The following is a 72,089-nucleotide window of genomic DNA, read 5'->3' as shown; positions in this document are numbered from 1 at the left end:
GCGGGGGGAGTGGTACATCACGGGATTAGCAGGACATCGCGGGGGGCGTGGGACATCGCGGGGAGAGTGGGGCATCGCGGGGAGATTGGGACATCGCGGGGGAGAGTGGGACATCGAGGGGGTAGTGGGACATCGTGGGGAATTGTGACATCGCTGGGAAGGTATGATAGCATGGGGGGAGTGTGACATCATGGGATTAGTGGGACATCGCTGGGGAGTGTGGGACATAGCGGGGGGAGTGGGACATTGCGGGAAGAATGGGACATTGTGGGGGAGTGGGACATCGCGGGGAGAGTGGGACATCGCAGTGAGAGTGGGATATCGCGGGGAGAGTGGGACATCGCGGGGAGAGTGGGACATCGCGGGGGGAGTGGGATATCGCGGAGTGATTGTGACATCATGGGGAGAGTGGGTCATCGCAGTGAGAGTGGGACATCGCGGGGGAGTGGGACATCGCGGGGAGAGTGGGAAATCGTGGGAAGAGTGGAACATCGCAGGGAGAGTGGGATATCGCGGGGAGAGTGGGACATCGCGGGGAGAGTGGGACATCGCGGGGGGAGTGGGATATCGCGGAGTGATTGTGACATCATGGTGAGAGTGGGTCATCGCAGTGAGAGTGGGACATCGCGGGGGAGTGGGACATCGCGGGGAGAGTGCGACATCGCGGGGAGAGTGGGACATCGCAGTGAGAGTGGGACATTGCCGGGGGAGAGTGGGACATTGCAGGTTGAGTGGGACATCACGGAGGGAGTGCGACATCACGGGTAGAGTGGGACATCGCTGGGAAAGTGGGACATCACGGGGAGAGTGGGACATCGCGGGGAGAGTGGGACATCACGGGGAGAGTGGGACATCACGGGGAGATTGGTACATCACGGGGAGAGAGGGATATTGTGGGGGGAGAGGGACATTGCGGGGATAGTGGGACATCGCGGGGAGAGTGGGACATTGCGAGGGGAGATTGCTACATCGCGGGGGAGAGTGGGACATCATGGGGAGAGTGGAACATTGCAGGTAGAGTGTGACATCACGGGGAGAGTGGGACATCACGGGGAGAGTGGGACATCGAGGGGGAGAGTGAGACATCGCGGGTGGAGTGGGAAATCGCGGGGCGAGTGGGACCTCACGGGGAGTGTGGGACACCACAGGGGAGAGTGAGATATCGCGGGGAGAGTGGGAAATCGCGGGGGGTGTGGGACACCGCGGGGGGAGAGTGGGACATCGTGGGGAGAGTGGAACATCAAGGGGAGTGTGGGAGACCGCGGGGGGAGAGTGGGATAATGCGGGGAGAGTCTGAATAGGCGGGGGGAGAGTGGGACATCATGGGGGAGTGGGACATCGCAGGGATAGTGGGGCACCGTGGGGAGAGTGGGACATCGAGGGGGGAGTGGGACATCGCGGGGGGAGTGGGAAATCGCGGGGAGAGTGGGACATCACGGGGAGTGTGGGACACCGCAGGGGGAGAGTGGGATATTGCGGGGAGAGTGTAAATAGTCGGGGGGAGAGTGGGACATCACGGGGGAGTGGGACATCGCGGGGAGAGTGGGACATCGTGGGGAGAGTGGGACATCGAGGGGGTAGTGGGACATCGCGGGGAGAATATGACATCACGGGGGGAGTGTGACATCGCGGGGGGAGTGGTACATCACGGGATTAGCAGGACATCGCGGGGGGCGTGGGACATCGCGGGGGAGTGGGACATCGCGGGGAGAGTGCGACATCGCAGGGAGAGTGGGATATCGCGGGGAGAGTGGGACATCGCAGTGAGAGTGGGACATTGCCGGGGGAGTGTGGGACATTGCAGGTTGAGTGGGACATCACGGGTAGAGTGGGACATCGCTGGGAAAGTGGGACATCGCGGGGGGAGTGGAACATCGCGGGGGTAGCCGGACATCACGGGGAGAGTGGGACATCGCGGGGGAGAGTGGGACCTCACGGGGTAGTCGGACATCATGGGGAGAGTGGGACATCGCGGGGAGAGTGGGACATTGCGGGGGAGAGTGGGACATCGAGAGGTTAGTGGGACTTCGCATGGGGCAGTGGGACATCGTGGGCAGAGTGCGACATCACGGGGAGAGTTTGACATCGTGGGGAATTGTGACATCGCAGGGAGAGAATGATATCATGGGGGAGTGTGACATCACGGGACTAGTGGGACATCGCGGGGGAATGTGGGACATAACGGGGGAGTGGGACATCGCGGGAAGATAGGGACATCGCGGGGGAGTGGGACATCGCGGGGAGCGTGGGACATCGCAGTGAGAGTGGGATATCGCGGGGAGAGTGGGACATGGCGGGGAGAGTGGGACATCGCGGGGGGAGTGGGATATTGCGGAGCGATTGGGACATCATGGGGAGAGTGGGACATCGCAGTGAGAGTGGGACATCGCGGGGGAGTGGGACATCGCGGGGAGAGTGGGACATCGTGGGGAGAGTGGGACATCGCAGGGAGAGTGGGATATCACGGGGAGAGTGGGACATCGCGGGGAGAGTGGGACATTGCGGGGGAAGTGGGACATCGCGGAGCGATTGGGACAACATGGGGAGAGTGGGATGTCACGGGGAGAGTGGGACATTGCGGGGTGATTGTGGGACATCGCGGGGAGAGTGGGGCATTGCTGGGGGACAGTGGGACATTGCAGGTTGAGTGGGACATCACGGGGAGAGTGGGACATCGCAGGGTGATTGTGGGACATCGCGGGGAGAGTGGGACATTGCTGGGGGAGAGTGGGACATTGCAGGTTGAGTGGGATATCACGGAGGGAGTGGGACATCACATGTGGAGTGGGACATCGCTGGGAAGTGGGACATCGCGGGGAGAGTGGGACATCGCGAGGGTAGTCGGACATCACGGGACTAGTGGGACATCGCGTGGGAGAGTGGAACCTCACGAGGGTAGTGAGACATCATGGGGAGAATGGGACATCGCGGGGGAGAGGGACAACGCGGTGGAGAGGGACATTGTGGGGAGAAGCGGACATCGCGGCAGGAGAGTGGGATATCGGTGGGCGAGTGGGAAATCGCGGGGGTAGTCGGACATCACGGGGAGAGTGGGACATCGCGGGGGAGAGGGACATTGTGGGGAGATTGGGACTTCGCGGGGGGAGTGGGACATCGCGGGGGGAGTGGGGCATCGCGGGGGGAGTGGGACATCGCGGGCAGAGTGAGACATCGCGGGGGGTGTGGCACGTCGCGGGGAGAGAGTGGGACATCACGGGGGGTGTTGGACACAGCGGGGGGAGAGTGGGACATCGCGGGAAGAGTGTGACGTCACGGGGAGTGTGCGACACCGCGGGGAGAGAGTGGGACATCACAGAGAGAGTGGGAAATCGCGGGGTGAGCGTGACATTCTGGGGAGAGTGGGACATCGCGGGGAGAGTGGGACATCATGGGGAGAGTGGGACATCGCAGTGAGAATGGGATATCGCGGGGAGAGTGCGACATCGCGAGGAGAGTGGGACTTCGCGGCGGGGTGGGACATCGCGGAGCGATTGGGACATCATGGGGAGAGTGGGACATCGCAGTGAGAGTGGGACATCGCGGGGGAGTGGGACATCGCGGGGAGAGTGGGATATCGTGGGAAGAGTGGGACATCGCAGGGAGAGTGGGATATCATGGGGATCGTGGGACATCGCGGGGAGAGTGGGGCATCGCGGGGGTGTGGGACATCGCGGAGCGATTGGGACATCATGGGGAGAGTGGGACATCACGGGGAGAGTGGGACATCGCAGGCTGATTGTGGGACATCGCGGGGAGAGTGGGACATTGCCCGGGGTGAGTGGGACATTGCAGGTTGAGTGGGACATCACGGAGGGAGTGGGACATCACGGGTAGAGTGGGACATCGCTGGGAAAGTGGGACATCGCGCTGAGATTGGGACATCGCGGGGTAGTCGGACATCACGGGGAGAGTGGGACATCGTGGGGGAGAATGGGACCTCATGGGGGTATTCGGACATCACTGGGAGAGTGGGACATCGCGGGGGAGAGGGACAATGCGGTGGAGAAGGACATTGTGGGGAGAAGCGGACATCGCGGCAGGAGTGTGGGACATCGGCGGGCGAGTGGGAAATCGCGGGGGTAGTCGGACATCACGGGGAGAGTGGGACATCGCGGGGGAGAGGGACATTGTGGGGAGAGTGGGACATCGCGGGGGAGAGGGACATTGTGGGGAGAGTGGGACATCGCGGGTGGAGTGGTTCATCGCGGTGTCAGTGGGGCATCGCAGGCAGAGTGAGACATCACGGGGGAGTGGAATGTCGCGGGGGAAGTGGGACATTACAGGGAGAGAGTGGGACATCGCGGGGGGAGTGGGACACAGCGGGGGGAGAGTGGGACATCGCGGGGGAGTGGGACCACGCGATGGAGAGGGACATTGTGGGGAGAAGCGGACATCGCGGCAGGGAAGTGGGACATCGGCGGGCGAGTGGGAGATCGCGGGGGTAGTCGGACATCACGGGGAGAGTGGGACATCGCGGGGGAGAGTGACATTGTGGGGAGAGTGGGACATCGAGGGGGGAGTGGAACTTTGCGGGGGGAGTGGGATATCACGGGGAGAGAGTGGGACATCGTGGGGGGAGTGGGACACCGCGGGGGGAAAGTGGGATATTGCAGGGAGAGTGGGATATCGCGGGGAGAGTGGGACATCGCGGGGAGAGTGGGACATTGCGGGGGGAGTGGGATATCCTGGAGCGATTGGGACATCATGGGGAGAGTGTGACATCGCAGTGAGAGTCAGACATCACGGGGGAGTGGGACATCGCGGGGAGAGAGGGACATCATGGGAAGAGTGGGACATCGCAGGGAGAGTGGGATATCGCGGGGAGAGTGGGACATCGCGGGGAGAGTGGGACATCGTGGGGGAAGTGGGACATCGCGGAGTGATTGGGACATCATGGGGAGAGTGGGACATCACGGGGAGAGTGGGACATCACAGGGAGAGTGGGACATCGCGGGGTGATTGTGGGACATCGCGGGGAGAGTGGGGCATCGCCGGGGGAGAGTGGGACATTGCAGGTTGAGTGGGACAGCACGGAGGGAGTGGGACATCACGGGTAGAGTGGGACATCGCTGGGAAAGTGGGACATCGCGGGGAGAGTGGGACACAGCGGGGGGAGAGTGGGACATCGCGGGAAGAGTGTGACATCACGGGGAGTGTGGGACACCGCGGGGGGAGAGTGGGATATCGCAGGGAGAGTGGGAAATCACGGGGGGAGAGTGGGACATCACGGGGAGAGTGGGAAATCGCGGGGTGAGTGGGACATTCCGGGGAGAGTGGGACATCGCGGGGAGAGTGGGACATCGTGGGGAGAGTGGGACATCGCAGTGAGAGTGGGATATCGCGGGGAGAGTGGGACATCGTGGGAAGAGTGGGACATCGCAGGGAGAGTGGGATATCGTGGGGAGAGTGGGACATCGCGGGGAGAGTGGGACATCACGGGGGGAGTGGGACATCACGGGCAGAGTGGGACATCGCGGGGTGATTGTGGGACATCGCGGGGAGAGTGGGACATTGCCGGGGGAGAGTGGGACATTGCAGGTTGAGTGGGACATCACGGAGGGAGTGGGACATCACGGGTAATGTGGGACATCGCTGGGAAAGTGGGACATCGCGGGGAGAGTGGGACATCGCGGGGGTAGTCGGACATCACGGGGAGGGTGGGACATCGCGGGGGAGAAGGACCACGCGGTGGAGTGGGACATTGTGGGGAGAAGCGGACATCGCGGCAGGAGAGTGGGACATCGCGGGGGGAGTGGGTCATCGCAGTGTCAGTGGGATATCGCGGGGAGAGTGAGACATCGCGGGGGGAGTGGAACGTTGCGGGGGGAGTGGGATATCATGGGGAGAGAGTGGGACATCGCGGGGGGAGTGGGACACAGCGGGGGGAGAGTGGGACATCGCAGGGGAGAGGGACCACGCGGTGGAGAGGGACATTGTGGGGAGAAGCGGACATCGCGGCAGGAGAGTGGGACATCGGCGGGCGAGTGGGAAATCGCGGGGGTAGGCGGACATCACGGGGAGAGTGGGACATCGCGGGGGAGAGGGACATTGTGGGGAGCGTGGGACATCGCGGCGGGAGTGGGTCATCGCGTTGTCAGTGGGACATCGCGGGGAGAGTGAGACATTGCGGGGGCAGTGGAACATTGTGGGGGGAGTGGGATATCATGGGGAGAGAGTGGGACATCGCCGGGGGAGTGGGACATCGCGGGGGGAGAGTGGGATATCGCAGGGAGAGTGGGAAATCGCGGGGGGAGAGTGGGACATCACGGGGAGAGTGGGAAATCACGGGGTGAGTGGGACATTCTGGGGAGAGTGGGACATTGCGGGGAGAGTGGGACATTGCGGGGAGAGTGGGATATCGCGAAGAGATTGGGACATCGTGGGGAGAGTGGGACATCGTGGGGAGAGTGGGACATCATGGGGGAGATGGACATCTCAGGGGAGTGGGACATCGCGGTGGGAGAGTGGGACATCGCGGGGAGAGTGGGACATCGCGGGGAGAGTGGGACATCATGGAGAGAGTGGGAAACTGCGTGGGGAGTGGGACATTCCGGGGAGAGTGGAACGTCGTTGGGGGAGTGGGACATCGCTGGGTGAGTGGGACATTGCGGGGAGAGTTGGACATCGCGGGGGAGAGGGGCATCGCAGGGGAGTGCGACATTGCGAGGGGAGATTGCGACATCGCGGGGGAGAGTGGGACATCACAGGGAGAGTGGAACATTGCGGGGAGAGTGTGACATCACGGGGAGAGCGGGATATCGTGGGAAGAGTGGGACATCGCAGGGAGAGTGGGATATCATGGGGATAATGGGACATCGCGGGGAGAGTGGGGCATCGCGGGGGTGTGGGATATCGCGGAGCGATTGGGACATCATGGGGAGAGTGGGACATCACGGGGAGAGTGGGACATCGCGGGCTGATTGTGGGACATCGCGGGGAGAGTGGGACATTGCCCGGGGTGAGTGGGACATTGCAGGTTGAGTGGGACATCACGGAGGGAGTGGGACATCACGGGTAGAGTGGGACATCGCTGGGAAAGTGGGACATCGCGCTGAGATTGGGACATCGCGGGGTAGTCGGACATCACGGGGAGAGTGGGACATCACGGGGGAGAATGGGACCTCATGGGGGTATTCGGACATCACTGGGAGAGTGGGACATCGCGGGGGAGAGGGACAATGCGGAGGAGAAGGACATTGTGGGGAGAAGCGGACATCGCGGCAGGAGTGTGGGACATCGGCGGGCGAGTGGGAAATCGCGGGGGTAGTCGGACATCACGGGGAGAGTGGGACATCGCGGGGGAGAGGGACATTGTGGGGAGAGTGGGACATCGCGGGGGAGAGGGACATTGTGGGGAGAGTGGGACATCGCGGGTGGAGTGGTTCATCGCGGTGTCAGTGGGGCATCGCAGGCAGAGTGAGACATCACGGGGGAGTGGAATGTCGCGGGGGAAGTGGGACACAGCGGGGGGAGAGTGGGACATCGCGGGGGAGTGGGACCACGCGGTGGAGAGGGACATTGTGGGGAGAAGCGGACATCGCGGCAGGGAAGTGGGACATCGGCGGGCGAGTGGGAGATCGCGGGGGAGAGTGACATTGTGGGGAGAGTGGGACATCGAGGGGGGAGTGGGTCATCGCAGTGTCAGTGGGATATCGCAGGGAGAGTGAGACATCGCGGGGGGAGTGGAACGTTGCGGGGGGAGTGGGATATCACGGGGAGAGAGTGGGACATCGCGGGGGGAGTGGGACACCGCGGGGAGAAAGTGGGATATCGCAGGGAGAGTGGGATATCGCGGGGAGAGTGGGACATCGCGGGGAGAGTGGGACATTGCGGGGGGAGTGGGATATCCTGGAGCGATTGGGACATCATGGGGAGAGTGGGACATCGCAGTGAGAGTCAGACATCACGGGGGAGTGGGACATCGCGGGGAGAGTGGGACATCATGGGAAGAGTGGGACATCGCAGGGAGAGTGGGATATCGCGGGGAGAGTGGGACATCGCGGGGAGAGTGGGACATCGTGGGGGAAGTGGGACATCGCGGAGTGATTGGGACATCATGGGGAGAGTGGGACATCACGGGAGAGTGGGACATCACAGGGAGAGTGGGACATCGCGGGGTGATTGTGGGACATCGCGGGGAGAGTGGGGCATCGCCGGGGGAGAGTGGGACATTGCAGGTTGAGTGGGACAGCACGGAGGGAGTGGGACATCACGGGTAGAGTGGGACATCGCTGGGAAAGTGGGACATCACGGGGAGAGTGGGAAATCGCGGGGTGAGTGGGACATTCCGGGGAGAGTGGGACATCGCGGGGAGAGTGGGACATCGTGGGGAGAGTGGGACATCACAGTGAGAGTGGGATATCGCGGGGAGAGTGGGACATCGCGGGGAGAGTGGGACATCGTGGGAAGAGTGGGACATCGCAGGGAGAGTGGGATATCGTGGGGAGAGTGGGACATCGCGGGGAGAGTGGGACATCACGGGGGGAGTGGGACATCACGGGCAGAGTGGGACATCGCGGGGTGATTGTGGGACATCGCGGGGAGAGTGGGACATTGCCGGGGGAGAGTGGGACATTGCAGGTTGAGTGGGACATCACGGAGGGAGTGGGACATCGCGGGGGAGTGTGGGACATAACGGGGGGAGTGGGCCATCACGGGAAGAATGGGACATCGCGGGGGAGTGGGACATCGCGGGGGAGTGGGACATCGCGGGGAGAGTGGGACATCGTGGGGAGTGTGGGACATCGCAGTGAGAGTGGGATATCGCGGGGAGAGTGGGACATCGCGGGGAGAGTGGGACATTATGGGGAGAGTGGGACATCACGGGGAGAGTGGGACATCGCGGGGAGAGTGTTGTGTCTGTGTGTTGATTGAGACACTGAAGACAGGAGTTGGTTTCATAGGTGTTTACTAAACACAGTCTGGAGGGGAACTAACTGATACAACACAATATACAGGCTTATATAGCCCAAGTGACCATTACCGGCATTACAGTACACATGGGGCTCTTAAAGGCACATACACTACAATTCCTCCCCTTTTAGCCAACCAGTACATAATATTTTAAGTAATTATTAATTACATGTTACAAGAAAAATAATCTACACATTGCTGCAGTTAATTAATTATAAGTCAGTCTCTCTGGAGGCTTCCTGACTCGGTCCGGATAACGCCTCGGTGGTGTAATAGTTTCTGGTGGTGTAGTAGGTTCTTTTGGCAAGGCTGATTCGGCTTGAATGCCAGTGTCGGGTTCATCGGGTTCCAGTATCACCGGATCGGAGGTAGATATGGGTATCTCTACTTCATCGTTAGGCGTATAGAGTTGTGGTGTAGGTTGTCCCTTTTCGGATGACTCTATGATTTGGTCAGCATGGCGCCTTATTATGCTTTCTCCGATATCCACGGTACACATCAGCGGTCCTAGTCGTGTGCAGATAGTTCCAGGCTGCCATTTCTCGGTACGGTAGTCCCGGGCCAAAACTTGTTGACCTATCTGGAAGGTTCTAGTTGGCCTTTCATTCATGCCTTGAAATTGCTGGTTCTCCACGTCCCTTCTGATGTTGGGCTTGATCAAATCCAGCCGGCATCTTAGGCTTCTATTGAAGAACATCATGGCGGGAGTTTGGTTTGTAACCATATGTGTTGCATTCCTGTATGCGAACAAGAAGTTATCCACCTTGTGCTGAAGTTTTATGTCTTCATTACCCATGGCCTTTATGGCCTTCTTGAAGGTCTGGACAAACCTTTCAGCCAATCCATTGGTGGCGGGATGGTATGGGGCGGGCATGTAGTGCTTAACCCCATTGTTTTTTAAGAACTTCCTGAATTCTTCGGACACAAATTGCGGTCCATTATCAGAACAGATCTGTTCCGGCAGCCCATTCCTGGCAAATATGGTCCTTAATACTGTGATGGTTTTTTCCGTGGTGGTGGAGGACATCTTTATTACCTCCGGCCACTTGGAGTGTGCATCAACCGCGATTAAGAACATTGAGTCCATAAATGGACCAGCAAAGTTGATGTGTACCCTTTGCCAGGGAGATGAGGGCCACTCCCATGGATGTAGAGGGGCTTGGGGTGGAGCGTTTTGGACCTTCTGGCATCCTAGGCAGCTCTTGGTCATTTCTTCAATGTCTCCATCGATACCTGGACACCATACAAACGCCCTGGCTAGGTTCTTCATTTTCACTCCACCCAGGTGCCCCTCGTGAAGCTCCTTTAGAACTTTATCCTGGAGTTTGGGTGGAATCACCACTCTGGATCCACACATCAAGGTTCCTCGGCACACTGACAGCTGCTCTCTTCTTTGCGAGAATGCTGGCAACAGTGGTTCGCCATGTGCTGGCCATCCCTTCACTGTTAAATCGTAGACTCGTGAGAGAGTCGGGTCATTTCTAGTTTCCCTTTCAATGGCAGAATTTGTTACTGGTAGACATTCGACTATGGTAGAGTGGAAAATCTCCACTGGGTCTACGGTAGGTGCTTCTTCTACCATTGGCAACGGTAGGCGCGATAACCCGTCAGCATTCCCATGCTGTTTTGATCCTTTGTATTCTATGTTGTATTGGTGTGCCCCTAGAAAAAGGGACCACCTCTGTAGCCTTTGCGCTGTCATAATGGGAACACCCTTTTTAGGGTTGAATATGGAGATGAGGGGTTGATGGTCAGTCAACAAGGTAAATTTTTGTCTGTGTAGGTAATGGTTGAATTTCTTCACTCCCCATACCAGGCTGAGTGCTTCCCTGTCGATTTGGGCATAGTTACACTCAGCTGAGTTCAATGAGCGTGACGCAAAAGCTATCGGCCGTTCCGAGCCATCAGGGAATTTATGTGATAATACTGCTCCTACGCCGTAAGGGGATGCATCGCACACCAGTCTGATTGGCAGTGATGGGTTGTAATGAGCCAAAACTTCCTTGGACGTGATTAAGTCTTTGCATTTATGGAAGGCACGTTTACAGTCTTCGCTCCATTTCCAAATTACTCCTGTTTGTAGCAGTTCATTAAGAAGGTGTAGAAGAGTTGATAAGTTCGGTAAAAATTTATGATAGTAATTTATTAATCCCAGGAACGACCTTAATTGTGAAACATTTTCAGGTGCTGGGGCTTTTATGACTGCTTCAATTTTTTCAGGTGACTTTTGCAACCCTTCTTTATTAATTATGTGGCCACAATATGATATTTGATTTTGGAAAAATTTGCACTTGGGGCAATTTGCTCGTAGGCCCCGTTCTCTCAGCCTAGTGAGCACCTGCTCCAAATTGGCAAGGTGCTCGTTGTCATTTTCTCCTGTTACAAGGATGTCGTCTAGGTAGCATTGAGTCCCCGGAATCCCTTGCAGGACTTGCTCCATAGCTCTTTGCCAGATAGCTGGAGCGGATGCTACTCCGAAAACCAGTCGATTGTACTGGTACAGACCTTTGTGTGTATTTATCGTGAGATATTTTTTAGAGGCCTCTTCAACCTCCATCTGTAGATATGCCTGTGCCAAGTCAATTTTGGTGAAACGTTTCCCTCCGGATAGTGAGGCGAAAATATCTTCTATCCTCGGAAGAGGATACTGTACCGTGTGAAGGACCGGGTTTACAGTCACCTTGAAGTCTCCACAGATGCGAATTTTTCTCTGTTCTTCAGATTTATCATTATTCAATGCTTTCTTCATGACTGGAACGATGGGTGTTGCCCACTCGCTCCAATCTATTTTGGATAATATGCCTGCCTTTTCCAAATTCTCCAGCTCTGCCTCGACTGCTGGACGAATTGCGTATGGCATCGGTCTTGCCTTAAAAAACTTGGGAATTTCTGCATCTTCCACTTTTATTGAGGCGGTGATGCCTTTCAAGGTTCCTAGTTTCTCTTGAAACAATTCTTTGGCGTTGGCCAAGATGTCTTTTAATCGTTCAGGTATAACGTCATCATCGTTTTTTTTCTTACTGGTCACCATCAGTGCCTGAATGGAGTGCCAGTCTAAACATATTTTCCTGATCCATTCACGTCCCAACAGCGGTGGACCACCATCTTGTAGAATGTATAAATACAACTTTTGTATTTCCTTGCCGTTGTATACAACAGGCACCCTTATTTTTCCTTTGGGGTATACTTTCTGCCCCGTATATGTTTTCAAGATAATGGATGTGTCTTTTAAAGGTATATGCGGAAATAGCCGCTCGTAATCCCGTCGATTTATGATGGTCAGAGCTGATCCTGTATCTAGCTCCATTTTAACTGGGGACCCTGCTATCGTGAGGGTAACCCAAATGGTCTGGTAATCATCTTTGGCAATTACATTATGTAATTTGAAACAGCTTAGTCTCTCGTTTTCGGAGTCGCTATCGCTCCTCTGGTCTTCGGAGCTACTGTCCGTCATCATTTGTACCTTTCTGTACTTTTCTTTATTGATTTTTTTTTTCCTGTCTGTGGATTTTTTTTGTCCAGATCGGCATACCCGTGCAATGTGTCCAATCTTTTTGCTTTGCCTGCATGCTTTGTCCTTGAACCAGCAGTCCCTCTGGTCATGGGTGGATCTGCCGCAGCGATAACATCTCTCGAAACCCTGTGTCATTTCATGGGTGCCGAAGTCCTGTGTCTTTTGTTGTATCTCTGCAGCTCCTCTTGCAGCTGCTTCGTATGATACAGCCATACTGAAAGCTTTGTCCAGTGTTAAATCTTTTTCAGAAAGCAGCCTTTTCTATGTTCCTTCACTTAAGAGACCGCAGACGAATTTGTCTCAAAGATAATCTGCTAGTCCTGCCCCGAATTGACAGTGTTTTGATAGCTTTCTTAATTCGGTGAGGTAATCAGCGTTACTTTCATTCTTGTGTTGATTTCTCTTGAAGAATTTGAATCGTTCCGCTATCAGCAGTGGTGTTGGGTTTAAGTGCTCCTGTAGGGTACCAACAATTTCTTTAAAATTCTTGTCCTTTGGTTTGGCTGGAGTGATTAAATTTCGTAACAGCCCGTATGTCTTTGCGCCCATTAGATTTAGCAGTACTGAAGCTTATTTTTCATCTTCTATTCCATTTGCGGTGCAATATACCTCCACTCTTTCCACATATGTGGTCCAATCCTCTATCTCGTCATCAAAAGCACCAATATTGCCAGACTTAGGCATCCTAGAAATAAAATGGCGTTTCCCGCGCTTTTCTTTCTTTTCTGCAGAAAAGATGTGGTGCTTCATGCGCTTCCCCGCCGCTGCTGCCGATGACAACGCTGTTTCCCGCGGTTTCCGTTCTTTTTATTTATTTATTTACAGTTGGAGACTCGTTCCCGCCGGACTCTCTCTCTAGGTCTGAACGCCGACCTGCTTGCAGCGCCGGCCATCTCCCGAGTGCTCCCTCCCCATCTGTTACTGCTTGCCTCCGCTTTCGCTGCTTGGCCTAGCTGTAGAGCCAGCCGCTGGAGCCCCAGCCCGATGCCCAGGAAGGATTATTGCAGTACCTGCCACCAGCTTGGCTAGCTGGTGAAACCACAGCTTTTTCTTTTTCTTGATTTTTCTTCAACTTTGGACGCCAGAGGAATCGATGTCCTTGAGGTGCTGCCGAATTGCAGGTAAGTCCGTTTCCAATTCGTCGCCACTGTTGTGTCTGTGTGTTGATAGAGACACTGAAGATAGGAGTTGGTTTCATAGGTGTTTACTAAACAAAGTCTGGAAGGGAACTAACTGATACAACACAATATACAGGCTTATATAGCCCGAGTGGCCATTACCGGCATTACAGTACACATGGGGCTCTTAAAGGCACATACACTACAGAGAGTGGGACATCGTGGGAAGAGTGGGACATCACAGGGAGAGTGGGATACCACGGGGAGAGTGGGACATCGCGGGGAGAGTGGGACATCGCGGGGGGAGTGGGACATCACGGGGGGAGAGTGGGACATCGCGGGGAGAGTGGGACATCGCGGGGGGAGTGGGACATCACGGGGGGAGTGGGATATCATGGGCGGGTGGGACATCGCGGTTGAGTGGGAATTCACTGGAGGAGTGGGAAATCGTGCGGAGAGTGGGACATCACAGGTGGAGTGGGACATCACGGGGAGAGTTGGACATCGTGGCGAGAGTGGGACATCGTGGGGGGAGTGGAACATCGCGGGGGGTGTGTGGGACATCGTGGGGGCAGTGGGACATTACGGGGAGAGTGGGACATCGAGGGATGGGGGGACATAAAAGCGGGAAAAAAAACCAGGGCCAATAAGAGATAATGGGGGAGAAGTTCAGTTGTTAGTGCCACCCGTTAGCGCCTTAAGAGGGCGATAATTGGGGCGCTAACCAACTAGCGGCCGGGCGCGGCGAGACCTGCGGCTCTCGCGAAATTGAGCGGACATTTAGCGGCGGCGCTAAACCATACCGCCTGCTCTCCTACACACGCAGATCTTGACGTCATTCCAGAGTGCAATGCCCTTGGGGCGCCCCGGACCGGAAATTCAATGGCGCCCCCCTCCTTTCTGCCTGTCGCTACCAACGACAGGTTGACTGGAACGCTTCCCATTCGCTTTGGGGCTGGGGGGCGCACTTTAAAGGGGGCTCTTCCTGTCTTCTGTGTGGTAGCCATTTTTGGACCACTCGTTCTGAGAGAGAGAGAATTGCAGAGAGACAAAGGGAGAAAGAGAGACTTCTGCATTGAGTCAATGCTGTCTGAGGTAGTTTTGGCTTCTGACCATAACTTTGTAGTTGCTTTGCTTTTTCACCGGCATAACTTTGCTTGCCCACATACTATGGGGGCTGCAATGGATGGGAACGTCGTGCTTCTCCATCACATTCAGAGGGCACAGAGACGTAGAGAGAGAGTGGCAATCATGGCCAGACGGAGGAGGGCCAACAGGCGTCAGTACAGGAGGCCTTACCCTCCCAGGGTTTTTCGACAACAGTTCTCATACATCAATATGCCTGAGGAGCAGTGTTTGCGAAGCCTGCGATTCAGCAAGGAGGTGGTCACTGAGCTCTGCCACCTCCTTCAGCCAGATCTGCAACCTCAACTGAGGAGCAGGACGTCTCTGTTGGTGGCAGTGAAGATAACAGTGGCTCTCAACTTTCATGCCACCAGCTCCTTTCAATCTGCTACTGGGGACATTGCCAATATCTCCCAGTTCGCGGTGCATTGCTGCATCCATCAAGTCACAAATGCCCTCTTTAAAAGGAGACGAGAGTACATCTCTTTCCCCATGACTCCGGACAAGCAGCAAGAGCATGCAGCGGGCTTTGCAAGTATAGCGGGCTTCCCCATGGTGCAGGGCGCCATTGACTGCACCCATGTGGCTTTGCGGGCGCCGCAAGAGAATGCCGAGGATTTCCGCAACCGAAGGGGCTTCCATTCCTTGAACGTCCAGTTGGTCTGTGACCACAGACAGCTGATACTCGCTGTCAATGCCCACTTTCCAGGCAGCAACCACGATGCCTTCATCCTGCGCCAGACTTCTGTGGCAGAGCTTTTCGAGGCCCCGCTTCACCCAGGAGGCTGGCTTCTCGGTGATAAGGGCTATCCTCTGTGCACCTGGCTGATGACTCCGCTCCGTTCGCCCAGTACCCCTGAAGAAGAATGATACAACGAGTGCCATCAAGCTACCAGGAACATTATTGAGCACACAATCGGCATGCTCAAGCAACGGTTCCGCTGTCTGGACCACTCTGGGGGAGCCCTGCAGTACTTGCCTGAGCGAGTCTCCCACTTCGTTGTTGTATGCTGCATGCTGCATAACCTGGCAATCCTCACGACCTAGCCAATGCCACTGGGCCTTGGAGCACCAGCAGAGGAGGAGGAGGAAGAGGAGGAGGAGGAGGAGGAGCAGCAGCACCAAGACGGGAGGGAGGCACAAAGTGCAAGGGCCATCCGTCAAAGTCTTATCGCAAGTCACTTCTAGGCCCCCTCTGAAGGAATGGCTTCTGCCATTCAAAGAACCTGAATTATAACATGTCGCAACCCCTAAGCCGGTCAAGGCAACAAAGAGAGCAAAGAGCAAACATGCACATTTTGAATAAAGACACTTCTTTATTTACAAAACTGTGTATCCTTCCCGCATGACAAAGTAATAGAAAGAAACACACAAAGAAACAATCAATCACATAACTGGCTCTCACAACCTGGAGACAATGTCCAAAAGAGTAACAAAAATATGACCACGATCCTCGGCCTTCAATAAAACAATGAACTGTGGGAGACTACGGTCTCCCGCGTAAAGAAATAGGCAACACAGCGAGCTACAAGAAATAGGTCTTTACTCCAACTCTCACAATACAGTACTGAATTCGTAAAGCCCGCGAACCTGTGATGACTCACGGATTGGTCACCTGCTGGAACCTGATTGGTTTTCCTTCTCTCAGCAGCAGACAAGCCTGAACATGACTTATTCCTCTCAGCTTGCAACTGTCTTGCGGGGGGAGGGGAATACAGCAATTAAAAGGGGATTATACAGGTTTATCTACATACACACAGTGTTTCCCCAATGTGGTAATGCCACATACGCCCCCCGAGAATCCTCGTTAACTGTAAAAGTCAGTCTCTGCGGAGGTTTGACCAAGCGGCCGTAGCGGCTGTAGTAGCCATCTGGCGCGTGAGGAGGGCTGTCTGGGAGGTCAGTCGGTTGGTTCGTCGGCTGGTCTGGCGGCTGGTCTGCCGGTGGGCTGGCTGGACGGGCTGCCGGCGAAGGTGGGGTGGCGGCCGGGAAGTAAGGTTCTGGCGTGTCTTGGTCCTCTTGTGGGGCCGCCGCCAATGCGGGAGGTCTGCCCCGCCGTGGGGGAAGAGCCGGACGAAACGGGAAGCTGAGGTCCAGGTGCGCCGGTTTGAGGCGGTCTACTGATATAAGGTCCAGCGTCCCGCTGACGTCGATAAGAAAAGCTTTGTCCCCCGTCTCCAATACTGAGAAGGGGCCGGTGTATGGTGCCTGCAGCGGGCCTCTGTGCGCGCCCCGGCGCACGAAGATGAACTCTGCATGTCATAAGTCCCGAGGCACGTAGGACGGCTGCGGGCCGTGTTGTGAAGTGGGCACTGGACGGAATTGCTGGGCCGTGTCCTGGTGCAGGGAAAGCTGTCTGGCGGCCGACCACGGCTCCGTTGTCAGGGGAAGGAAGTCGCCTGGTACTCTGAGCGGTTGGCCGTAGACCATCTCGGCCGCGGAGGCGTGGAGGTCCTCTTTGGGCGCGGTGCGCAATCCCAGGAGGACCCAGGGTAGTTTGTCGATCCAGCTGGTGTCGGCCAGGCTGGCGCGGAGGGAGGCTTTCAAAGAACGATGAAAGCGCTCGCAGAGCCCGTTGGCCTGCGGGTGGTAGGCTGTTGTCCTGTGCAACGTGGTGCTGAGGCCGGCGGTGATGGCATTCCACAAGTGGGAGGAGAACTGGGGGCCTCTGTCCGAGGATATTTCGGTCGGCACGCCGAACCGGGCCACCCATGTCGAGACGAATGCTCGCGCGACGTCGGTCGTGGTGGTGGAGGCAAGGGGAACCGCCTCGGGCCATCTGGTGGTACGGTCGACGATCGTGAGCAGGTGTGTGAAACCATGCGATGGCGGCAAGGGGCCTACCAGATCGACGTGGACGTGGTCGAAACGCCTCTCGGGCACCGGTAAACACTCCAATGGCGCCTTGGTGTGCTGCTGGACCTTAGCGCGCTGACATGCCACGCATGTGTTGGTCCAGTCTCTCACATCCTTGTGGAGTCCAGGCCAGATGAACTTGGTGGACATGAGTTTCTGAGACGCACGCATCCCTGGATGTGAGAGGCCGTGGATGATGTTGAAAACTCGCTTGCGCCAGGCGGATGGGACGACCGGCCTAGGCGAGGGGACTGAGACGTCGCACAGGAGGGTTATGCCAGCTGCGTGGAAGTGGATGTCGGCCAGAGTGAGGCTGGTGGTTGACGTCCTGAGGGCCTGGATCTCCGCGTCGGCGGCCTGGTCTCTCGCCATGCTGGCGTAGTCGACGCCCAGGTGCACTGCGTGGAGCGAGGGTCTTGAGAGGCAGTCGGCCACCAAATTGTCCTTACCGGCGACATGGCGGATGTCCGTGGTGAACTCCGAGATGAAGTTGAGTTGGCGCTGTTGGCGCGCGGACCAGGGTTCGGTTACTTTGGCCATGGCGAAAGTGAGCGGCTTGTGGTCCACGAATGCGGTGAACGGCCGGCCTTCCGGGAGGAAATGGAAGTGCTGGATTGCCAGGAACAGGGCCAGGAGCTCTCTGTCGAATGTGCTGTAGGCCTGCTCATTCTTACGCAGCTGTCGGCTGAAAAATGCCAGTGGCTGCCACGTGCCTTCGACCCACTGTTGCTGGACAGCGCCGATGGCGTAATCCGAGGCGTCCGTGGTGAGGGCGGTCTTGGTGCCCGGGATGGGGTGGGCCAGTAGTGTGGCGTTGGCCAAGGCGCTTTTGGTCTGGTGGAAGAATGCCGCCATCTCGCTGGACCAGGTGAGTTGCTCTTTGCCTGTTTTGCCCCTGGTGGCTTCGTAGAGGGGGCGCATGAGTGATGCGGCCTTGGGCACGAAACGGTGATAGAAATTGACCATCCCCAAAAATTCCTGCAGCGCCTTGACCGAGGTGGGCTGGGGAAAGTCCGCCACCGCCTGCACCTTGGAAGGTAGGGGAATGGCTCCCCTTGGCGAGATTCTGTGGCCGAGAAAGTCAATTTGGGCTGCTCCGAACTGGCATTTGGCCGGGTTGATGATTAGCCCGTGTTGGCTGAGGCGCTGGAAAAGAGAGCGCAAATGCGCGATGTGCTCAGCCTTGCTGGTGCTGGCCACGAGGATATCGTCCAGATAGATGAACAGGAAGCTCAGGTCCCGTAGGACGGAATCCATGAGCCATTGGAAGGCCTGTGCGGCGTCCTTGAGCCCGAAGGGCATGCGCAGGAACTCGAACAGTCCGAAGGGGGTGATGACCGCCATCTTCTGGACGTCTGCGTGGTGGACGGGGACCTGATGGTAGCCGCGAATCAGGTCGACCTTGGAAAAGACGGACTTTCCTGCTAGGTGTGCCGAGAAGTCTTGGATTTGCGGAATGGGGTATCTATCGGGCGTGGTGGCGTCGTTGAGCCATCTGTAGTCGCCGCAGGGGCGCCAGCCACCGCCCAGCTTGGGCACAATGTGGAGGGGGGACGACCAGGGGCTGTTCGAGCGGCAGATGATGCCCAGTTTCTCCATCGTGGCGAATTCTTCCTTGGCCACCGCCATCTTGGCTGGGTCCAGGCGTCTGGCTCGGGCAAACACTGGTGGTCCCGTAGTGGCGATGTGGTGCTCGACACCATGCTTGGCTGCCGCGGCTGAGAAGGTCGGTTGTGTGAGCCTCGGGAAATCTGCGAGTAGGCGGGCATAGTCGTCATCCACCGGGGCAGAGCAGGACCCGACGAGGGCCGAGCTGTTGCTCTGCTGGCAGGCCAGTGAAGCGAAAGTTGCTGCGTCGATCAGGCACCTGTCGCGGACGTCGACCAGGAGTCCGTGGGCGCAAAGAAAATCGGCGCCCAGCAAGGGATGTGCCACCGAGGCCATCACGAAATCCCACGTAAATCGCTGGCCTTTGAAACAAACCTCGGCCCGTCGCTTTCCAAAAGTAGCGATGGCTGCGCCATTTGCCGCCACGAGGGGTGGGCCGCTGCAGCCTGCCTGGATGTTGAGCTGGGAGGCAGGAATTATGCTGCATTGGGCTCCGGTGCCGCAAAGGAATCTGCGCCCTGAAAGGGAGTCGGTTATGTACAGCAGTTTACCTGCGGTGCCGATGGCCATCGTGGTGGCGGGGTTGCGGTCGAGCGGGCCTAGACGGCGGCGCGGGGCTGGTGCGTTGGGCCCGGTGGCCATCTTGGTTTGATCGAAAGAGCAGGGTGCTCTGCAGCGTTGGGCCTTGTGGCCGAAACGCGCATGGTAGTAGCATAGTTCTGCGGCCTGGCGTGGCGGCGCGCGCTCGGTGGTGTCGGGGAGCCTCGCGGCTGCACAGCCGAGTTGGGTGACGGCAAAGACTTTGTCCGCGGCGGCTGCCAGCTGTACGCAGTCCGTGATCGGGGACCCCGCGAGGGCAGTCTGTACCTGCTGAGGAAGCAGGCTGAGGAAAAGGGCCCGAAACAAGAAGCACTGCGGTTCAGAGCCCAGGAGCGCAAGCATCCGGCTCATCAACTGGGTCGGGGTAGAGTCGCCGAGGCCTGGTAGTGAAAGAAGCCTGTGGGCCCTCTCCTCCCCGGACAGGCCGTAAGCCTGCAGCAAGCGGCCCTTAATGGTTGAGTACTTGCCGGTCTGTGGTGGGTTCCCCAGCAGGTCGAGAACTTCAGCGGCGGTTGAGCTTGCTAGTGCTGAGGTACCTTTCTTCATCGTCTTGAACCCTGCGAAGGGTGAATTGGGCCTCCGTGTGCGCGAACCAAGCTGGTGCTTGGTGTTCCCAGGAGGTGGGGAGCTTCAATGACGCGGCGCCGGCCGACATCGGGCTGCTGCTGGTTGCCGTCGGGTCGTTGCTGGCCTCTGTAGGGCTACGTGAGTCGGGGGCTTTGGCCGCCGACATTCGGGGTCACCAATGTGGGAGACTACAGTCTCCCGCGTAAAGAAATAGGCAACACAGCGAGCTACAAGAAATAGGTCTTTACTCCAACTCTCACAATACAGTACTGAATTCATAAAGCCCGTGAACCTGTGATGGCTCACAGATTGGTCACCTGCTGGAACCTGATTGGTTTTCCTTCTCTCAGCAGCAGGCAAGTCTGAACATGACTTATTCCTCTCAGCTTGCAACTGTCTTGCGGGGGGAGGGGAATACAGCAGTTAAAAGGGGATTATACAGGTTTATCTACATACACACAGTGTTTCCCCAATGTGGTAACGCCACAGAACAACATTTTACCACACCTTCTACTTTTTGCCCTTCGAGGGTGATCTGCTTCCCTTGCGAAATTGCCCCCTTCCCACCCTGCAGCTCCGCTGCACTGGGACCCCAGTGGCTGCAGCAAGGCTGGGGGAAGGCTGCTGAGTGTCAGAAACTGAGACTGCAGATGCCATTGAGGGACGGCCTGGACCAGCTCTGGGCCTGGAGGGCCCGGTTGCTGACTGCTCCAACTCTACATGGGAAGCAGCAGTCTGCCCTACAGGTGGTGGCAACTGCAGTGGAGAAGTGACAGTGCTGGCAGCAGGAATGCTGTCACCCTGAGCGAGGACAGCAACTCCCTGCTCGACCGACGCACTGGCACTCCCACTGGGGGCAGCACTTCAGCATGCGGAGCAATCTGCGGGAGCACAGATTGCTGGCCTGCTGCGGCGCAGGGAGGGCCCCGGGGAAACCTGCCCAATCCAGCGAGAGTGACATCAGTTAGTGCTCGTGTGACCTCAATCTGCGTCTGCATGAGACCAGCCACTGACTGCATTGCAGCACTTAGCATTTGCGTGGCAGACGCCTGTGCTGCACCAAAGTCCTGGACACTCCTTGCCAGTGACTCAATTGATTCGGGCATCCTTGCCATTGCAGCCATGAGCTCAGTGTGCCGTTGCTCCACCTGGGCGCTCATTTCAGCGAGGAGCCGCACCTCTTCTGCGCTTACTGTAGCAGGACTCGAGGCCATACTCACCCTCCGAGGAAAAGGCCCCTGAGCTTCCCTACCCCCCTCGCGTTGCTGCAGCCCGCTGGGTCCTGGAGCTTCACCCTCATCAGACCATTCCCCCCCGCTCCCCTCCAGGGAAGGTGTGTCCCCAGTATGGCCATGGCTACCTCGACAGAGGGTTGCGCTGATGGTCCAGCTTCCTCTTCCTCCTCGCCTTCAGGTTCACTCCCAGTGGCAGCTTGAGGGCCCGCCTCCTCACCTGGTGAATCAGCATCTGAAAGCAGGAAGGTAAAGAGTGGCTTTAGCGTGAGGACAAGGTGGCAGCAAGGGAGGCATGAGTGCAGCGATGTACTGGTTTGGATCGAGAGTGTCAAAGGATGCTGTTGTGAGGAACAAGTGGAAGGAGAGAGTTCATAAAGTTGATGACCTTACCATTGCTGGCCAGAACGGAGTCGGCATCTCCAGTGGCGACGCGACCAAGCATCCGGCTTGCCACAATCCGGTGGACTCGTTGCTCCAGATCGGTCAGGGCTTGAAGGTGAGGCCGGCCTCCCCCGGGCTGTTGCTGCTGTCTCCTATTATGCGCCAGCTTGCCCTGCAAGAAAAAGGATGGGGTCGGAGTAAAGATGCAGCCATGATCTTGGTTGAAATGCCTCCCATGGTCGAATAGCCCTTACTGTGTGCAGTCATGCTCTTGGCTGAAATGCCTCCCATGGTCGAATAGCCCTTACTGTGTGCAGCCATGCTCTTGGCTGAAATGCCTCCCATGGTCGAATAGCCCTTACTGTGTGCAGCCATGCTCTTGGCTGAAATGCCTCCCATGGTCGAATAACCCTTACTGTATGCAAAGTGCTGAGTGTGCATGTGAGTTTCCTGACAGGGGCATACGTGTTGGAGGAGTGCTGGGCATTGGGGCTTTCAAGACCCTTTGGCCATAAAGTGAGGTCGAGATGGAGGGATGAAGAGGTTTCTGAAAAAGGCACTCACCCTGACGACCCGTGTGAGGTCGTTGAACATCTTCCTGCATTGCACAGGGGTCCTAGGCACCATGCTGCTGGAGGTCACTCTGTGAGCCACCTCCCTCCAAGCTTTTCGCTACTCACTGGGCAGAGGCCTCCTGCCACTCTCCGGGTACAGGAGAGATCGCCTGCGCTCCACCGTGCCAACCAGAGCCTTCAGGGCCCCCTCGCTGAAACGCTGCGCTTGCTCCCTGGCCCTCTCTATGGTCCTTGGCTGCAGGATTTGGCAACAGGTCTGTCCAGGTCGAGATTCAGGGCTCCGATGCGCAGGGTGCAGCTGTAAATCAAGATCGACCCTCCCCTTTAAGAGCTGACCGGCGCCAGTGTGTCTGTGTGCAATCGCTAACTGACAGCACCTGCGCTGCGCCCGCCCTCTGAGTTAGCGCCTCGCTCGTCCGGCTTAGCGCCTTAAGAGAGTTGTACAGCGCCTGATTTAGCGCTGCAATCAGCTCTAGGGGCGAAACAGACCAATTTCGCAGTAGGTGGCGATAATTTGCGCCAGGCGCGAAACTTTGCGCCCAGCCGATAATTGCGCCCCAAATGAGGTGATACCGAATTTCTCCCCCAATGTTTCTCTGAAAAATTCCTCTCCGACATCCTCAATCGATCAAATCCAGTCCAGGAGATCACACGGGCCGAGTGGTATCTATAAAGACACTGACCTTCTCTATGATGTGATCTCTGCCCCTACTCCTATTCTTACATTGTTTAAACCCATGTCCCCTGGTCCTCCCCAGTCTGCTAAACTGGAATAATCTATCAATAGGGTCGCTATCCGGCCCTTTCATTATTTTATAAACCTCTATCAGTTCGCCTCTAAGTCTACATTGCTTTAAAGTAAATAGACCAAAATCCTTGAGACTATCTGAGCAGCTGAGGTTCTCTAAGCTAGGAATCATTCTTGTAGCTGTCCTCTGGACCTTTTCCAAGCCCATCATGTTTTGGGACCAAAACTGGTCACAGTACTCTTGGTGCGGTCTGACCCGCGAACTGTGTACTGTCAAATTGGTGTCCTTTGATTTATAGATATGTGAAGAGAAAAAGATTGGTGAAGTCAAGCGTAGGTCCCTTGCAGTCAGAATCGGGGGAATTTATAATGGGGAACAAAGAAATGGCAGACTAACTAAATACATATTTTGGTTCTGTCTTCACAAAGGAGGACACAAATAACCTCCCAGAAATATCGGGGAACATAGGGTTTGATGAAAGGGTGGAACTGAAAGAAATCAGTATTTGTAGGGAAATGGTGTTAGGAAAATTGATGGGACTGAAGGCCGATAAATCCCCAGGGCCTGATAATCTACATCCCAGGGTACTTAAGGAAGTGGCCCTAGAAATAGTAGATGCATTGCTGGTCATCTTCCAGAACTCGATGGAATCTGCAACAGTGCCCATGGATTGGAGGGTAGCTAATGTTACCCCACTATTCAAAAAAGGTGGCAGAGAAAAAGTGGGCAATTATAGACCGGTAAGCCTGACATCGGTAGTGGGGAAAATGCTAGAGTCTATTATAAAAGATGTGATAGCAGGGCACTTGGAAAGCAGTGACAGGATCGGACAAAGTCAACATGGATTTACAAAAGGTAAATTGTGCTTGACTAATCTACTGGAATTTTTTGAGGATGTAACTGGTAAAATAGATAAGGGAGAACCAGTGGATGTGGTGTATTTGGACTTTCAGAAGGCTTTCGATAAGGTCCCGCATAAGAGACTAGCGTGCAAAATTAAGGCACATGGGATTGGGGGCAAGGTATTGACTTGGATAGAGAACTGGTTGGCAGACAGAAAGCAAAGAGTTGGAATAAACGGGTCGTTTTCCGAGTGGCAGGCAGTGACTAGTGGGGTACCGCAAGGATCGGTCCTAGGACCCCAACTGTTCACAATATATTTGTTAATGATCTGGATGAGGGAATTGGATATAATATCTCCAAATTTGCAGATGACACAAAGCTGGGTGGGAGGGTATGCTGCGAGGAGGATGTCATGAAACTCCAGAACGATTTGGACAGGTTAGGTGATTGGGCAGAAACATGGCAAATGCACTATAATGTGGATAACTGTGAGGTTATCCACTTTGGTGGCAAAAACAGGAAGGCACATTATTATTTGAATGGCAATAGATTGGGAGAAGGGGAAGTGCAAAGAGACCTGGGTGTTGTTGTGCACCAGTCGCTGAAGGTAAGCATGCAGGTGCAGCAGGCGGTTAAGAAGGCAAATGGTATGTTGGCCTTCGTAGTAAGAGGGTTCGAGTACAGGAACAAGGATGTCTTGCTACAGTTGTACAGGGCCTTGGTGAGACCGCACCTTGAGTATTGTGTGCAGTTTTGGTCGCCTTACCTGAGGAAGGACGTTCTTGCCATGGAAGGAGTGCAGCGAAGATTCACCAGGCTGATACCTGGGATGGCAGGAATGACGTATGAGGAGAGATTGTGTCTATTGGGCTTATACTCACTGGAGTTTAGAAGTTTGAGAGGGGATCTCATCGAAACCTATAAAATTCTGTCAGGCCTGGACAGACTAGATGCTGGAAGGATGTTCCCGATGGTCGGGGAGTCCAGAACCAGGGGTCATAGTCTAAGGATAAGGGGGAGGACATTTAGGACTGAAATGAGGAGGAGTTTCTTCACCCAGAGAATGGAGAACCTGTGGAATTCTCTACCACAGAGGGCGGTGGAGGCCAGTTCATTAAATATATTCAAGAAAGAGTTGGATATATTTCTTAAGGCTAAAGGGATCAAGGGATATGGGGAGAAGGCAGGGACAGGGTACTGAATTTGAATGATCAGCCATGATCTCATTGAATATAGGAGTGGGCCTTTGGCGTAGCGGTAAGCATCCCCGCCGCTGGGCCAGAAGGTGTAGGGTTTCGAACTCCGCTCCAGACAGTCCCGGCAAGTAGAGTCGGAGCTCCGGCTCTAAATTCTGGGTTGACATCCAGCGGGATACTTGCGTCCGTGGGTGTGGGTGGCCCCCCCCCTCGTATGGGTTGTGGGAGCCCATAAAACTCTCCCGCCATAGGACTAACCACCCTAATGGCTGGTATGAAGATGGTTACGGTCACGGAAGGAGCGTTTAACGCGGCCAGAAATCCTTCCACTACTTCATACTGTTCCCCAAAGGGAACAGTGTGTAGACACGATAAGAAGAAGAAGATCTCATTGAATGGCGGAGCAGGCTCGAAGGGCCGAATGGCCTACTCCTGCTCCTATCTTCTATGTTTCTATGTATGACTGTACAAAGGAACTTCAAGGTCAAAGTCATCCCCCCAACACACCACCCACCTAGATTTCGGAAAAGCAGTAAGTACATTTCCAGAAATAGCAAATCAACTTGTGATCATGTTTCCAAACAGCTTCCAAAGATAATCAGAACTCAAGAAACTATACACAAAGCTCATCATTGACAATATTTGCATAGCCCAAAAGACCACCCAATTCTATTTGCCCCCTTCAGAAACATAGAAACATAGAAGATAGGAGCAGGAGTAGGCCATTCGGCCCCTCGAGCCTGCTCCGCCTTTCAATGCGATCATGGCTGATCATCCAAATTCAATACCCGGTCCCTGCTTTCTCCCCATACCCCTTGATCCCTTTAGCCTTAAGAAATATATCCAACTCCTTCTTGAATATATTTAATGTATTGGCCTCTACTGCCTTCTGTGGTAGAGAATTCCACAGGTTCACCACTCTCTGGGTGAAGAAATTCCTCCTCATTTCTCTCTTAAATGGCCTACCCCTTATCCTTAGACTCTGACCCCTGGCTCTGGACTCCCCGACCATCGGGAACATCCTTCCAGCATCTAGTCTGTCCAGTCCTGTCAGAATTTTATAAGTTTCAATGAGATCCCCTCTCATTCTTCTGAACTCCAGCGAGTACAAGCCCAATCGACCCAATCTCTCCTCATACATCATTCCTGCCAATCCAGGTATCAGCCTGGTGAATCTTCGCTGAACTCCTTCCATGGCAAGAACATCCTTCCTCAGATAAGGCGACCAAAACTGCACACAATACTCTAGATGTGGTCTCACCAAGGCCCTGTATAACTGCAGCAAGACATCCTTGTTCCTGTACTCAAACCCTCACTACAAAGGCCAACATGCCAGTTGCCTTCTTAACCACCTGCTGCACCTGCACGTTTACCTTCAGCGACTGGTGCACAAGGACACTCAGGTCTCGTTGCACTTCCCCTTCTCCCAATCTATTGCCATTCAGATAATTACCTGCCTTCCTGTTTTTGCCACCAAAGTGGATAACCTTGCACTTATCCACATTATATTGCATCTGCCATGCTTTTGCCCAATCACCCAACCTGTCCAAATCATCCTGGAGTTTCTCAGCATCCTCCTCACAGCACACACGCCCACCCAGCTTTGTGTCATCTGCAAATTTGGAGATATTACATCTAGTTCCCTTGTCTAGATCATTAATATATATTGTGAATAGCTGGGGCCCAAGGACCGATCCCTGCGGTACCCCACCAATCACTTCCTGCCACTCGGAAAAAGACCCGTTTATTCCAACTCTTTGCTTTCTGTCTGCCAACCAGTTCTCTATCCAAGTCAGTACCTTGCCCGCAATCCCATGTGCCTTAACTTTACATGCTAATCTCTTATGCGGGACCTTATCGAAAGCCTTCTGAAAGTCCAAATACACCACATCCACTGGTTCTCCCTTATCTATTTTACTAGTTACATCCTCAAAAAATTCCAGTAGATTAGTCAAGCACGATTTACCTTTTGTGAATCCATGTTGACTTTTGTCCGATCCTGTCACTGTTTTCCAAGTGTTCCGCTATTACATCTTTTATAATGGACTCTAGCATTTTCCCCACTACCGATGTCAGGCTTACCAGTCTGTAATTCCCCGTTTTCTCTCTACCACCTTTTTTGAATAGTGGGGTAACATTAGCTACCCTCCAATCCATGGGTATTGTTCCAGATTCCATCGAATGCTGGAAGATGTTCAGCAAATCAGAAATTCCGAGAATTTTTACTTTGTTTGAAACTATGGAACTTGATCTAGAATGTCGAGAGTGGTAATTTTGGGAAGATAAGGAAGAACTTGCATTTATATAGCACCGTTCACAACCTCAGGACATCCCAAAGCACTTTACAGCCAATTACGTACTTTTGAAGTGTAGTCACTCTTGTAATGTAGGCAGCCAATTTGCACACAGCAAGCTTATAAAAACAGTAGATAATCTGTTTTAGTGATGTTGGTTGAAGGATAAATATTGGCCAGGACACTGGGGAGAACTCATATGCTCTTCTTTATATAGTGCCGTGGGACCTTTTACATCCACCTGAGAGGGCAGATGTGGCCTCAGTTTGACATATAATCTGAAAGACAGCAACTCCGACAGTGCAGCACTTCCTCAATACTGCAATGGAATGTCAGCCTAGGTTATGAGCTCTCAGGTCTCTGGAGTGAGACTTGAACCGACAACCTTCTGACTCAAAGGTGAGAGTGTTACCCACTGAGTAACGGCTATATATTCTTATATAACCTTATTATTGGCATAAGTCATATCCTTGATGTGTTTGGTTGGGTTTTATTTTGGACAGTGCTCACTTTGTAAATTGAATACAGAAAATTGACAACTTTATTTGCTGTTGAAACCATCAAATTAAATGTCGTCTTACATAAGCTTTACTTTTTCCAATATCAATGATGTTATCTTACTGGCAAAATATGGATTAACTAACTGAAGTTGGCTTGCATCAATAATAGATTGCTTGACAACATGTAGTGTGACCTTGTGCGAACATCACATATAGAAAGAGGTTGTCACATCTCACGCTGTAAGTCAGTTATTTACAAAACTTTTACAACATTTTAACTGTACTAATTTGTCATAAGAACATAAGAAATAGAAGCAGGAGTAGGCCTTATGGCCCCTCGAGCCTGCTCCGCCATTCAACAAGATCATGTCTGATCATTGACCTCAACTCCACTTTCCCGCCCGATCTCCATATCCCTTGATTCCCCTAGAGTCCAAAAATCTATCTGTCTCAGCCATGAAGATTCAGCATCCACAGCCTTATGAGTGAAGAAATTCTTCCTTATCTCGGTCGTACATGGTCTACCCCTTATCCTGAGACTATGCCCCCTAGTTCTAGACACTCCAACCAGGGGAAACAACCTCTCAGCACCTGCCCTGTCAATCCCCTTCAGAATCTTACATGTTTCAATGAGATCATCTCTTATTCTTCTGAACTCCAGAGAGTATAGGCCCATTCTACACAATCTCTCATCATAGAACAGCTCTCTCATCCCAGGAATCAATCTAGTGAACCTTCGTTGCACCGCCTCCAAGGCAAGTGTATCTTTCCTTAGACCAAAACTGTGCACTCCACGTGTAATCTCACCAAGTTTCTGTACAATAGTAGCAAGACTTCCTCACTCTTATACTCCAATCCCCTGGTAATAAAGGCTAACATGCCATTTGCCTTCCTTATTGCTTGCTGTACCTGCATGCTAGCTTTCTGTGTTTCTTGCACGAGGACACCCAAATCTTTCTGAACTCCAACATTTGAAAGTTTCTCACCATTTAAAAAAGATTCTGATTTTCTATTCTTTCTAACAAAGTGAATAACCTCACATTTCCCTACATTATACTCCATCTGCCACCTTACTGCCCACTCACTTAGCCTATCTATATCCCTTTGCAGACTTTTTGTGTTCTCCTCACAGCTTATCGCAAGAATCCTCCTCAATCACCTTCTCCCAGTGGCCGAAGAGCTCCACCCAGAGTCACAATGCAGATTCTGCCCACTAAGGGGCACAATGGACATGACCTTCACCGCACGTCAATTACAAGAGAAATGTAGGGAACAGCACCAACTGCTGTACATGGCCTTCTTTGATCTCACAAAGGCCTTCGACACTGTCAACCGTGAGGGATTATGGAGTGTCCTCCTCAAATTCGGCTGCCTCAAAAGTTTGTCACCATCTTCTGCTTGCTTCAAGATGACGTGCAAGCCGTGATCCTGAACAATGGTGCCACCACAGACCCAATTCACGTACGAACCGGGGTCAAGCAAGGCTGTGTCATCGCACCAACGCTCTTCTTGATCTTCCTTGCTGCAATGCTCCATCTCACCCTCAGTAAGCACCCCAATGGAGTGGAGCTAATTTACAGAACAAACGGGAAACTGTTCAACTTCCGTCACCTCCAGTCCAGGTCCAAGGTCGTCCCACCCTCTATCATCGAATTACAGTATGCAGACGACGCTTGCGTCTGCACTCACTCGGAGGTCGAACTCCAAACCATCATCAACACCTTCACCGAAGTGTACGAGAGCATGGGCCTTATACTAAACATCCGTAAGACAAAGGTCCTCTACCAACCTGCCCCCGCCACACTGTACTGCCCCCCAATTATCAAAATCCATGACAAGGCCTTGGATAATGTGGACTGTAGTGTCCGAGGATCAATAATACTCAGACTGCAGGAGAACAATAAAACAGGTATTTACTGAACAGAGAGTAATTCAAGACTGAAGTACAGAAGCCTGCTATGGCTTTATATACAGGGGTGGTCACTGCCGGTACTGCAGTATAGAATCAGTTCTTCTCTTAAAGGTACATACACAACAATTCCTCCCCTTTTAGATAAACAGTACATAACATTCATTTAACAACTAAATAATAACTAATTACAATTACAATTTTCTCTGTACTATATACATCAACTGAAATAATCATTTATAAGTTCAGTCTTTGAGGAGGCTTCCTGATCCTGACTGGATAACGCCTTTCTCGAGTATCCTGTTCTTGCGGCGGAGTTGATTCTGGCTCATTGTCATTGGTTGGTTCGTCAGCTTCCAATATCACTGCTTCTGAGGTCGACGCAACCTGTACTTCGGGTTGATTACCAGGTGCACCTGCTCGTGGTATGGGTTTGGCTTGTTCCTGTGACTCTAGAATCTGGTCAGCATGGCATCTCACGATGCTCTCTCCAACGTCCACTGTGTACATTAGTGGTCCCTGCTGTGTGCATATCATTCCTGGCTGCCATTTTTCTGTTCGGTAGTCGCGGGCCAAGACTGGTTGCCCTATCTTGAAGCTCCTGGTTGGCTTCTCATTTATGTGCTGGAATTGCTTATCCTCAACATCTCATCTTATGTTTGGTTTGAGCAAATCCAGGCGACATCTTAGACTTCGGTTGAAGAACATTATGGCTGGAGTTTGGTTGGTGACTGCATGTGTCGCATTCCGGTAAGCAAACAAGAAATTATCCACCTTGTGTTGTAGTGGTATGTCGTCATTATGCATTGCCTTTATTGCCTTTTTAAAGGTCTGAACAAACCTCTCAGCCAATCCATTTGTGGCTGGTTGATATGGGACAGATGTGTAATGTTTCACCCCATTATTCCTCAGAAACCTCCGGAAATCCTCGGACACAAACTGTGGCCCATTGTCGGAGCAAATCTGTTCTAGCAAGCCATTCCTGGCGAAGATGGTCCCTAGGACTGCAATAGTTTTCTCCGTGGTGGTGGAGGACATTTTGATGACCTCTGGCCATTTTGAATGGGCATCCACAGCGATTAAGAACATTGAGTCCATAAATGGACCAGCAAAATCAATGTGTACCCGTTGCCATGGAGATGAGGGCCACTCCCATGGATGTAGCGGGGCCTGTGGTGGAGCGTTTTGGACCTTCTGGCATCCTGTGCATCTCTTGGTCATATCCTCGATTTCTTTTTCGATTCCCGGCCACCACACAAACGCCCTGGCTAGGCTCTTCATTTTTACCCCTCCCAGATGACCCTCATGAAGCTCATTGAGCACTCTATCTCTCAACTTGGGAGGAATTACCACTCGGGATCCACACATCAAGGTCCCCCGGCACACTGACAGCTGTTCTCTCCTTGGCGAGAATGCTGGCAACAGTGAGTCGCCATGTGCTGGTCATCCCTTCACCGTCAAATCATAGACCCGAGAGAGTGTCAGGTCATTTCGGGTTTCCTTCTCTATACTTGAGGTTGTAACAGGTAGACATTCGGCTATGGTCGCATGGAATATCTCAACAGGGTCCACTGCAGGTGCTTCCTCTACCGTAGGCAACGGTAGGCGCGACAGCCCATCAGCATTTCCATGCTGTTTCGTACCCTTGTACTCTATGTCGTACTGATGTGCCCCTAGAAAAAGTGACCATCTTTGCAGCCGTTGCGTCGTCATCACCAGAACGCCCTTCTTTGGGTTAAAAATGGAGACCAGGGGCTGATGATCAGTCAGTAGGGTGAATTTCTGCCCGTGCAGATAGTGATTGAACTTCTTCACCCTCCACACCAGGCTGAGGGCCTCCCTGTCAATCTGGACATAGTTACGCTCGGCTGAGGTTAACGAGCGCGACGCAAAGGCTATTGGCCTCTCTGAACCGTCAAGGAATTAGTGTGACAGCACCACTCCGATGCCGTAGGGAGATGCATCACATGCTAACCGAATCGGTAGTGTTGGATTGTAGTGGGCCAATACTTCTTTTGAAGTGATTAGGCATTTACATTTCTGAAAGGCACGCTTACACTCATCACTCCATTTCCATGTTGCTCCTGTTTGCAGTAGGGCGTTCAGTGGGTGCAGAATTGTAGATAAATTCGGCAAGAACTTATGGTAGTAGTTCACCAACCCGAGGAACGACCTCAGTTGCGACACATTTTCCGGTGCTGGAGCCTTGACTACAGCCTCAATCTTTTCCGGCGACTTATGCAACCCTTCCTCATCAATCATGTGGCCACAATACGAGATTTGTCTCCTGACGAACTCGCATTTGGGGCGGTTGGCTCGTAGCCCATATTCCTGTAATCTCGTGAGCACCTGCTCCAGGTTGGCAAGGTGTTCACTGTCATTTTCGCCTGTAACCAGGATGTCGTCCAAATAACACTGGGTCCCCGGGATCCCTTGCAGGACTTGTTCCATCGCCCTCTGCCAAATAGCCGGGGCTGATGCTACCCCGAATACCAGTCGATTCTACTGGTAAAGGCCTTTGTGAGTGTTTATCGTGAGGTATTTCCTAGATGTTTCTTCCACCTCCATTTGTAGATACGCTTGGGCCAGATCAATCTTTGTAAAGCGTTTCCCTCCAGATAGTGAGGCGAAAATATCTTCTATCCGTGGAAGTGGATAGTGTACTGTGTGCAGGACTGGGTTCACAGTTACCTTGAAGTCCCCACAGATGCGAACCTTCTTCGGTTCCCCAGGCGTGCTGCTCAATGATTTCTTCATTACAGGAACGATGGGTGTGGCCCACTCGCTCCAGTCCACCTTGGACAACACACCCGAACGCTCCAGACTCTCCAGCTCTGCTTCAACGGCTGGGCGGATCGCGTAAGGTACTGGTCTGGCCTTAAAAAATTTTGGGTTTGTGTTATCTTCGATTTTTATCGTTGCCGTTACTCCTTTTAGAGTCCCAAGTCCTTGTTGGAACACCTCTTTCACGTCAGTTAGAATTTGTGACAGTCGTCCAGGTGTGACGTCATCATCCTTTTTATCAGTCACAGTTAGCGCCTGAATGGAATGCCAATCCAATTGTATTTTTCGGATCCATTCACGTCCCAATAGTGGTGGTCCTCCATCTTGTAGTATATATAGATACAGTTTCTGTGTTTCATTGCCGTTGTATTCAACTGGCACCCTTATTTTTCCTCTGGGGTAGACTTTTTGCCCCGTGTATGTCGTCAATACAATGGACGTGTCCTTCAAGGGTATGTGTGAGAATAGCCGCTCATAGTCTCGTCGATTCATGACAGTTAGGGCTGATCCTGTAGTCAATTCCATCTTTACTTGGGACCCTGCTATCATGAGGGTGACCCAAATGGTTCGGTGATCCTCCTTTGCGATCACGTTGTGTAACTTTAGACAACTTAGTCTCCTGCTCCCGGAGTCATTATCACTCTCCTGATCTTCCGAACTACTGTCTGTCATTTTTTTTACTTTCTTGTACTTTTCCTTAGTAGTTCTTGTAGTGTTGGTTTTCTTTCCCGACCTGCAGACTCTTGCTATATGTTCCATTTTCCCGCATTGCCTGCATACTTTGTCCTTAAACCAGCAGTCCTTCTGATCATGGGTTGTTCTGCCACAGCGATAGCACTTTTCTGCTCCATACGCCATTTCGTTAGCGCTGTATTCTTGTGGTTTCTGTTGTATTTCCGCAGCTCCCCGTGCTGCTGCTTCGTAGGATACTGCCACGCTGAAAGCCTGTTCTAGCATCAGGTCCTTTTCCGGATGTAGTCGTTTCTGGGTTCCTTCACTCTGGAGCCCGCAGACAAACTTATCCCGTAAGGTGTCTGCCAGTCCTGCTCCGAACTGGCAGTGCTTCGATAACTTGCGTAGTTCCGTAAGATAGTCAGCATTGTTCTCATCTTTGTGCTGGTTTCTTTTATGGAACTTGAATCTTTCTGCTATCAGCAGCAGTGTAGGGTTTAGGTGTTCCTGTAAGATATTAACAATCTCTTCAAAACTTTTCTCCATTGGTTTAGCTGGGGTAATTAAATTCCGCAATAGGCCGTACGTTCTCGCGCCTATCAAATTTAATAATACCGACGCCTTCTTTCCATTGGCCACCTCATTGGCATTGCAGTACACTTCAATTCTTTCCACATACATGGTCCAGTCTTCTACCTCATTGTCGAAAGCAGTGATACTGCCACTCTTCGGCATCTTGGGTGATTTAAAATGGCGCCTCCCGTGCTTTTCCTTCTTCCCCTTGCTGCCACGCTGCTCCTAGCGTTCTACAGGGTAATGGCGGCGACCCGCAGCTTCGGCGCGTCTCACTTTTCCTTCCCCGCGTTCTATCCTCTCCACGCTGTCCTGTTCTTGAGCACTGACCGCGCCCTGTGCGCTCCACCCTCTCTCTCTCTCTTCCTCCCGACGATGCTGCACGGCCCCTTTGCAGAGCCGCTCGATCGAGCCCGAGCCCGCCGCAGTCCGGAAGGGTCAGCGCACTACCTGCTACCAGCACGACTTGCTGGAACACCTCGACTGGGGAGCCAGGCCCAGCTCTCCACAGCCTCCCCTGCAACTCTCCGATGGATCCCTGGGCGGTTGCCCGTGGTCGATGCCCGCCGTTCTGACTTTGACCTCCAAGAAGCTTCTCTTCAGGGAAAAGATCCCCGTGAGGTGATGCAGTACTGCAGGTGAGTTCAAACCTGCCCGTCGCCAGTGTAGTGTCCGAGGATCAATAATACTCAGACTGCAGGAGAACAATAAAACAGGTATTTACTGAACAGAGAGTAATTCAAGACTGAAGTACAGAAGCCTGCTATGGCTTTATATACGGGGTGGTCACTGCCGGTACTGCAGTATAGAATCAGTTCTTCTCTTAAAGGTACATACACATCATGGACCACTTTCCATACCTCGGGAGCCTACTGTCAACAAGGGCAGACATCGATGATGAAGTCCAACACCGCCTTCAGTGTGCCAGTGCAGCCTTTGGTCGCCTGAGGAAGAGAGTATTTGAAGACCAGGACCTCAAACTTGGCACTAAGCGCATGGTCTACAGAGCAGCAGTGATACCCGCCCTGCTGTATGCCTCAGAGACATGGACCATGTACAGCAGGCACCTCAAATCACTGGAGAGGTACCACCAACGCTGCCTCAGCAAGATCCTGCAAATCCATTGGCAGAATAGGCGCACCAACATCAGTGTTCTCGCTCAGGCCAACATCCACAGCATCGAAGCTTTGACCACGCTTGATCAGCTCCGATGGATGGGTCACATTGTCCGCATGCCCGATACGAGACTCCCAAAACAAGCGCACTACTCGGAGCTCCGACATGGCAAGAGAGCCCCAGGTGGGCAGAGGAAACGCTTCAAGGACACCCTCAAAGCCTCCTTGAAAAAGTGTAACATCCCCACTGACACCTGGGAATCCCTGGCCCAAGACCGCACAAAGTAGAAGAGAAGCATCCGGGAAGGCGCCGAACACCTCGAGTCTCTTCGCCGGGAGCAAGCGGAAGCCAAGCGCAGGCAGCGCAAAGGGCACACATCAACCCAAGCACCACACCCACCCGTCCCTTCAGCCACCATCTGCCACACCTGTGACAGAGAATGTAGGTCCCGCATTGGACTCATCAGTCACCTGCAAACTCATTTTTAATGTGGAAGCAAGTCATCCTCGGTTCCGAGGGACTGCCTAAGAAGAACTGACCCACCTAGCTTTGTACCATCAGTAAACTTGGATACATTACACTCGGTCCCTTCATCTAGGTCATTAATATAGATTGTAAATAGCTGAGGCCCCAACACTGATCCTTGCGCTACACCACTAGTTACAGCCTGCCAAACTGAAAAAGATCCATTTATCCCTACTCTCTGTTTTCTGTCCATTAACTAATCCTCTATCCATGCTACTATATTACCCCCAACCCCATGAGCCCTAATCTTGTGTAATAACCTTTTACGTGGCACCTTATCAAATGCCTTTTGGAAATCCAAAAATACTACATCCACTGGTTCCCCTTTATCTACCCTACTAGTTACATCCTCAAAAAACTCTAATAAATTTGTCAAACACGATTTCCCTTTTATAAAACCATGTTGACTCTGCCTAATCATGTTATGATTTTCTAAGTGACTTGATACCACTTCCTTAACAATGGATTCCAGCATTTTCCCGGTGACTGATGTCAGGCTAACTGGCTTGTAGTTCCCTGTTTTTCTCTCCCTCCTTTCTTAAATAGTGGTGTTACATTTGCAACCTTCCAATCTGCTGGGACCATTCCAGAATCTAGGGAATTTTGGAAGGTCAAAACCAATACATCGACTATCTCTTCAGCTACCTCTTTTAGAACCCTCGGATGTAGGCCGTCAGGTCCAGGGGATTTGTTGGCTTTTAGTCCCATTAGTTTCTCTAGTACCTTTTCTCTACTTATATTAATTACGTTAAGTTCCTAACCTTCATTAGACCTTTGGTACCTCACCATTTTTTGTATGCTTTTTGTGTCTTCTACTGTGAAGTCAAATACAAAATATTTGTTGAACGTTTCTGCCATTTCCTTATTTCCCATAATAATTTCTCCTGTCGCAGCCTCTAAGGGACCAATGTTTACTTTTGCTACTCTTTTCCTTTTTACATACTTGTAGAAACTCTTACAATCTGCTTTTATACTTCTTGCTAGTTTTCTATCATATTCTATTTTTTCCCTTTTTATCAATTTTTTGGTCAACCTTTGCTGGTTTCTGAAACTCTCCCAATCCTCAGGCTTACTATTATTCTTTGCAACATTATAAACTTCTTTATTCTAATGCTATCCTTAACTTCTTTAGTTGGATCACTTTTCCCGTGGAGTTTTTGTTTCTCAATGCAATGTATTTTTTTTGAGAATTATGAAATATTTATTTAAATGCGAGCCACTGCTTATCTACCGCCATACCTTTTAATCTATTTTTCCAATCTACCTTAGCCAACTCACCCCTCATACCTATGTAATTGGCTTTATTTAAGTTTAAGACTCTAGTTTCGGACTTAGGCAAGTCACTCTCAAAATTAATGTAAAATTCTATCATATTATGATCACTCTGCCCCAGTGGGTCCTTTATTATGAGATTGTTAATTAACCCTGTCACATTACACAATACAAGATCTAAAATAACCTGTTCCCTGGTTGGTTCCATGACATATTGTTCTAGGAAACTGTCCCGAATGCATTCCATGAACTAATGCTCCTGGCAACCTTTGCCAATTTGATTTGTCCAGTCTATATGAAGATTAAAGTCCCCCAAGATTATTGCATTACTTTGTTGCAAACTCCTACTATTGCTTGATTAATATTCTGTCTGTTAGGGGGCCTATATATTACTCCTCCCAGTGTTTTCTGCCCTTTGTTATTCCTTATCTCCACCCATACTGATTCTACTTCCTGATCTTCTGAGCCGGGATCCTTTCTCAATACTGTCCTTCATCTCATCCTTTATTATCAGGGCTACTCCCCCTCCTTTTCCATTCTGCCTGTCTTTTTGAAACATCAAATACCCTGGAACATTTAGTTCCCAACCTTGGCCACCTTGCAACCATGTTTCTGTAATGGCTATTCGATCAAACCCATTTATCTCTATTTGTGCCATTAGTTTGTCTATCATGTTACGAATGCTTCGTGCATTCAGATAAAGAGCCTTTAATTTAATTTTTTACCATTATTCCCTGCTTTGACCTTATTCTCTGGTACTACCATTAAACTCTCTGTCCCTTTCTGTCACACTCTTCTTAGTATTACCCAAATTGCTACACTGTTCTATTGTCTTGACCTTTCTCTTTAGATTTCTAAATTTCCCCTCACTTGACCCCTCCTCCCCCTTTTTTAGTTTAAAGCCCTATCTACAGCCCTGGTTATTCAATTCACCAGGACACTGGTTCCAGCATGGTTTAAATGAAGCCCGTCCCAACGGCCCAAGGGAACAGCTCCCTCTTTCCCCAGTACTGGTGCCAGTGCCCCATGAATTGAAACCCCTTTTTCCGACACCACTCTTTGAGCTCTCTGGCCTGCTTGAATTTATGCCAATTTGCGCGTGGCTCAGGTAGTAATCCAGAGATTATTACCCTTGCAGTTATGCTTACTAATTTAGACCTTAGCTTCTCAAACTCGCTCAGCAGAACCTCATTCTTTGCTCTACCTATGTCATTGGTTCCTACATGGACCATGACAACTGGATCCTCCCCTTCCCACTCCAAGTTCTTCTACATCTGCGAAGAGATATCCTTAACCCTGGCACCGGGCAGGAAACACAGCCTTTGGGACTCTCTTTCGCAGCTGTAAAGAACAGTATCTATCCCCTTGACTATACTGTCCCCTACTACTACCACATTCCTTCCTTCTCCCCCCACTTGGATGGCCCCCTGTGCCACAGTGCCGTGGTCAGTTTGCCCATCCTCCCTGCTGTCCTATTCCTCATCCATACAGGTAGAAAGTACCTCGTAACTAAATTTAAAACAGAAACTGCTGGAAATACTCTGCAGGTCAGGCAGCATCTGTGGAGAGAGAAGCAGAGTTAATGTTTCAGGTTGATAACCCTTCATCAGAACTGGAAAAAGTTGGAGATGGAACAGGTTTTTAAGCAAGTGTAGGGGCAGGGAAAGGGGGGGGGGCGGGGTGGAAAGAACAAAAGGGAAGGTCTGTGATAGGATGGAAGGCAGGAGAGATTAAGAGACAAAAGGGATGATGTTGCAAGGCAAAAGGAGATGGTAATGGCACAAGTTAAGAAACAAAAGATGACTCTAGATGAAGTGTAAATGGCAATGGCAGAATGGTCAATATGAGAGAGGAAGAAAATGAAAAAAATATTGATGAAAAAAAAATAGGGGCAGAGGTTATGGTCTAAAATTGTTGAACTCGATGTTGAGTCCAGAAGGCTGTAAAGTGCATAATTGAAAGATGAGGTGCTGTTCCTCGAGTTTACGCTGAGCTTCATTGGAACAGTGTAAGAGGCCATGGATGGAGAGGTCAGAGTGGGAGTGGAGTGGAGAATTAAAGTGACAGGCGACCGGAAGCTCGGGGTCACCCTTATGGACTGAACGGAGGTATTCTGCAAAGCAGTCACCCAACCTGCGTTTGGTCTCCCCAGTGTAGAGGAGACTGCAGTGTGATCAGCAAATACAGTATACTAAATTGCAAGAAGTACAAGTAAATCACTGTTTCATCTGGAAGGAGTGTTTGGGACCCTGGACAGTGGGAAGGGAGGAGGTAAAAGGGCATGTGTTGCATCTCCTGCGCTTGCATGTGAATGTGCCAGGCGAAGGGGTAGGGCTGTTGGGGGTGATAGAGGAGTGGACTAGGCTGCCGCGGAGAGAGTGTTCCCTTCAGAATGCTGAAAGGGAAGGTGGGGAGTAGATGTGTTTGGTGGTGGGGTCACTCTGGAGGTAGCAGAAATGGCAGAGGATGATCCGTTGAAAGTGGAGGCTGGTGGGGTGAAAGGTGAGGACAAGGGGAACCCTATCATTGTTCCAGGAGGGAGGGGAAGGGGTGAGAGCAGAAGTGCAGGAAATAGAACAGACACAGTCAAGGACCATGTCAACCACAATAGAGGGGAATCCTCGGTTGAGGAAAAAGGTAGACATGTCAGAAGCACTAGTATGGAAGGTGGCATTGTCGGAGCAGATGCAGTGGAGGTGGAGAAACTGGGAGAGTGGAATAGAGTTATTACAGGAAGCGGGGTGGGAGGAAGTTTAGCCCAGGTAGCTGTGGGAGTCAGTGGGCTTATAGTGAATGTTTGTCAATAGCCTATTGCCAGAGATGGAGACAGAGAAATCGAGGAAGGGCAGGTGAGGGAAGGGTGGAAATTGGAAGCAAAGTGAAGGAAATTTTCTAGTTCAGGGCGAGAGCAGGAATCGGCACCGATACAGTCATCAATGTACCAGAAAAAAAGGTGAGGGAGGGGACCTGAGTAGGACTGGAACAAAGAGTGTTCCACATATATCACAAAAACACAGGCATAGCTAGGAACCATGTGGGTTCCCATAGCAACACCTTTAATTTGGCAAAAGTGAGTGGAGTCAAAGGAGAATTTGTTCAATGTGAGAACAAGTTCAGACAAGTGTAGGAGGATGGTGGTGGAAGGGTGATTGCTTGTGCCACTGTTCAAGGAAGAAGCGGAGCGCCGTCAGGCCAACCTGGTGGGGGATGGAGGTGTAGAGGGATTGGACGTCCATCGTGAAAAGGAGATGGTTGTGGCCAGGAAACTGGAAACTGTTTAAGTGGCAGAGGGCATCAGAAGAGTCGCAAATGTAGGTGGGAAGAGACTAGACGAGGGGAGAAAAAATAGAGTCGAGATAGGAAGAGATAATTCCATGGGGCAAGAACAGGCTGAAACGATGGGTCTACCAGGGCAGTCCTGTTTGTGGATCTTGGGAAGAAGGTAGAAGCAGGCTGTGAGGGGTTGTGGAACTATGAGCTTGGGGGCCGTGGAGGGAAGATCTCCAGAGGAGATAAGGTCAGTGACAGCCTTGGAAATGGTGGCTTCATGTTCAATAGTGGGGTCATGGTCCAGGGGCAGGTAGGAGGAAGTGTCAGAGAGTTGGCATTCAGCCTCCGCAAGGTAGAGGTCGGTTCACCAAACAACTACAGCACTGCCCTTGTCGACAGGTTTAATGACAATGTTGGGGGTGGATCTGAGAGAATGGAGTGCTGCAAGTTCAGAGGGGAGTAGGTTGGACTGGGTAAAGGGAACAGAGAAATTGAGATGGCTGAAGTCACGCCGGCAGTTTGCAATGAAAAGGTCTACAGTGTTTAAGAGGTCAGAGGGAGGGGTCCAGGTAGAATGAGAATACTGAAAACGGGAGAAAGAGTCAGCTGTGCAGGGGGAAGACTCCTAGCCAAAGAAGTGGGCACGGAGACAAAAGCAACTGAAAAAGAGCTCGGCGTCATGCCGAGCTTGAAATTCATTGAGATGGAGGCATAAGGGGAAGAAGCTCAGGCCTTACCTGAGGACTGATGGTTCACGGTCAGAGAGGGGAAGGTCAGAGGAAATAGTGAAAACATGGCAGGGGTTGGGATTGGATTAAGGGATGGGGTCAGAGGAAAGTGATGGGGAAGTAGGTTCTGGAGGGGCGTTGGTGTCCAAGAGTTGTTGAAGCTTACAATCCTTAACACCTGAAAGGAAGAAAAAATGTTTTTTGTTAAAGCACCGGATGAGGTGAAGAATGAAATGGAACTGCAGACCAGGACATCTTTGAGATAAAGTGAATTGGTGCTGCTGAAGAAAGAGGTCAAGAGTGTTCATGTGGTGGTGCATGGCATTTAGCGTGGATCTCAGGATACGGTGAGAGCAGTAGTTTGATGGATGCTGTATATCTCGGAATATCTGTAATCCTGGGTGGATCCAAAACATGAAGGGTGGCATTCTAGTTGGAATCCATGTGTAGTAAGCTGGAGCTGGAGGCTACCTGGACTACACTTCCTCCCACCCCACTTCCTGTGAGGACTCTATTCCATTCTCCCAGTTTCTCCGTCTAGGCTGCATCTGCTCTGGCGATGACACCTTCCATGCTAGTGCTTCCAACACATCTTCCTTTTTACTCAACCGAGGATTCCCCTTTACTGTGGTTGATCCGGCCCTTGCCCGTGTCCATTCTATTTCCCACACTTCTGCTCTCAACCCTTCCCCTCCCTTCAAAAACCATGATAGGGTTCCCCTTGTCCTCACCTTTCACCCCACCAGCCTTCACATTCAATGGTTCATCCTCCGCCTGAAAGGATTGTCACTAGTCCTAGTTCCTTTCAGGCTACCCCAGATCAGGCGTATTCCCCAGACGTTCACCTTCAACTAAAGTTAGAGGTAGCTAAATCCTACAGACACTTAATTGGGTCTAAAGGTTCAGATTATCTCTCCCTAAAGAAAAGGAATGACCTGAAGATGTTACCGTCCTCCAGATAGCACTTTTAATAAGTTTAACTAGACTGTAACCTTCTGGATATTATGAGGGTCTGGTAAACTCCTCCAGAATTCTGCAACTACTTACCAAAGAATGTACAGAGATTGAGTTCGCGAGTTTGATACAGAGGTACTATGTGAGACAATTCTAAAAAAATATTGATTTTTTAAAGAACCGACATGTGACTTACAGCTGGTGATTCAATTGCAACATTAACAGTTCCAAATACAGAAAATTACAATTTTTATTATCAGAGATCCTTATTCTCAAATCTTAACTTTGTTACATTTTAACATTTCTTAGTCTTATTCCAGGATATCCACCAAAATCAAAAACTTTTAAACCCAAGACTCAAAGAGTTGTAGGCTTATAGAGCCTACCTCTGAAGCCTGAGAATTGCTTTGCCCCTTAACAGCGAATCTATCTTCCCATTTGAAAGTTCTATATTTATACCTTTTTTCAGTGGTATATCCTTTGAAGTTTTCTGCCGATGTAAGCTAATTATCTCTAGTCATTCTTCTGCTGACCCCTGCTATTCTTACAGTCAGTTCAGCTGTTGCAAGCAGACTTGTGTCTGCTGTGTAGGTGTCTCTACCTTTAGAAGTTCAAAACTTATCATAAAAACAATGTGAGCAGTGGTTCTAATTGATGTCATTTTTATCAAATTCTGCTGTTTGTATCTTTTGCATTGAGAACATCTCAACTGGTTGCACCACAGACTTCGTGTCTCCTAGGTGTTCCAAGTTCAACACAAAAACAATGTGATGGCTGGTGCCTCCCGTGTTTCATTTGATGTCAGGTGTTACTTTTACTTGATGTCATTTTTACAAAGGCACACATGTTTATTTAATTTATGTGATTTATTTCTGAAGTGTTGGTTTGTAACACTTAAACTGGGTATGGATATTCTGTTCTTTCCAAGCTCCAGACTTTTAGGAACCTTTAACTTTCTACTTCAATAAGGCCATTGTCTCAGTGTCAACAAACCATCTTATATCAAAAGCCTATATGCTGTTTACAGCTTTTGATTGTTAAGGCTTCTAGACTTCCAGACCCAGTATGTCATGTTTTAATAAAGTCAAAATTCTGTTTATAGAATGGTTTATTTTTCTGAATATGGCTATTCCTTCACATCCCCCTCTTGACCAAAAAATGAGCTGGAGCATCTAGACAGCATTTGGTCAATGTTACTAATAAGGTTACAACAGCACATTAATTTCATGAGATTCACAATCATGTGCTACATGAAAATTCCTTTTAAGTCATCCTAGGACAATGATTTGCCTTATTTTATATTGAACACAATTTAAAAGGATGATTGGTACATTGTCATGCAATTAGCGAAAAAACATTTACTTAGAATGTCCAATTGGCAGGTGTACATTCCGTAGACATGAGATATCCATACGAGTCAAGGAGACATCATTTGAAACTAGCTGAAGCTTGACACGCTGTTCCTTCGATCCGGCATGTAGACTGATTCTCATTTTTGTAAAGGCCTTACCACCAGGCGCTCAGTTGATTCCTTCTTCATCTACAGAGTCTTCCTCATTCGTTGAAGTAACTCATTGACCTTTCCTTGTTTTGGTTGTTGCTTTTCGCGAATCCAATTCCTGATCATTGCCAAGCATCGTGTGGAGGAGCCAACGAGCGACGTCGTCTGACTGACCGTCGTCAGTAATTCAATCACATCCATTTCCTCTGTCGTGCCCCAAGCTAGCTCTTGAAAGATAGTGGACGACTGCACCTTGTATTGTTCCTGCATTTCGGTATCCCGCAGGACATCTTTTGAGATTTTCTATGGAGACAATTTTAACAATATGCTTGCCATTCAGCTGATTAATATGTATTTTCACTGTTCTTTCGTTAATAACAGAATGTATTTGAACAGGTTTTTTCCACTTTGGTCTTAAACCAGCTTTTTGTTCGAACTTCTTTTCCTGTACCCATTCTCCTACTAGGGGTTGCCATGCTTTGTTTGTCAATTTTTTCTGCCTGTTTGCCTCCCTTATCCTCTGATCAATTCGATGAATCTCCTCTGTTATTTCTTTTTTAAATCTAACTGTCGCTGTCAGGTCAAGGACTCAGAGAGTGTAGAGGCAATAAAAGAACTAAGAGTAAGCAGTGTATGCATCTCAACTCCATACATCAGATAATATGGGGTTTTAGGGGACACTGTCCCTGATGCAGATGCGAGCAAATTATTAAGTGATAGCTGCACCTCCGAAATGCTGGTGGTCCACTTATTCCCCCTGATTCTCAACAGTTTGACCAGTAGCTTTTTTGACGTGGCGTGCTGTGCTCTAACCCAATCCCCCTTTGTTCGCAGTAGTCTTTGAATACTTTGGATACACGCCTTGATCGGAGTGTAAGATTTTGGGTGCACCAGCTACAGTAATTATGTCAGAAATAGCCTTGACTAGTGCGTTTTCAGAAACAGTTTTTGTGGGGACCAGCCAGCAGAAGGAAGTGCATCCATCTACACAAATGAGATCATTTCTGTACCCCAAAGACGGGGGAAGTGGTCCAATAAAGTCAATAAAGAATTTCCCCATTGGCTCATCAGCTTTCACAGGAGCCAATGGTGGTGGCTTAATTAGTGATGACTTATTGGTTAAATAGCATGGCTCACAATTTGCCACTTAAGTTTTATAGGCCTTAAGCATGCCTGGCCACCAATATAAGGCAGTCAATTAGCAGAATGTTTTTCTGACACCACAATGTGCTTGACCTATGCCCTCGTGAGCTTCTTTTACAAACTGTTCTCGTTTGAATCTCGGGGGTACTTCTCGGTTTCCCTTGGGCAACTTAACTAGCACAATACCCATATGGGTTTCCGAGTAATGGTACTTTGCTTGATATCCTGGTGGATTCTCTTTTGTTGGGTCTAATAGCTGAATCAGTTCCTCATCCTGATTAGCTGCCCGTTCTGCCCGAGTGATTACATTAATATTCTCGAGGGGGTGTCATGCAGCCCAAACGTTTCACTTGTTCATCTTCAAGGCTGCTTCCATTTGAGTGTACTGTCCCAGTGGCATGCCCGTTTACATGAATTACCTGACAATTCTCTTTCTCCATTCTCAAACAGAGTGTCTTCCCACAATGACTTATATTTTATGGGTTTACCTTTATGATTGGTAAAATTTGTTGGTTACGAGAAAACTAGATCTTGGTTATATCCTCTTTTACAAATTCACTATCCGTACAGTTTAGTGTGGGTTTAATATGGTCTGCCTTTTCTAAAGCATACCGTAATGCTGCGGATTCAGCATATTGCGCTGTCTTATGGCCAAGAGGTATGAACAGTAATTCTTCTGGATAAAAAGAATAGGAATCTCGAAATGTTCATATTACTATCCCCATCCCAACTGAGGATTGTTGGTGTAGTGGCGCTTCGTAATTTCCAAACATGCAGCCACTGAGCTTTGAGGCTTTTAACAACGAGTAGACGCGTGTCGAAATAAAACGTTCCAAAACGTAACTTTGTCTTTAAACTGTTTACTGTAACACCTTACAAACAGAATTACAAAGCAAAACACGTTTAAATGAACACAGTCAAAAACTGTATTGCTCCAGCCCTCAAAAGCCTTTACCTTCTCTCCAGCCTCGTGCAGCTTGAACTGTAAAATGGCTGGATACCATGTGACAATCTTAAGGACTGTACCATTATAGCAAGAATAAAGGGGGTATCTCAGACTATACTACTGGAACAAGAAAATAGGGGGTTTCTCAATACAATAAGTCAGTCAGGTAAATTAACTGTATTATACTATTTAACCAATATTTTAAAGTATTTTCTTTCTTAAACTTTCATGACTCTTACAGTTGGGATGTATCTTTTTTATTCGTCATTGATGATCCATCACAGTAAATGATTTGATGGTACTCTGTAAGCGGCCTCATAGGTATTTGTCTGATTCTCTCCTCCGTATCATCATCCTCCATGATGGAGAGATGCTCTAAGTCCATTTCCGGGGAGAGGAGTTTAAAAATGAGTGTAGGATCATTCAAGAACGATGCCCATTTATCTTATCAGATCTGGGTGGCTCTTTTTTCATCAGAGGCCATCCTCAATACTGATCTTAAATCTGGAATCTAATTATAGATGGTAATGGGGTACTTCCCTTGAAGGGTTCGTGGCTTGATGAGGTATTGGACTACCATAGTCATGACCCTTTCTTTTTTAATGTACCTCCTTTCGACATTGGAAAAGTTAAATGAATGGAACTGAATGAGCACTATTCTCTTTTCATTATAGAAAACTGCAACTGCCACTTTAGGTGATGACCTGAGATAAATATTGAGGGGAACTTGTAAGTCCCTCTGTTCCAGCTCTATGTCTTTTTTACCTCTCGGCATAATTGTTGCAATTTTGAGTAATCGTCTGGTGAAAATATGAATTGTCCTTTTGCTGCTTCGCCCTCTCTAGCATACAGCGGTGCTGAGAGCTTGGCATAAAGGATCGAGCAAAATTCAGGAGTCCTAAACATGCTTGCAGATTTTTCAGTGTTTAAGGATATTGAATGGTGGCTAATTTTTCTTTATAGGATTGAGTTAATCCTCTACCGTTTCCAGTTATTCACAGGCCCAGAGAATCTACCTTTTCCCTAACTAGTTGACTCTTTTTTATGTTGATTAAGTACCCAGCATTTATAAGTCTGGATAAAACACTATCAATGGCTTTCAAGTCCTATTGGAGATTCTCATGTGACAGATATATATCGTCCAGATATGAATTGACGTTAGGTAGGTCTTTTAAAAGATCAATGATGTGGGTTGAAAAGAGAATGGGACTGTTTTGAAATCCCTGGGGCAACCTGGTCCAGCAATACTGATAACCATCAGGTCCAGTCATCGCAGTTTTTGGCCAATCAGCTTTTGCGATTGAATGTGACCAGAAGCCGTTTGCTAGATCAATACAAGATTTATATTTTTCCCTCGTGATTCCAGAGAGGAGGGCTGTGGAATTTTGCTGTTGTTCAGTATGTGGGGCCGTTACCTTATTTAAGGCTGTATAATCGACCACTAATCTCCACCTCCCATCTGGTTTAGCAACACCAAACAATGGTGAATTAGTTCTAGATGCCATTTTGATTAAGACACCTTGTACTGTTAGTTCTTTGAACGTTGTTAGGAGATCTATTTTTCCTTTGTGGTCTTGAATAGGCCACTGTTTTTTAGGTTTGTGCCAGCCAACATCAAGTGGGTGGGGTTTGATGTCTATCTTTCCACATTGATTTGGATGGCGTTGTTAAGGAGAATTTCAGTACTAAGGACTTTGCAAAGACTGTCGGGATACTTGACATTAAACTGGTTGACAAAGGGGCCCCCTGAACTCGCACGTAGGCTGGGATGAGATAATGCCAGCTGCAGTTTTGTTATTGAACGATTGTGGTCACCTTGCGACGGAAAATAGGTTGGACTTCTGCTTCTCCTGTCTGCGGTTAAAGGACCCGAAAAAGGTTTTAGACCTAGGGTCCATCGCTTGCTTAAAATAGGTAACCATTTTAGATGTCACGGGGTGTCGCTAGGATTATGTAATCAACCGTCTAAGTTGTTTTGACCTCTGTATAAAGGTAAGCGGCTTGAGTGTACAAAACGAGAAGTGTGGCGATTGCACACCGGGTGTATAGCTGCTTCTCCCAGAGCTCTGCAATAAAGCATTCTTTTACTTTGCCATTCACTCGTGGTCAGAGTTTTATTTGACTCCAAAGGCTTCTGTTGGGATCGTGTCGACCTAGAATATCACCTGGTCCATGTAGCCCCAAATTAGCTACAACAATTGGCGCTGCGAGCAGGGTCACCGAGTGACTGGCCGCCCTGATCAAGCGGACACACGCTCGAGTGATCTAAAAGAACAAAAGAGAGGTGAGATGGCATATGTAAAATTGTGCTAGGATACTAACAACCGTAAGACTGCATTATTTCTTGTATTTCCAGGGAAACCAGGTATAGCCTAGGAGGAGAACTGGAAGAGAGGAGGGGTAAAGGAGCCGGACCAACCTTTACCTACACGTGACGGACCCCGAGAGAAAGGTATTTGTGTTCTCAGAATCGGGGGGCCGAAGATAGTGACCAAGGGACATAATGTCGAGTAAGGATCTGAAGCGGGGGCCCCCGGGCTCCCTCATCGATACTTTTATGACGGATAGATGTACCCTTATTGAAAGAATGCAGAAAGACGGGTGGGACGTATCCAAAGGTTTGGACTGACAGCGGTCATGGTGGGACACACAGAAAAAGGGAAGAACTAAAAAAGCAGGAGTACTGTTGGTTCATCAATTGGCAGGATTGATAGAACAGGCAGAAAAGGCAGCGGTGAGTCTTAAGGGAAAACAACTTCAGATAGATAACCTCCGAACAGAGTGTGAGGGATGTAAAAAGCAAATAGAAATCCTCAAAGGAGTTAATGAAGGACAACAACAATGGCTGGGAGAATATAACCGACAAACCTGGGGAGAGATAGGGAGAGAAGAAGCTCTGCCCCCCTATACCAACCCCAGCGCACCCCCAGTTTATAATGTAGCACCAGTGACAAGGCAAGACCCACTGAATGACCTAGTGGTTGCTAATAGGGGAAGAGCAGATTGGAAAGCATTTACCCCAGGTGAAAAGGAAGCCGTTATGAGCCGTCTGGGAAAACTACAGACCCGGAGTTCTAACACTAAATTTTGGGCGGAGCTGGATTCAGTTTGGCAGGGTCATCCCCTCCACCTTAGGGACGTACACCAATTAGTGCAGGCAGCATGCCCCGTGGACAGATGGCGGTTGGTGCCTGAAAACCAAGGCGCTGGCAATGCCAACACAGACTACCGCAACGGAAGATGGGTGAATCAATGCCCACTAAAAATGAATAAGGAAGAAATGACTCCCGCCTTCCAGTTATACAAAATAGCAGTACAAGGGGTGTTAGGAGAGGCCCCCACAAATTGGAATAAAATAACGGCGTGTAAACAAAAGAAAGGAGAGGGCTCTTCAGAATTCGGGGAACGATTGTTCGCCGTCTACGGAGAATCCTCTGGACAGCCAAACGCGGTGAGAACAGACCCAGCCTTTATCCAGGCATTTAAAGATGGGCTGTCCCCCCCCCATCAGGCAATCCTAAAACTAGGAGTACTGACTACCAGAGTATATGATGAGATAGTTGAATGGGCATGTGGCGTTGACGGATTATAGGCCAGGGAGAAGGAAGAGGTGCAAGTGAAGAAGGAGAGAGTAAGTGCAGTCCAATCCGACAATGTCGGGTCAGGGACAAAACCGAAAGGCGTTTGCCACAATTGTGGTAAGGTAGGACACTTTATTAGAGACTGTAAGCAACCAAAACCGTTGAAGGAGTGTAGTTATTGTGGGAAAAAGGGGCACTTGGCACTCACATGTTATCAAAGGCTAAAGGAGACAGGAAGCCTAAAGGATGCTGAGATGACCGTCCCAACTGCTCAGTATGAGGATTTTAAGAAATGGCAAAGTTATCTCAAATGACAACAAGAATGATATTCGGTGGCCCCCATGCAGGGAGGAAGAAAAAAAGGGGGGCGAATATATGTGTCTGCACTAATAGGGGGCCGACCATGTGAGATGTTAGTGGACACAGGAGCAGCAATATCTATAACCAACCTCCCCCTCCCTGTAACAAAGAAAAGTGCGGTAATTACTGGGGTGGGCGGTGAAGGTGTCACAGCCTTCCGCAGCATCCCGCAAGTAGTAGAAATAAATGGGCGTTATATCCCCATGAGCTTTTATGTATGTAAAAATAATGAAGGGACTATAATGGGTAATGACCTGTTAAGAGAGTACCAGGTACTTGTAGATTGTGGAAAGGGTAAGTTAACCTGGCCAGATGTAAGTGGAAAGACCCAAGATGTGGGGTGCTTAACGGGCCACACGACAACGTTAGGAGTAGCAGCAATAAATACGTGGTCCAACCCACCGCTACCAGAATATGAAGACATTTGTAACTCTGTGGAGGGCACCTGGGCGGCGAACAAGCTGGACACTGGTAGGGTCAACATGGACCCTATCATAGTGCCTGGACCAGAGCATAAACCCCATCGTCAGTACCCCATAAAGCCAGAAGCCCGTAAAGCAGTAATAGAGATAGTAAAAGGGTTAGTGGAGCGAGGTATTCTAAGGGAAACAACCAGCACCACTAACTCCCCGACCTGGCCAGTGGGAAAACCTGACGGGAGCTTCAGGCTTACAATAGATTACACCGCCCTAAATAAGGTAACCCCAAAGTTACACCCCATAGTTGCTAGCCCCTCCACGATATTAAATGGGTTAGACCCGGGGCATAAGATCTTTACTGTGCTAGACATAGCTAACGGGTTCTGGGCTCTGCCATTAGACCCGGGGTCTCAAGAAAAGTTTGCCTTCACAGTAGGCGACAAGCAATATACATGGACCCGACTTCCCCAAGGGTTCCATAACAGTCCAGCGATCTTTCACCAGGTCATGTGTGACATTCTCCAAAAAGTGGAACTCCCACTTGGGAGTACCACCCTCCAGTATGTGGACGATATACTCATAGCGTCCACTACAAAAGAGGGACATAAGACTGCACTCGGTGCAGTCCTAAAGACCTTAGGGGAGGGAGGACTGAAGGTCAGCCCCAAAAAGGCACAAATAGGCAAAACCCAGGTCTTATATTTAGGACACCTTATCTCACAAGGGGTAAAGGAGATGCCCGCAGATAGAAAAGGGGCAATACAAACCATGCCTAGACCGGTAACAGTAAGAGGAGTAAGGAAAGTACTGGGGCTTTTTAATTACAGCCGAAACTTCATCCTGGGGTTCGCAAAAACAGCGGAACCCATACAGCGATTGGTAAAAGGGGGTAAGCCTGCCCTGGACCCCATTGAATGGGGTCCTGAGCAGGAACAAGCTTATACCCAACTTAAACGAGATCTGATATCAGCCCCAGGACTAGGACTCCCAGATATGAACAAACCCTTCCACATACACTGCGATAATGAGGAAGGATTTTATTCGGCCGTAGTCACCCAGGAGCATGGAGATAAACGTAGACCCGTAGCATACTATTCCACTGCAGAAGGACCAGTAGTATCGGGACTCTCGCGCTGCATAGCCGCTCTAGATTGTGCAGCTTGGGCCGTAAAAATTAGCGAGCCCGTTGTAATGACAGGAGATATTATTCTCCACACAAAGCATACTTTGGTAGAAATGTTAAATACCAGAAAATTGCGATCAGTCTCACACTTGAGACGGGCGAAATGGGAGGCTGTTCTCCTCCCTCCCAGTAAAGCAGTAACAATAGTCAGAGACGCAAGGGAAAACCCGGCTGAAGGAGTATTGGGGTCGGGTATTCCCCATGATTGTGGAGATGTAGATGCTGACTTAGAGGGAGACAAGATAAAAGACACTCCGTTACCAGGGGCTGAAGAGACCCTGTACGTAGACGGGTCCCGAAAATATATAGACGGACAGCCTCGTACGGGCTGGGCTGTAGTAAAGTCAGATGAGAACTGTACGATCGGGGAGACTTGAAGGAGGCTTGTCAGCCCAAGTAGCAGAACTAGTGGCTCTGACAGTAGCATTAGAAGAGTCCGAGAATAAAATTGTAAATATATATACAGATAGCCGATATGCGTTCGGTGTAGTCCATGACTACATGACTGCATGGGGCAGACGGGGATTTGTAACTACCGGAGGAACCCCCATAAGACATCAGGAAAGAATCGAAGCCCTCCTGGAAGCGAGTAATAAGCCTAAACAGGTCGCAGTAATAAAGATTAAAGCACACCAAAAAGAACCAGCCAGAGACAGTCCAGAATGGACGGGTTATATGGGCAACCAGGCAGCTGACAGGGCAGCTCAGGCAGCCCTGATCTTGGAACGGAAAGAAGCAAACCTAGAACGGAAGGAAGGAAAGCAGATAGCGAAACAATCCGCGGAGTTAGCCTTAGGATGGGAACCCGAGGAACCTGTAGCCAGTGTAGATAGCCCAGGAAATGAAATTAGTATCGCTGAGCTACACGAGGATATATTACCTAGTGAAAGGCAAAGATGGAAAGAACAAGGAGCCAGACCAACAGCAGACGGAGTATGGCGAATAAATAACAAGGTAATGGCCCCCGAGTGTATACAGAATACCCTACTCGAAATACACCATGGATTAAGCCACTCTGGAAAGGAGGCGATGCAACAGACTTTAGGTAAGGAGTGGTGGTGGAAGGGTATGGGGCGGGACATTGCTAAGTATTGTCAACGATGCATCGTGTGCGCTCAGCATAACCCAGGAAGACCGGTTAAGATTAGATTAGGACACCAACCCAGGCCCCGAGGGCCATGGGAGCACTTACAAATTGATTTTACGGGGCCCCTACCCATGTCAAAGGGTAAGACGTATTGCTTGGTAATCATTGATCAATTCACAAGATGGGTGGAGGCCTTTCCCACCAGAAATTGTACGGCCACTACAGTTGCTCGAATCTTGGCGGAGGAGGTAATCCCACGTTGGGGAATGCCCCTCCAGATAGATTCGGATCAAGGAACCCACTTCACAGGAGGTGTGGTCAAACATATGTGCCAGTTAATGGGAATTAAGCAAAAGTTTCATATACCCTACCATCCCCAGAGCTCGGGGATGGTAGAAAGAATGAACCGAACATTAAAAAATGCGCTGGCTAAGGCCATGCAGGAATCGGGAAAAACATGGGTGGAAGTGTTACCTATCATTCTGATGAAATTACGAGCCACCTGTAATCGTACCACAGGCCTTGCCCCGTATGAACTTATGACAGGACGAGCAATGCAATTGCCAGAAGGCATAATTACGGGAGGGGTGGATGTAGGCCCCTTAAAGGACAAGCTACGGCGATATGTCCAAGAAATGAGTAAACAACTAAAAGAAATGCGGACGCAGGTAAGGTACCGTCAGAGGGAGCAGGACGAGAAGGAATGCCCCTTCCCGTTACCAGAAGTCCCTACAGCGGGAACTAGGGTAATGCTAAAGGTATTACCAACCAAATCAGGCTTTGCTCCCAAATGGAATGGGCCTTACGAAGTTATTATTAGCGGAGATACTTGCGCCTGTCTAGACATACGGGGAAAGGGAGTGTGGAAACATTGGACACAGCTAAAGATATATGAGCCAAAGTCATCCCTGGAGCCTCCTGAGACGGAGACTACCGGGGAGAGTGAAACCACGAAAGAAAAGACTGACTAAATGAATGTAACCAGCATAAAATTAAGATTAAAGTTGTTAAGGTATTGTGTTAAGGACTCAATCTGTAGGGGCGTACAACGCAGATTGAGAATTGATACTGTTTGGTTAAGGCATAAGGATTACGCTTCATAGAAACATAGAAACATAGAGATAGGAACAGGAGTAGGCCATTCGGCCCTTCGAGCCTGCTCCGCCATTCAATGAGATCATGGCTGATCTTCGTCTGAGATCTTAGCTGATCTTACCAGTTCAGTACCCCGTCCCCGCCTTTTCTCCGTAACCCTTAATCCCCTTAGCCTCCAGAAATATATCCAATTCTCTCTTGAAAATATTTATTGAATTAGCCTTCACAGCCCTCTGTGGCAGGGAATTCCACAGGCTCACCACTCTTTGAGTGAAGAAATTCTTCCTCATCTCTGTTTTAAATGATTTGCCCGCTATTTTTAGACTGTGGCCCCTGGTTCTGTGCTCCCCTGCCATTGGAAACATTCTCTCTGAATTCAGCCTGTCCAGGCCTGCCATAATTTTATATGTTTCGATGAGATCCCCTCTCAATCTTCTAAACTCCAGTGAGTACAAGCCCAAACTATTCAATCTCTCCTCGTAGGTCATTCCCGCCATTCCAGGTATCAGCCTGGTGAATCGCCGCTGCACTCTTTCCATGGCAAGAACATCCTTCCGCAGATGGGGCGACCAAAACTGTACACAATACTCCAGATGCGGTCTCACCAGCACCTTGTACAGCTGTAGTAAGGTATCCCTATTCCTATACTCGAACCCCCTTGATATGAAGGCCAACATACCATTTGCCTTCTTAATCGCCTGTTGCACCTGCATGCTCTCCTTCAGTGACTGGTGCACAAGAACACCCAGGTCCCTCTGCACTTCCCCATCTCCCAATCTATTGCCATTTAGATAATAATCTACCCTCCTGTTTTTACCCCCAAAGTGGATAACCTCGCATTTATCCACATTATAGTGCATCTGCCACGTATCCGCCCATTCCCCCAACCTGTCCAAATCGCACTGTAGCCTCCTGACATCCTCATCAGAGCCCACCCCTGCTCCTAGTTTAGTGTCGTCAGCGAATTTGGAAATATTGCATCCAATTCCCTGATCCAGATCATTTATATATATTGTGAACAGCTGGGGTCCCAGGACAGATCCTTGCGGCACCCCGCTGGTCACTGCCTGCCACTCCGAAAACGAGCCGTTTATTCCAACTCTCTGTTTTCTATCCGCCAGCCAGTTCTCTATCCACGTTAATACTTTGCCACCAATCCCATGAGCCTTAATTTTGCATGATAATCTTTTGTGTGGAACCTTATCGAAGGCTTTCTGGAAGTCAAGGTACACCACATCCACTGGCTCTCCCCCATCTATTTTACCAGTTACTTCCTCAAAAAATTCCAGCAGATTAGTCAAACACGATTTACCCTTTGTAAATCCATGTTGACTCTGTCCGATCCTTTCCCCATTTGTCAAGTGCTCCGCTATTTTATCCTTAATAATGGACTCTAGCATTTTGCCCACAACCGATGTAAGGCTTACTGGTCTATAATTCCCTGCTTTCTCTCTACCCCCCTTTTTAAATATTGGGGTAACATTAGCTACCCTCCAATCCACGGGTACTGTTCCCGAGTCAATGGAGTTCCGGAAGATGATCCTTAGAGCATCTGCTATCTCCAGGGCCACCTCCTTAAGTACCCTAGGATGTAGTTTATCAGGCCCCGGGGATTTGTCGGCCTTCAGTCCCCTCAACTTACCCAACACCATATCCCTAGAGATACTAATTTCTGTCAGCTCCTCCCTCTCATTAGTCCCTATGTTTGCCGATATTCCTGGGAGGTTATTTGTGTCCTCCTTTGTGAATACAGAACCAAAGTATGAGTTTAATTGGTCAGCCATTTCCTTATTCTCCATTATATATTCTCCCGAATCGGACTGCAAGGGACCGACTTGGGATTTTACCAGTCTTTTCCTCCTGATATACCGATAAAAGCTTTTGCAGTCTGTCTTTATGTTTGCTGCAAGTTTACTTTCGTATTCTATTTTCCCCTTCCTGATTAATCCCTTTGTCCTCTTTTGCTGTATCCTGTACTGCCCCCAATCTTCCGGTCTGGTGCTTTTTTTTGCCAGTTGATATGCCCTTTTTTTTGATTTTATGCTGTCCCTAATTTCCCTCGTTATCCACGGTTGAGCCACCTTTTTAGGTTTATTTTTATGCCAAACCGGTATAAACATGTTCTGGAATTCTTCCATTCTATCTTTGAATGCTTGCCATTGTCTATCCACTGTCAATCCCCCCAGAAACACCACCCAATCAATCTTACCCAATTCCCGTCTCATACCCTCGTAATTCCCTTTATTTAAGTTCTGGACCTTAGTCTCTGATTCAATTTCCTCACTCTCCATCTCGACTGAGAGCTCGATCATATTATGATTCGGGGTTACAGAACTCGTACTCGGCCTTGGAAAGGTGACTGCGGTTATGCGAGCTCTGTTATGGTGTTTGGATCGTTCTGACCTGCTGACATCCAACACCCGTTTTAAGTTTTAAGCTTTAACCTACCTCAGAAGGGGTGTGCATAGAAGTTACTACTAATACACCCTTGTATTATTTTCCAGGTCAACATCAGCTGATTAATGCCTGATACTTTGATCTGTTTGCCTGTGTGGGCATTTATTTTGTGGCTTATTGCATCGGCTGTGCTTGTGTGCTTTTATCTTAACGCGTTGTTACAAGAGTGTTATCGGGAGGGCCAGAGAAACCATAAGCCAGTTTCAGACAGGCAGTCCTTACTTAAAATTGAAAATGAAGACCGTAATATGTTTAGTTGCGATAATATGCATTGTTACGGTAACCCGGGGCAGACCGCAGTGTAAGCGTAATTTACACGTAAATACCTTTGTTTATATGTCCTACGAGTATGCTAAGAAAAGGGAGCAGTCCAGCTGTTGGGTCTGTATCCACATCCCGATACATAGTAGGGGTGGGATACCCCTTCGTCCGGTGGCCTTTAATGTTACTCAAATGCTGCTATGGATGCACCACCAGAACCAAACTAACGTACCGTGTGAGGAGGCAGTCGGAAACCGTACTGCCACCAGGGGTGCAATCCGACGGAACCCTTTTACTGGAATGAGTTGTTCCGCCCTAAGGACAGCGGGTTATGAAATGACCGAGTTTGAGGGATGGTATTATACATCCTATAATACCAGTGTAAACCCCCCTTTTCTGATACTAACAAATACCAGTGGAATGGGAAACCCACGTACGGGAGTGTGTATTATGCGTAACCTAGAGAAGGGTGGGGTCCCGGTAGGAAGCAGTAGCTGCTATAAGATCATTAACTGTACCACCGGGCCGAGCGGGACGTCCCAGGCAAATAGGATTCTGATTCCCCCCCGGCCGGGGTACACGGAGTCCGTTATCCTAACGGGACCCAGCACATTCAATCAAGAGCAGGATCCAAGTAACCCAAGTCCTGGGCTAGATAGTCTACAAGCCTATAATGGTACATATTTTATATGTGGTCACCGAGCCTATCCATGGTTACCCCGGAATTGGACGGGTTCGTGTTACTTAGGTTATGTAGTACCCTACATTCACCTCTTGAATGAGATTGGGGAACACCACGAATTTAAGAAATACCAGATTAAAAGAGAGCTAGGAGCTTATCAAAGATTTTTTGGGGTAATAAACCCTCCCTATGGAATAATGAACTTAATGGATGAAACAAGGAAGTTGGCAAGGTTAATAGAGGTAGTTGCCAATGTTACTGGGGAAGCTTTAACAGAAATGAGTACTGAAATGGTAGCCATTAGAACAGTAGCCCTTCAAAATCGTATGGCCTTAGATTACCTCCTTGCAGCACAAGGAGGAACCTGTGTCTTGATAGGAAGTGAGTGCTGTACTTATATCCCTGATAGTTCGGAAAATATCACAAACTTAGTAAACCACATGAAGGATGAAGTGAAGAGAGTCCATACCAATCCGGGAGAAGGATGGTTGGAGTGGCTAGGACTAACAGGATGGGGTTCCTGGATAATGCATGCATTGGCTATCATCGTTGCGATATGTGTTGCAATATGCTGTCTGCTAACTATAGTGAGAGCTTGTTGCAAAATGGCAATGACACCGGTAATGCCAGTCAGTGTGATTCAGGCGGATGAACTATCGCTTATGGAAAAGGACAAGGAGGACCAACCTGAACCAACTGCCTTCCCTCGGGTGAGTCAGTGGTTGTAGGAACAACACTGTGAAGAAAGAAGATTGATGGTCAGCTGGACCAAGAAGATCGTGATCCAGGACCAAAAGGAGGGATTGTTAAGGAGAATTTCAGTACTAAGGACTTTGCAAAGACTGTCGGGATACTTGACATTAAACTGGTTGACAAAGGGGCCCCCTGAACTCGCACGTAGGCTGGGATGAGATAATGCCAGCTGCAGTTTTGTTATTGAACGATTGTGGTCACCTTGCGACGGAAAATAGGTTGGACTTCTGCTTCTCCTGTCTGCGGTTAAAGGACCCGAAAAAGGTTTTAGACCTAGGGTCCATCGCTTGCTTAAAATAGGTAACCATTTTAGATGTCACGGGGTGTCGCTAGGATTATGTAATCAACCGTCTAAGTTGTTTTGACCTCTGTATAAAGGTAAGCGGCTTGAGTGTACAAAACGAGAAGTGTGGCGATTGCACACCGGGTGTATAGCTGCTTCTCCCAGAGCTCTGCAATAAAGCATTCTTTTACTTTGCCATTCACTCGTGGTCAGAGTTTTATTTGACTCCAAAGGCTTCTGTTGGGATCGTGTCGACCTAGAATATCACCTGGTCCACGTAGCCCCAAATTAGCTACAACAGCGTTGTAGAAAAGGGTAGTATCTATTAATGAGTTGCTTTGGAGGTCTTTGCCTCCCCCCTCGAGACAATTTCGATCATGTTGTGTCCGAACATGTTTTTCCCTGTCATCCTGGTCTGTGGATGCTTCTACAGGTCTGGTTGAGATTTTAAGGTAATGTTTCATGTCTGGTTGTCCTATAATGAGAGAACAGGCCAATTGTGGTACCAGTCCTACATCTAGGGTCACCGTGATTCCATATATAGTAATAGGTATTTTGTAAAAATTAATTATTTTGATTTTGTCTTGTGTGAATCCCCCTAATGTTTTTTTACAAATTGGGCTCCCCAAAACTGCCCACTTAGTTTTTATAATTGCAGGATGTTTACAGTGTAATGAGCTCCCGTATCAAACAGGGCCTTCACTTGTGTGTTTTTGGGCAAGGTTGACATAGCATAGGGGAATTCAAGAGGCCCTGGCTGGGCGCCAGGCCTTCAATCCTGGGATTGTTGATCCTCAGGATCCTGAGATTCATTTGCTGCTTTGTCTTTAATTATTTTAACTGATTTTTGTTCCTCCCTCTTGGGGGTATCATTTTTTCCAAATCCCTTAGTGGGTTTGTCGGACCATTTATTACCTTGATGATCCTCCTATTGGGGTGGACATTGGTTCTGCCGGGAATCTTTTTGATCCCCATTTCTGTTTTCTTCTATCCTCCCATGGCTCTCTGAAAGTTTTGGCCAGTGTAAAAGCTGTCCCCATAAAGAGTCCACTGTCCTTCACTTTCCTTTCGAGGTCTAGCCCCTCGTCTATCCCATCTTTCCGGGGAGAAATATTTCTCATATTGTGGGCGAGTTGGGGGTGGAAACCTTCTGGAATACCCTCTTGGGGGTCCCGAGCCACGGGTTTGTGTCTGGGCGGGGTGGACTTGAGAGTTGCTTCTATACAGTCCTAATTTTGGAGTACCAATACCTTCTTCGGGTTTTTTATCCCTAGTTTCTGATCTCATTATAGGTTTAGTTTGGGGTAGACATAAGAGGTCATGATTTAATTGGATAATGCGATTGACATTATCCCATCTTTGTTGGTTTTCTCGATAATCATTTAGAGCACTCTCACAGGCAAGGTTGAGGGGTGTATTTTGGTATTGATTGGCCAGGCAACCATGGACAATGTCCCAGTTATCCTGTGTAAGTACTTTGCCTAATCTGTAGGCAGCTACCAGCCCTATAGTTGTGGCTGTATTAGTGAGTATTTCCTTGATGGAACCCATTACATGCCCTCCCTGAGTTGTCCTGAGAACATAGGCATATATTTGAACCCAGTTGTTACACTGGTTTAATGGGGGAATTGAATCTGAACTTAGTATCATTTGTAGCAGTTGCCTCAGGTGTTGGGCATTCCAATCTTGGCAACAGGTTTCCAAATTATCAAGGTTCGTTAGAATCTGGCAGGTTTTTTTCCTGGCTGGTGTATCCCGGTCTACCACACATTGTGTAGATAGAGCTCAGGTTTACTTGACCTTGGGGCACAACGTGTGTTTGCTGGGGTTGGCTTACTGGACCAGTAATCATTACACATCCAGCATTTAGATAAGATTGAGCTAGTGCCTGTCGGCATTGATTATAATAGGTTCTAAGCTGTCTATAGTTTTCTCGAAGATTGTGGTCATTTATTTCATCATGAGCTTGCCACCTTAACTGGAATCCATGGCCCCCAGGAGCAAACGCTGCGCCGGGTCCTACTATTCGACAATGGTTGCCACCACCTTGTTGGGCACTGTTCATTAGGCCTCCCAATTGTGCAGGTGTGCACCTTATCATTAAGTAATTTAGTGGATTTGGAGTATTAGTTTGATTATCCCACAGGATATTCTGTATCCCCTGGTTCTGGGGATCAACATCAATTGTGCCATGAGTTCTAACGACTCCGTCGGCATCAAAGCCTTCTATTTCAAAAATTATCTCTTGGGTTTGTGGAGGTACAGGGATAGGATTATTTCCCGTAATAAAGCAATCGTTTGAATTTCCTAATAAAGAGACTTGGCCAATTTCAACAGGGTTTGCCATTTCGTCAGGACCTAACATCGGTTAGGGTTTAATATAAACTTTAAAAGAAATTTCTAGACCTCAATGGTATATTGAGGGAGTTCTGATTTAAGTTCTACAAGGCCTGATCAGGGACTTGTCATCTCTAGAGACTTAAATCTGGGTCTTAGTACCGCTGTCAGTAAAACACTCCTTCTATAATTAACAATCTACAAGATAAAGATAGATATAAATATAAGTATAGGTTCTGTATCAACTCGTTAACACACACGTTGGGCACCAACTGAAAGGATTGTTACTAGTCCTAGCCCCTTTCGGGCTACCCCAGATCAGGCATATTCCCCAGACGTTCACCTTCAACTAAAGTTAGAGGTAGCCGAATCCTAAAGATGCTTAATTGGGTCTGAAGGTTCAGACTATCTCTTCCTAAAGGAAAAGAACGACCTGAAGATGTTACCATCCTCCAGGTAGCACTTTTAATAAGTTTAACTAGACTGTAACCTTCTGGATATTATGAGGGTCCAGAAAACTCCTCCAGAATTCTGCAACTCCTCACGAAAGAGTGTACAGAGATTGAGTTTGCGAGATTGATACAGAAGTTCTATGAGAGAATATTCTAAAAAGTATAGAATTATTAAAGAACCAACATGTGACTTACAGCTGGTGATTCAATTGCAACATTAACAGTTCCAAATACAGAAAACTTACAATTTTTATTATCAGAGATCCTTATTGTCAAATCTTAACTTCATTACATTTTTATGTTTCTTAGTCTTATTTCAGGATATCCACCAAAATCAAGTACTTTTGATACCCGAGACTCAAAGAGTTGTAGGCTTACAGAGCCTGCCTCTGAAGTCTGAGAATTGCTTTGCCCCTTAACAGCGAATCTATCTTCCCATTTGAAAGTTCTATATTTATACCTTTTTTCAGATATATCCTTTGAAGTTTTCTGCTAATGTAAGCTAATTATCTCTAGTCATTCTTCTGCTAACCTCTACTATTTTTACCGTCAGTTCAGCTGTCACAAGCAGACTTGTGTCTGCTCTGTAGGTGTCTCGGCCTTTAGATGTTTAAAACTTATCATAAAAACAATGTGGAGCAGTGGTTCTATTTGTTGTCATTTTTATCAAAATCTCCTGTTTATATATTTTGCCTTTAGAACAACTCAACTTGGTTGCACCACAGACTTCGTGTCTTCTAGGTGTTCCAAGTTCAACACAAAAACAATGTGATGGTTGGTGCCTCCCGTTTTTCATTTCATGTCAGGTGTTTCTTTTACTTGATGTCATTTTTATAAAGGCACATGTTTCTTTAATTTATGTGATTTATTTCTGAAGTGTTGGTTTATAACACTTATACTGGGTATGGATATTGTGTTCTTTCCAAGCTGCAGACTTTTAGGAACCTTTAACTTTCTACTTCAATAAGGCCTATATCTCAGTGTCAACAACCCATCTTATCTCAAAGTTCTGTATGTTGTTTACAGCTTTTGATTGTTAAGGCTTCCAGACTTCCAGACCCAGTATGTCATGTTTTAATAAAGTCAAAATTCTGTTCATAGGATGGTGAATTTTTCTGAATATGGCTATTCCATTACACCCCCTCTTGACCAAAAAATGAGCCGGAGCATCTAGACAGCATTTGGTCAATGTTACTAATAAGGTTACAATAGCACATTAATTTCACGAGATTCACAATCATGTGCTACATGAAAATTCCTTTTAAGTCATCCTAGGACAATGTTTTGCCTTATTTTATATTGAACACAATTTAAAAGGGCGATTGGTACATTTCATGCAATTAGCGAAAAAACATGTACTTAGAATGTCCAATTAGCAGATGTAAGTTCCATTGACATGAGATATACATAGGAGTCAAGGAAACATCATTTGAAACTAGCTGAAGCTTGGCATGCCGTTCCTTCAATCCAGCGTGTAGACTGATTCTCATTTTCGTAAAGGCCTTACCACCAGGCACTCAGTTGATTCCTTCTTCATCCGCGGAGTCTTCCTCCTTCATTGAAGTAACTCATTGATCTTTCCTTGTTTCAGTTGTTGCTTTTCACGAATCCAATTCCTGACCGTTGCCAAGCGTCGTGTGGCGGAGCCGGCGACACCACCTGACTGACCATCATCAGTAATTCAATCGCATCCATTGTAAGATTCGCAAAATTCCCACATTTCCCCCAAGGTTATTAATAAAGGGACCCTATGGACAATTCAAAAAGGGTACCCAAAAGATGGCGTCCGCACCTCGTGACCAAAAACCTGTAAGATTTTAAAAGCTTGGACTCTGCAGCACAGAACAAGCTGTTTTGGGAAATCAAAACTTAAAATGCATTTCTGTCAAAAGGACTTTTGTGTTTGAAAACCTAGACAGTTAAGCAAACACTGAATATGCATTTTCGTCGGATTGGAACAGATCACCCCAGTTAGACCTAAGCGCAAGGCCATTAGTTTGTCTGCATAAATAATCGGAAACAGCTTAGGGAAGCGACCAAGGCTGCACAGGCCGATTGAAATGCATTAGGTGCGATAAACGGCCATCTAAAAGCAGTTAGTTTAGATTGCTATAATCATTTAAAACAGCCCGCCAAAAGTGAAACAATGAACTGACCTGATTTGGCACGCAGATAAGGGCCATTCGAAAAGAGTATAACTGTAGGCCCGCAGTAGCAATCGCTTTCTTCCTCTCTTGCCCAGTAACCAACGCTCCTTGCCCTCGTGGCTCCTGCTCTTTTTCCCCTCCCATGCTTGCTGCCTGGCCACCGCCCGTGTCTTTCCCAATTCCATCAGGGATGCCCAGCATTGCGCCAGACGAACACGGGCAAACTAGGCCAGACAAGGCGGGACGAGACGAGATGAGGCGAGGTGAGATGAGATGAGGCGAGGCGAGGTGAGATGGAATGAGATGAGATGAGATGAATTGGGAGAAGATTGAAGAATGCTTCGAATAATCGAGCCTTCAATTCAGCCGACCTCCGACTATCTTCATGCAAACTCCAACTGCCGCCCGAGGAAGAGGAACCATCATCCCTGCGAGGTAAAGTACCCAAGCAAAGACTTTAACCTCAGGGTACTTTACCTGGATGATGCCCTTGCAGCACCTGTAGTGATCAATAACATGTCATTCTGTGGTGGACACTAGGTGGAGCAGTAGAGCTGTGTAGAGCTGTATGTATAAGACTACACTACCCAGCTGTATATATATTAAGACTACATTACCCATGAGGCTAGGCTACCCACAAGGCAGCAGTCAAGATGGAAGCCTCTACAAGATGCTGTACAAGTCCACATGTGCTCAATAAAAGTATCTAGCAAAAGCTAGCTGTGTTCATAATAAGAATGTCTATTTATTAATGAACATAACAGTGCCCTGAGACCATGTGACAACGGCAGGCCCCAGAGAGCACAAAGAGCGAACCCCAAACTCCACAGCTGTTTGAACTCAACAGATTTTGACTCAGTGAGCATGAATTCCTGGCCCCTCATAGCTTAAGCTAGTTAGGTATAGGGGTGGGATACGGATAAGGGGATTGTTAATGTAGTTTGTTTTCCCTTGATGTGCCGTGTGTTCCCCATTCCCTGTATAAGTATAGTTATTTTGTTTATGCCTGTAATTGTTTACCAGTAATTTCTCATAAGACTGTGTTTTATCTCTGTTCAATAAAATCTTGGTTTTCTTACACCAAACCACTTGTCTACTCGAGTTTTCTGTATCGCCGCCTGCACCTAAGTGCAGTGTCTAGAACCCAGGGGCGTGGGAGCGATTTGAACCGCTCACCAACAGTCAGGGGCATAACTGACTGGTCGCACGCGACGCGTCACCCGCCACCCCCTACACCATTTCCTGTGTCGTGCTCCAAGCTGGGTCTTGAAAGACAGTGTATGACTGCACTTTGTATTGTTCCTGCAGTTCGGTATCCTGCAGGACATCTTTTGAGATTCTCTATGGAGACAATTTTAACAATGTGCTTGCCATTCAGCTGATTAATATGTATTTGAACTGTTCTTTCATTAATAACAGAATGTATTTGAACAGGTTTTTTCCACTTTGGTCTTAAACCAGCTTTTTGCTCGAACTTCTTTTCCTGTACCCATTCTCCTACTAGAGGTCGCCATGCTTTGTTTGTCAATTTTTTCTGAATATTTGCCTCGCTTATCTTCTGATCATATCGATGAATCTCCTCTGTTACTTCTTATTTTAAATCTAACTGTCGCTGTCAGGTCAAGGACTCAGAGAGTGTAGAGGCAATAAAAGAACTAAGAGTAAGCGGTGTATGCATCTCAACTCCATACATCAAATAATATGGGGTTTTAGGGGACACTGTCCCTGAGGCAGATGCGGGCACATTATTAAGTGATAGCTGTACCTCCGAAATGATGGTGGTCCACTTATTCCCCCTGATTCTCAACAGTTTGACCAATAGCTTTTTTACTTCATGGTTTTTACGTTCCACTAGCCCCGCTGATTGCAGATGACGTGGCGTGCTGTGCTCTAACCCAATCCCCCTTTGTTCGCAGTAGTCTTTGAATACATTGGATACACGCCTTGATCGGAGTGTAAGATTTTGGGTGCACCAGCTACAGTAATTATGTCAGAAATAGCATTGGCTAGTGCATTTTCAGAAACAGTTTTTGTGGGGACCAGCCGCCAGCATCCATCTACACAAACGAGATCATTTCTGTACCCCAAATACGGGGGAAGTGGTCCAATAAAGTCAATAAAGAATTTCCCCATTGGCTCTTCAGCTTCCACAGGAGCCAATGGTGGTGGCTTAATTAGTGATGACTTATTGGTTAAATAGCATGGCTCACAATTTGCTACGTATGTTTTACAGACCTTAAGCATGCCTGGCCACCAATATAAGGGGGTCAATTAGCAGAATGTTGTTCTGGCACCACAATGTGCTTGACCTATGCCCTCGTGAGCTTCTTTTACAAGCTGTTCTCATTTGTGTCTTGGGGGTACTATTCAGTTTCCCTTGGGCAACATAACTAGCACAATACCGGTAGGGGTTTCCGAGTAAATGTACTTTGCTGGATATCCTGGTGGATTCTCTTTTGTTGGGTCTAATAGCTGAATCAGTTCCTCATCCTGATTAGCTGCCCGTTCTGCCCTAGTGATTACACTAATCTTGGCAGGCCCCTCTTGAGGGGGTGTCATGCAGACCGAATGTTTCGGTTGTTCACCTGCAAGGCTGTTTCCTTTTGAGTGTACTGTCCCAGTGGTATGTCCATTTACATGAATCACGTGACAATTCTCTTTCTCCATTCTCGAACGGAGAATGTCTTCCCACAATGACTTATGTTTTATGGGTTTACCCTTATGATTGGTAAAATTTGTTGGTTCCAGGAAAACTAGATCTTGGTTATATCCTCTTTTACAAATTCACTATCCGTACAGATTATTGTGTGTTTAATATGGTCTGCCTTTTCTAAAGCATACCGTAATGCTGTGACTTCAGCATATTGCGCTGTCTTATGGCCAAGAGGTATGAACAGTAATTCTTCTGAATAAAAAGAATAGGAATCTCAAAAAGTCCCTATTACTATCCCCATCCCAACTGAGGATTGTTGGGATGTCCCTTTTTTAATCGTCAGTGAAGATCCATCACAGTAAATGACTTGATGGTATTCTGTAAGCGGTCTCATAGGTCTTTGTCTGATTCCCTCCTCCGTATCATCATCCTCCAAGATGGGGAGAGGCTCTAAGTCCATTTCCGGGGAGAGGAATTTAAAAATGAGTGTAGGATCATTCAAGAAAGATGCCCATTTATCATAGCGGATCTGTGTGGCTCTTTTTTCATCAGAGGCCATCCTCAATACTAATCTTAAATCTGGAATCTCAGTATAGATGGTAATGGGGTATTTCCCTTGAAGGGCTCATGGCTTGTTGAGGCATTGAACTACCATAGTCATTACCCTGTCTTTTTTAATGTACCTCCTTGCGACATTGGAAAAGTTATAAGAATGGAACTGAATGGGCACTATTCTATTTTCACTACAGAAATCTGCAACTGCCACTTTAGATGATGACCTGAGATGAATATTGAGGGGAACTTGTAAGTCCCTCTGTTCCAGGTCTATGGCTTTTTGTACCTCTCGGCATAATTGTTGCAATTTTGAGTAATTGTCTGGTGAAAATATGAATGGTCCTTTTGCTGCTTCGCCCACTCTAGCATACAGGGGTGCTGAGAGCTGGGCAAAAGTTGGCATAAAGAATCGAGCAAAATTCAGGAGTCCTAAACTTGCTTGCAGATTTTTCAGAGTTTTAGGATATTGAATGGTGGCTAATTTTTCTTTATAGGATTGAGTTAATCCTCTACCGTTTCCAGTTATTCGCAGGCCTAGAAAATCTACCTCTTCCCTAACTGGTTGACTCTTTTTATGTTGATTAAGTACCCAGCATTTATAATCTGGATAAAACACTATCAATGGCTTTCAAGTGCTCTTGCAGATTCTCACGTGACAGATATATATTGCCCACATATGAATTGACGTTAGGTAGGTCTTTTAAAAGATCAATGATGTGGGCTGAAAAGAGAATGGGACTGTTTTGAAATCCCTGGGGCAACCTGGTCCAGCAATACTGATAACCATCGGGTCCCGTCATCGCAGTTTTTGGCCAATCAGCTTTCGCGAAGCCGTTTGCTAGATCAATGCAAGGTTTATATTTTTCCCTCGTGATTCCAGAGAGGAGGGCTGTGGAATTTTGCTGTTGTGCAGTATGTGGGGCCGTTACCTTATTTAAGGCTGTATAATCGACCACTAATCTCCACCTCCCATCTGGTTTACAACACCAAACAATGTTTTTTTTATTCATTTTTTAAAATTCATTGATGGGACGTGGGCGTCGCTGGCTAGGCCTGCATTTAGTGCCCATCCCTAATTGCCCTTGAGAAGATGGTGGTGAGCCGCCTTCTTGAACTGCTGCAGACCATAAGAACATAAGAACATAAGAAATAGGAGCAGGAGTAGGCCAATCGGCCCCTCGAGCCTGCTCCACCATTCAATAAGATCATGGCTGATCTGATCCTAACCTCAAATCTTCTATCACTCTCCATCCCACCCGAACTTCTGTGATCTCCCGGGAGAGGCGAAAAACCAGTTAAAAAACCCAATGGCCAATTTGGGAGAAAAAATCTGGGAAATTCCTCTCCGACCCATCGAGGCGATCAAAACTCTTCCAGGAGATCACTCTGTCCCTATATTTTCTACAGTACTTACCTTCTGTAAAGGCGATCTCCACCCCAGCCAGGAACAGGAATAAAAACATCTCCTGAAATCTAACACAGAATTAGAACACAAGAAGTAGGAACAGAACCAGGCTACATGGCCCCTGGGCCCGCTCCACTACCCACAGGGCCATGACCATTCCGAACCTAGACTCATGTCCATTTTTCCTGCCCGCTCCCCGTAACCCTTAATTCCCTTTACTTCTAGGAAACTATCTATTTCTGTTTTAAATTTATTTAATGATGTAGCTTCCACAGCTTTCTGGGGCAGCAAATTCCACAAACCTACCACCCTCTGAGTGAAGAAGTTTCTCCTCATCTCAGTTTTGAAAGAGCAGCCCCTTATTTTAAGATTATGCCCCCTAGTTCTAGTTTCACCCATCATTGGGAACATCCTCACCGCATCCACCCGATCAAGCCCCTTCACAATCTTATATGTTTCAATAAGATCGCCTCTCATTCTTCTGAACTCCAATGAGTAGAGTCCCAATCTACGCAACCTCTCCTCATATGACCACCCCCTCATTCCCGGGATTAACCAAGTGAACCTTCTTTGTACTGACTCGAGAGCAAGTATGTCTTTTCTTAAGTATGGACACCAAAACTGTATGCAGTATTCCAGATGCGGTCTCACCAATACCTTGTATAACTGCAGCAATACCTCCCTGTTTTTATATTCTATCCCACTAGCAATAAAAGCCAACATTCCATTGGCCTTCTTGATCACTTGCTGCACCTGCATACTAACATTTTGAGTTTCGTGCACCAGGACCCCCAGATCCCTTTGTACTACAGTACTTTCCAGTTTCTTGCCATTAAGATAATAACTTGCTCTAAGACTTTTCCTGCCAAAGTGCATAACCTCACACTTTCCAGTATTGTATTCCATCTGCCAAATCTCTGCCCACTTACTTAGCCTGTCTATGTCACTTTGCAGGTTTTTTATGTTCTCCTCACATACTACTTTCCCTCCCATCTTTGTATCATCTGCAAACTTTGATATGTTACACTCGGTTCCCTCCTCCAAATCGTTAATATAGATTGTAAAGAGTTGGGGACCCAGCACTGACCTCTGCGGAACACCACTAGTTACTGATTGCCAGTCTGAGAATAAACCATTTATCCCAACTTTCTGCTTTCTGTTAGAGAGCCAATTCTCCACCCACGCCAGAATATTACCCCCAATCCCGTGATTTTTTTTCTTGAGCAATAATCTTTTGTGTGGCACCTTGTCAAATGCCTTTTGGAAGTCTAAATACACTACGTCCACTGGTTCTCCTTTATCCACCCTGTATGTTACTTCCTCAAAGAACTCAAGCAAATTTGTCAAACATAACTTCCCCTTCATGAAACCATGCTGAGTTTGTCCTATTAAATTATGTTTATCCAAATGTCCCGTTACTGTCTCCTTAATAATGGACTCTAACATTTTACCAACCACAGATGTTAGGCTAACAGGTCTATAGTTTCCAGCCTTCTGCCTACAGCCCTTTTTAAATAAGGGTGTTACATTAGCAGTTTTCCAATCTGCCGGGACCTTTGCTGAGTCCAGGGAGTTCTGGAAAATTATTACCAATGCATCCACAATCCCTACTGCCACTTCCCTCAAGACCCTAGGATGTAAGCCATCAGGTCCAGGGGATTTATTCAGCTTAAGTCCCATTATTTTACCAAGTACCACTTCCTTAGTGACTTTAATCATATTTAGCTCCTCTCCCCCTAGAGCCCCCTGTTTGTCCAGTGTTGGGATATTCTTAGTGTCCTCTACCGTAAAGACTGATACAAAATATTTGTTCAGCGTTATTGCCATCTCCATGTTTCCCACATTAATTTCCCAGTCTCATACTCTAAGGGACCAACATTTACTTTAGCCACCCTTTTTCTTTTTATATAACTATAGAAACTTTTGCTATCCGTTTTTATATTTTTTGCTAATTTACTTTCATAATCTATCTTCCCTTTCTTAATCAATCTTTTAGTTATTTTTTGCTGTCTTTTAAAGACTTCCCAATCTGCTATCTTCCCACTAGATTTGGCTACCTTATATGCCCTTGTTTTTAGTCGGATACTATCCTTAATTACTTTACTTAGCCACGGATGGCTATCTTTTCTTTTACACCCCTTTTTCCTCAGTGGAATATATATTTTTTGGAAGTTGTAAAATAACTCCTTAAATGTACACCACTGATCATGTACCGTCTTACCCTTTAATCTATTTTCCCAGTCCACTCTAATCAATTCCGCCCTCATATCTTCATAGTCTCCTTTATTCAAGCTCAGCACGCTTGTTTGAGATCCAACCTTCTCACCCTCTACTTGAATATGGAATTCAACCAAGTTATGGTCACTCATTCCAAGGGGATCCTTTACTAGGACATTTTTAATTAATCCTGTCTCATTACACAGGACCAAATCTAAGGTTGCTTGCCCCCTGGTCGGTTCAGTTACATACTGCTCAAGAAACCCATCCCTAATACACTCAATGAACTCATCCTCAAGGCTGCCCTGCCCAGTTTGATTTGTCCAGTTAATATGATAGTTAAAATCCCCCATAATTATAGCTGTTCCCTTATTACAAGCCTCAACTATTTCCTGATTAATACTCGTGTTTTTCCCCTTATTATTCCTTATCTCTACCCAAACTGTTTCACTATCCTGCTCCTTTGACCCAATATCATTTCTCTGTATTATAGTGATTCCTTCCTTTATTAACATAGCCACCCCACCTCCCCTCCCTTCCTGCCTGTCCTTCCTGATTGTTAAATAACCTGGTATGTTTAATTCCCAGACATGGTCACCCTGCAGCCATGTTTCTGTAATGGCCACAAGATCATACCCATATGTAATTATTTGTGCCGTTAACTCATTCATTTTGTTACGAATGTTATGTGCATTCGGATAAAGAACTTTCAAATATGTTTTGTGACACTTAGTTCCTGTTTTTTCCCCTTTTCCTACTTTACCTTTTACTCCATACCTTCTGTCCCCTCCTGGCACGTTCTGTTTTTTAATTTTCCCACTGCTACCTAAGTCTATGACCTTCTCCGTTGTCATTTCTGTTATTTGCTCTCTAGAAACCTTCCCCCCACTAATTAGTTTAAAGCCCTCTCTACAGCCCTAGTTATATGATTCGCCAGGACTCTAGTCCCAGCACTGGCCAAGTGGAGTCCGTCCCAACGGAACAGCTCCCTCCTGTCCCAGTACTGGAGCCAGTGTCCCAAGAAGCAAAACCCATTTCTCCCACACCAGTCTTTGAGCCACGCATTTAACTCTTTAATTTTATTTATCCTAGCCAAATTTGCTCATGGCTCAGGTAATAACCCAAAGATTATTACCCTTGAGGTTCTGTTTTTTAATTTGACCCCTAGCTGCTCATACTCCTTTAACAGAACCTTCTTCCTTGTCCTATCTATGTCGTTTGTACCAACATGGACCACGACAACTGGATCCTCCCCCTCCCACTCCAAGTTTCTTTCCAGCCCAGAAGAGATGTCCTTAACCCTGGCACCAGGTAGGCAACACAGCCTTCGGGACTCCCACTCTTGACTGCAGAGTACCCTATCTATCCCACTAATGATACTATCCCCTCCCACTACAACATTTCTTTTTACTCCCTCCACTTGAATGGCCCCTTGCACCACGGTGCTGTGGCCAGGTTGCTCATCCTCCCTGCAGTCCCCGCTCCTGCCCTCACAAGGAGTAAGAACCTCAATCCTGCTTGACAAGAGCAAGGGCTGCGGCTCCTTCAACACTACATCCTGGATCCCTGTACCTTCCTCACTCGTAGTCACACCATCCTGTCCCTGACCACGGACTACATCTGCAGTAATTAATTTCATAGGTGTGACCACCTCCTGAAACATAGATTCCAGGAACTTCTCCCCCTCCCTGATGTGTCGCAGTGTCTGAAGCTCGGTCTCAAGCTCTTTAACATGGAGCTTGAGTTCCTCTAGCAGCAAACACTTATCGCAAATGTAATCACTGTGAGCCTCAATGGGGTCCACCAGCTCCTACATTTCGCAATAGTGACACATCACCTGTTCACCCATATCTGTGTAATTAATTAAATTTCTTATTATTAATTATGAAGACCCTCTGCCCCGATATAGATGATAATATTACACCACTATTTAATAGGACTTACCAACTTAAAGGTATAGAAGAGAAGGAAGAGAACCTACCAACCAGTTGATCACCAACCTCCCTCGTGGAAGCGGTCTGGGGGACCTATCCGGTTGAATTGTATCACTGCTCCACGTCCGCAGTGTTGGATTAGCCTGAGAGAGGGAAGCAAAACAGAGCAACAAGCACCCCCTCACCTCCCACTTGCCTGAACTCTGCCACTTACCAAACTCTACTTACACACAATGCGACCGCACTCAGCCAAAATCCTGGAACTCCCTTCCTAACAGCATTGTGGGTGTACCTGCTTTTTGTAGACAGGACATACTTGGGCAATTTTCCACATTGCCGGGCAGATGCCAGTGTTGTAGCTGTACTGGAACATCTTGGCTAGGGGCGCAGCTAGTTCTGGAGCACAAGTCTTCAGTACTATTGCCGGAATGTTGTCAGGGCCCATAGCCTTTGCAGTATCCAGTGTCTTCAGCCATTTCTTGACATCACGTGGAGTGAATTGAATGGGCTGAAGACTGGCATCTGTGATGCTGGGGACCTCAGGAGGAGGCCGAGATGGATCATCCACTCGGCACTTCTGGCTGAAGATAGTTGCAAATGCTTCAGCCTTGTCTTTTGCACTCACGTGCTGGGCTCCACCATCATTGAGGATGGGGATATTTTTGATGCCTCCTCCTCCTGTTAACTGTTTAATTGTCCACCACCACTCACGACTGGATGTGACAGGACTGCAGAGCTTTGATTTGATCCAATGGTTGTGA

General features: G+C 48.7%; 1 long non-coding RNA gene and 1 pseudogene across 1 annotated transcript; one reads left to right on the top strand and one right to left on the bottom strand.

The window, feature by feature from the left end:
• Window positions 1–25,838: 25,838 nt before the first annotated feature.
• LOC147116117 (uncharacterized) lies at window positions 25,839–40,991 on the bottom strand (annotated as a pseudogene).
• A 6,146-nt stretch (window positions 40,992–47,137) lies between these two features.
• On the top strand, window positions 47,138–57,830 carry LOC147116116 (uncharacterized). The gene is made up of 2 exons (XR_015078748.1): window positions 47,138–47,751; window positions 55,697–57,830. It is a non-coding gene; the product is annotated as an uncharacterized LOC147116116 (long non-coding RNA).
• Window positions 57,831–72,089: the final 14,259 nt, after the last annotated feature.

The sequence above is a fragment of the Somniosus microcephalus genome, chromosome 6 (genome assembly GCF_052327205.1).
Source record: "Somniosus microcephalus isolate GS21.2 chromosome 6, FLI_Smic_1.0, whole genome shotgun sequence".
Classification (NCBI taxonomy): domain Eukaryota; kingdom Metazoa; phylum Chordata; class Chondrichthyes; order Squaliformes; family Somniosidae; genus Somniosus; species Somniosus microcephalus.
Note: the sequence above shows the minus strand (reverse complement) of the source record. Positions and strands in the feature narration are given on the sequence as shown.